The sequence below is a fragment of the Nicotiana sylvestris genome, chromosome 1 (assembly GCF_000393655.2).
Source record: "Nicotiana sylvestris chromosome 1, ASM39365v2, whole genome shotgun sequence".
Classification (NCBI taxonomy): domain Eukaryota; kingdom Viridiplantae; phylum Streptophyta; class Magnoliopsida; order Solanales; family Solanaceae; genus Nicotiana; species Nicotiana sylvestris.
The window spans coordinates 122,909,147-122,981,235 of NC_091057.1; the positions used below are offsets into that span (position 1 = coordinate 122,909,147).

At 38.0% G+C, this 72,089-nt stretch overlaps 3 protein-coding genes across 4 annotated transcripts; 2 read left to right on the top strand and 1 right to left on the bottom strand.

The window, feature by feature from the left end:
• Positions 1–1,104: 1,104 nt before the first annotated feature.
• LOC104225032 (regulator of nonsense transcripts UPF3-like) lies at positions 1,105–15,540 on the top strand. 2 transcript variants are annotated; one of them, XM_009776790.2, is made up of 13 exons: positions 1,105–1,494; positions 6,376–6,509; positions 6,763–6,858; positions 6,945–7,043; positions 7,186–7,265; positions 8,460–8,573; positions 8,961–9,105; positions 11,680–11,747; positions 12,643–13,084; positions 13,367–13,465; positions 13,598–13,695; positions 13,801–13,854; positions 14,891–15,540. In XM_009776790.2, the coding sequence occupies exons 1-12, from the start codon at positions 1,355–1,357 to the stop codon at positions 13,837–13,839; spliced, it is 1,554 nt and encodes a 517-aa protein (XP_009775092.1). In that variant the 5' UTR covers positions 1,105–1,354; the 3' UTR covers positions 13,840–13,854; positions 14,891–15,540. The 2 variants fall into 2 exon arrangements, with proteins under 2 accessions (XP_009775092.1, XP_009775100.1); XM_009776798.2 differs by having other exon boundaries at positions 6,403–6,509.
• A 5,879-nt stretch (positions 15,541–21,419) lies between these two features.
• LOC104225019 (shaggy-related protein kinase kappa) lies at positions 21,420–36,444 on the top strand. The gene is made up of 13 exons (XM_009776773.2): positions 21,420–21,723; positions 22,756–22,998; positions 23,869–23,961; positions 24,038–24,097; positions 24,186–24,458; positions 26,920–26,994; positions 27,803–27,859; positions 27,950–28,090; positions 28,181–28,231; positions 29,271–29,366; positions 34,443–34,526; positions 34,616–34,718; positions 36,005–36,444. Exons 2-13 carry the CDS (start codon positions 22,852–22,854, stop codon positions 36,091–36,093), a joined length of 1,269 nt encoding a protein of 422 aa, XP_009775075.1. The 5' UTR covers positions 21,420–21,723; positions 22,756–22,851; the 3' UTR covers positions 36,094–36,444.
• A 34,334-nt stretch (positions 36,445–70,778) lies between these two features.
• LOC138874188 (uncharacterized protein At4g02000-like) lies at positions 70,779–71,342 on the bottom strand. The gene has a single exon (XM_070152735.1). The coding sequence runs from the start codon at positions 71,340–71,342 to the stop codon at positions 70,779–70,781; it is 564 nt and encodes a 187-aa protein (XP_070008836.1).
• Positions 71,343–72,089: the final 747 nt, after the last annotated feature.

Consider the following 72,089-nt stretch of genomic DNA (forward strand, 5'->3'; position numbering starts at 1 on the left):
GGGTGTCCCAATTGTTGATGCCACAATGTGTCTAATTCTTTCCTTCATTTGCAGTTGTTAATGCTTCATGTAAGTTCCCTTCCAAAGTGTACAAATCGGCCTTTTATTTTCTTTTGCTAAAGTGATCCTCGTACTCAAGTTCTTAACAATAAAACCTTTGTCAGTAAATTTCAAAGAACATGGATTGTCTTCTACTAACTTGCTAACAGAAATGAGATTCTTCTTGAGATTAGGCACAACAAAGACTTCCTTTAGGTGTAGATTTTTACCAATATGCTTATCTCCTGCATGTGTGATGGGTAGTTTTTCTCCATTTTCTACCGTACAGAATCACATCCTTGAAAAATAGATAGATTTGTGAGAATACCTGTTATTTGTACCATATGATTAGTAGTGCCCGAGTCCATATAGAGATTATGATCAGTTTGATCATTGAATGACATAACAGCTAATGCTTTTAGTACTTCTTGTTCTGCCTGATAAGATTAGTCCCACTTGTATAAACAAGAAAGTGTTGTATGGTTATTTCTGCCACATATTTGACATAGATTTGATTTTGAATCCTTTTGTTGATTATTTTCATTGTAATTATTTCCACCAAAGTATCTCTAATTTGTCGGTCTATTTCCTCATCCTCTTTGTTTAGGTGGTTTGAGTAAGTTGTTATCATATTTGCCCAATACCATGATGCTCATGCTACTTTATTTATAGTTGCAATGCATCATAATTTCGTTGCTTTTCATAAATTTGTATGTTTCTCTAATACAAACTTAAATTGCACTTTGTAGTTTTGAGATATTTACTTTTATTATGGCACGTCCACACCTTGTATCATTCTCAATACTCTCTAGTGAATCTTTCTTCGTAATTAAAAACCTCTTTATACTCGATTCTCTATATCTTCAAACTTTTTTTTTTTTGTTTAAAACAGCAAACATATATAGTTTTAAAAAATGTAAAAGTTATTTCTATCTTTTAAAAAAAAATCTCTTAGAAGAGCCGAAAAAGAGTTTGAAGAAAAAAGGCCTTTTTGACATCGAGTATTCGTATCTCGGTAAAAGTATACTATATAAATACAGTGACTCCTTCCCGGAATCCTCTTTCGTCACTCTGTTAACATCATTCTCTCCTCTCGTTTCTTTTTTTTCTCTCTAAATTCCTCCAACATTAGACTTTCTCTTTCTAGTTTTCTCATGCATGGACATTCATCACGGAATTGGAAAACTAGGGCACGAAAATTTCGTCGATCGATGTTGTTGAAGCTGTAAGGGAAGATGTGATTTCTGATATATTTTTCCGGTAAATTTGGTGTAAAGTTTCTACGGAAAGATCAAAGGAAAAAAGTGTTATTCGCATGAAAGGACCGTTAGATCGAACAAAAGTAGTGCTGCGGCACTTGCCGCCTACAATTTCTCAGTCTATGCTTGTTGAGCAAGTTGTTTCCCGATTCACTGGTCGCTATAACTGGTTCTCTTTTCGTCCTGGCAAGTCCAGGTTAGGGTTTCGAGTTTTTGTAGTTAAAACATTAGATTTTAAGTATGTTTCCTGGCTTTAGTAGTTATACTCCATCCATTTACATATGCATAGTATTGTGATTGATTAGGATTGAGATTTTGAAGTAAGTATTGTTCACTTAGAATTTTGATAGTTCGATTGGGTTCTGTGTACTTATGATTGTTCATTAAGTTTTTTGGGATACATAAAATTGGATATTATTGACTAAAATACAGCATCAAGGAGGCGCCAATGTGCAAAAGTTTCTGTACACCAATAATTCATGTTATGTAAGCATATTTTAAGAAAAGATAAAGATAAGTTTTTATCCTTAAAATCATTTATAATTCCTCTCTGTCCTTAGTGTTCGTTTAGGATAGGGGATCAGCGGTGTCACTGATTGATTGGTTATTTGTTTTTTATTTTGGGTCGCTGTCCTGTGTGTATGTGTGAGACAGATGAGGTTTTGGCAGAAACTTTTTGGGGAATGGTCACACTAGTATGATATATTCTGTTAAAAGGTGGGCGTGTTTGGGAAGATGAATACCCCATAAAGATAAGAACAAAAGCATAACTAGCGCAGTAAATATCTTCTCCTTTACTTGCATGAAAAGAGCACGGTTGCAAATGAGATCGTTGTCGGTGTAGTTTGTCTGCTTCGTTCTTTCGTAGCTTGTTCTCTTTTGATAGGGACCAGGGGCTTCTAGCAGTTGATTTATCTGTACCTATAATTTTGTCCTTGCTCTCCCTTCTTTAATGTTCCTTTTTATTTGGTGATCTCTTTTGGTTGGTAGCATTTTTTTGCGAATTTAGTATGAGCGACTACAATAGTTTATCCGGATAAGGTGGTAGCCTTTATTGCCTTGACTTGTATATAATTTTTCGTTAAAAATAATGACGGTATGCTGCATTTTGAAGAAATTCGTGAACTAGATTGCTACCTCTATGAGAGGGATTTTCAGCATCAACGCTGAATCTGATTTAAAGCATTATCGTTTATCCAGTCTGTTCTTTCCTTATTTTGTTTTCTTAGGATACGTGGAGATCCAGGTTTTCTGGCAATTAATTCATCAGATCCTTATCAAGAAAACTAACTGAAATTTATGGTTTTGTCTTTGCTCTCTCATTTATTGTAGCCGTTGTTAGTTGGAATTTTTGTTGTTGTATAGTATATCTTTTTTTTGAATTTATAGGTAGTTAAATGGTTTTGCAGTATATGTCTTGCGGAATTTGGTGATCATCTTTACTGCCTTAACTTGTTAGACTTTAGTCAGAAATACTTTCTAGTGTGGTGCTGTTTCAAAGATAATGTGCATCTGTAAGAAGGAGTTTTAAATTTGTGATTTTGTCCTTACTCTCTCACTTTCTTCTGAATGGTATGCCTTTTTTCAAATTTGTCTGAAAGAGGGGGTTGAATGTTTTATCAGAAAAGGGTGATCACCTTTATTGCCTTGACTTACAAATAAAAACTGACGAGGTGCTGTTCGGAAGAGAATGCTGAACTTGATTATATAGCCACTTGTTTTTTGATAACCGATTAAATAGCTACTTGTGCTAAAGGGTCAACTGCCTTTGGTTAATATAAGTGGATGCGCAGATGTATATTCCATAGAGTCCTTAGTTGTGGATGGGGTGAGGATTGAGGGAGAGGAGGAGGTAAAAGAGGCGATAGTAGGGTTTTATGAGACTTATACAAAGAGGAAGTTAGTTGGAGGCCGACTTTGGGGAGAATAGAGTTCAACCACATAGGGGAGGGAGACAGTGAGTGGCTAGAAAGGGCTTTCGAGGAGGAGGAGGTGCACGAGGCTGTGTCGAGTTGTGCTGGTGATAAGGCCCCCGAGCCCGATAGTTTCTCCTTGGCCTTTTTCGAGCTCTGTTGGGACACCATCAAGGGGAGTTGATGGAAGCCATTGAATACTTCCATGTGAATGGTGTTTTTGAGAGAAGTATCAATGCTTCTTTTATTACTATTGTACCTAAGAAAGATGGTGCATCTTGTATCAGAGACTACAAGCCCATTAGTCTCGTGGGGGGCATTTAAATTATTTCTAAAGTGCTTTCCAACAGACTCAAGAAGGTTCTTGACGTGTCTGTTTCGTCCTCCCAGAATGCATTTGTGAAAGGTAGGCAAATCCTGGATACTGCTTTGGTGGCAAATGAACTTGTATACTCTAGAAGGAAAAATAGAGAACCCGGGTTACTATGCAAGTTGGACCTTGAGAAGGCTTTCGATCATGTCAATTGGGAGTTCCTGGATTTCATTATGATGCGGATGGGGTTTGGGGCAAGATGGAGGGGATGGATCAAGTTCTGCATTTCCTCAGGATAGAGAATATGGTAGCCCGTGTGGTTTCTTTGACAGCTCCAGGGGCCTCAGGCAAGGTGACCCCCTATTCCCCATGCTATTCATTCTAGTGATGGATGCTCTGAGTAAAATGATGGATTGTGCAGCGGGCGGTGGCTTCTTGAGAGGATTCTTAGCTCCGATCGGGGTGCTCAGTGCCCGAAGAATCTCTCATTTGCTCTTTGCGGATGACACCCTGGTTTTCTATGATGCCGATATGGATCAGTTGACCTACCTGAAGCAGGTCTTGCAGTGGTTTCAGATAGTATCAAGACTCAAAATCAACCTTGGCAAGTGTGAGATTTTTCCGGTGGGTGAGGTTGCTAACGTTGATGCTCTGTCTTATGTTCTCAGATGTAAGGTGGTCTCCCTCCCCACTACTTACCTGGGTCTCCCATTGGGTGCTTCGCATAAGGATACTACGGTTTGGAATCCAGTGATCGAAAGGGTTGAAAAAAGATTAGCAGGCTGGCTTAAATGGTACTTGTCAAAAGGTGGTACGGAAGTGCTTATTAAAAGTACTTTATCGAGTATGCCCACCTATTACTTGTCCTTGTTGCAAGCTCCCGTGAGCATCACAGAAAAACTGGAGCGGCTTCAAAGAAATTTTCTTTGGGATACGGCGGATGGGGCTAGATAGTTTCATCTGGTGAATTGGCACACAGTTACTTCCCCAAAGAAGTGGGGTGGACTTGGAGTAAAAGATCTTAGGGTACTCAACAGAGCTTTGTTGGGGAAGTGGCTGTGGAGATTCAGGGTAAAAGAGCATGCTCTTTGGAGGGAGGTCATAGTAGAAAAGTACGATTCCATGGGAGGGGGTTGGAGGACCAAGGCAATCACAACACCTTTCGGGTGTGGCATGTGGAGGAGCATCATGAAGAATTGGGAAGCCTTCGGTGACAACATCTCTTACAGGGTGGGAGATAGAAGGAGAATCAGCTTTTGAAATCATATGTGGTGTGGAGAGGATATTCTGAGGGTCTCCTTCCCCACGTCTTCAGAGTTTCAAACCAGAAGGAATTGATGGTCCAACAAATTTGTAAGGAACATGAACGGGGGGGGGGTAGTATGGGACCTCTCATTTAGAAGGAACATGCAAGATTGGGAGATTGCGGAGCTCCAAGATTTGTTGACACTGCTATATGGGCAAGACAGGCCCCAGCCATCTTGTGATTCTTAGAGATGGGGTTTGCGTGGCGGTGGTTTGTTTATCGTAAAGTCCTTTTACCAGAGTATGTTGGTGAGAGAGGAGGCCACATTTCCATACTCCTCGATCTGGATTCCTAAGGCGCCCACGAAGGTGTGCTTTTTTGCATAGCTAGCGGCGTGGGGAGTGATTTTGACTGCTGAAAATCTGCGAAAGAGAGGAATTACACTTGTTTGTTGGTGCTACATGTGTAAAAGCTCAGGGGAAGAAGTTGATCATCTTTTGTTGCATTGTCCTGTGTCCTCGGCTTTGTGGAGGGCAATCCTGAATCTTTTTGGTGCTTAATGGGTGATGCCAAGCACTGTAAAGGAAATGTTATATAGCTGAGCCGGTTTCCGTAGAAGAAGAAAGTAAAAGGCGTGGAAGTTCGCCCCGTTAGCTCTCATGTGGATAGTTTGGGGGAGAGAAATAGGAGAGCTTTTGAGGGGATTGGGTCTCCTTTTTCACATCTTAAGAATAGTCTTTTTATCTTTGATTGCTTTTTGGTGCACTCATATAGCCTCTACTTGTATAGAAGATTGAGCGTCCTTTGTAGAGAATCATGTAAATTCTCTACTCTTTGGTATACTTCCTGTATACGGGAGCTCTCTCCCTTTTGATTAATACAATTTACCTCATCAAAAAAAATATCCTCTGCTGTGGACTATTTAAGTTCTTAACATGGTAAAGTTTGTCCCAGAGGACATTTTATTTAGTCTATTACAAGGCTATTGACAACGGATTAATGAGTCTTGGATACCATCTCCCCCCCCCCAATAAGTAGTGAGTCTCGAAGATCACCCTGTATTGAGTGTTTAAACATGTTTTGGATGGGTAAATTCCTCATAGCTTCTCTATCATAAGCCATTATAGATGCACACAAGACATCTGAGAAGCACTTGTTACGAAAGAATTTATCATATTTACATCTAGTCAATGTGTGGATTATATACATTCCTGTAATTTTTCAAGATTATCCTTTTATAGATCAATAGTAATGGTTTGAATAAATTCTGTCATTTTCCTTTGACAGGTTAGCTAGTGTCGGACTTGTATTTCAGTGTATAACTTACGTACATAGTTACATATATTGTTATATGGATGCTTTTCGTGGTTTGTCTTTCAGTTGGATCAATGTTCTAGATGGATTTCGTTTTTTATATCTTTATGTCCATTTATTTATTTATTTACACTGTTGGAGTAGGATTATCAGCTCTGTCGCAATTAAGAGCAGATAATTGTGCCAGCATGTTATGTACACAATATTAACTTGGTATGCTTTAGATTGCGAAAGTGCACTCCTTTTTCCCTCAATGTCAGTGTCTCTTATAGTTCCCTTGAATCCCTTCAGGCCTTCACCTCAAATTTTCTCCTGCAGCCAGAAGCATCAAACTTATTCAAGAGCCTATGTTGACTTTAAGAGGCCAGAAGATGTTATCGAGTTTGCCGAGTTCTTTGATGGACACGTTTTTGTAAATGAGAAAGGTAAAGCTCAAGAACAGTTACAAGAGCTTAGTTGGGCTTAATTGGGTATTCCTCCTTCCAGATGATATTTAAAATTGTTTGAAATTCATTTCAACATTCGCGACAGATTAAAGTTTTTTGGTCCTGTTAACTGTAACTATGTAAAGAAAATGTTGATCCCTTGTGTTATCTAGTTCCTGATAGTTCTCTGTCTAGAATTATTTGGTCTTTTATTAGCCAATTTGTTTCTTGCTTTCATGTGTGTCTATTCTAGGCACTCAGTTCAAAACTATTGTTGAGTATGCTCCTTCACAGCGTGCTCCAAAACGCTGGTCCAAGAAGGATGGCCGCGAAGGAACCATCTTGAAAGGTACTAAATTAATGTGCAGATTACATCTGACCTAGCTATCTCCATCTAGTCTGCAGTCACAGTTAAGTTTATTGATGCACTTGTAGATCCTGAATATCTGGAGTTCCTTGAATTTATTGCAAAGCCTATTGAGAATCTTCCGAGTGCAGAAATACAATTGGAAAGAAAGGAAGCTGAACGAGCTGGTTAGTTAGACTATTTCCAGAATGTTGATGCTTTCCTCCCGCATCAAACTGATATTTAATCTATAAAATGAGAGATTGTGGAGAGCAAACTATGGTGGTGGAGTGCACTGAAATTAAGTTTCACTTTTGCGTTGGTTTTTAGGTTCTGCAAAGAATGCTCCTATAGTTACTCCTTTGATGGACTACATACGTCAGAAAAGAGCTGCCAAGAGTGGAGCTCGGGTAGGAGTTCTCCTGTTATTAAATTTTAACCTGTTAGATTTTCATTCTTCCAAATAGAGAAGTATTTCGCGGTCTCTTTCTCTCTCCCCCTCTCTTGGTACATTCACCTTCCCCTGAGCCTGCCTTGGGGAGTCTTCTGGCACTGTGGTTATTTGGTACACGAATGCTTTCCCCCCTTCCCTTAGAGAGAAAGAGGTTAGGGAAAATAAATGGGTCTTGTGTGGCATTAAAGTACTTCTGTTTTTCGTCTGAAGAGCAGAAAATACATTTCATCATTCTGCAATGAATTATTGTAATGTCAACCTTCTATTTCATTCGATATTTTGGCTTCAATCATGGTCAGTGCTCCAAGACAATCTAAGAAGCTTGCAATTTAATATCCTATGCTGTCGGAGGCTGATTACTTTCTTGGAGACACGCATGAATGTCACCCTTATATATGATCTCCTCTCAATTTCTTAGCTAGGATCAGTATATTCATGTAAATCGACGCTATGTTCGTGTCAGAAGCAATTTACCATCTGTTCACACCATCACAGTGGTTTTAATTCAGTCTAAAAACATATACTGCCTGTGAATCCATTTTTTAGCTCATTAATAAATTAAAAAAAGAAAAGAAAAGGGGTCACTAGCAGCATAAGTTTTGAGCATAAATAATGTGAAAGGATGGTAAAATGATGAGCAAATTACTGTAGTGGGGAAAATATCTTCTGGGACCCTTGATATGCATCAAATAGTTATTTGAAGGTTAGGTCCTTTTCTTCTGAAGTTGCTGGGTCAGTCTTCCATTTTGTACTTCATATAGACATTTATAGATCTAAGCAGATCAAAAGGCCAATATTGAAGAGTTTATTATATATGCTTCCTAGATATGCGTTAAAGTGTTATATGAGTGATTTAGGGACAAAAATATGACGCGTAACTGGACTAAATACAGAAAATTTGTGACCTAAGTGGCCTCGATTAATTTCTTTGGACCATTAATGGTAAACAGCTCCAGGATTTCTGCGAGCAGGCTGAATCTGTTGACAATGAGCTTTTCCATTAACCATTTATTACATTGTCTACACTTCTCACGGGTGTACACACTCAATTCCGTTTAATAAAAATGATGATGGTACCGCTCATGATTTGGTGCATCTTCCTCCCAAGTTTAAAGATCCGTACTAACTTTTAATCCTTGGTCTTTGACAGAAATCTCTATCTAATGGGAGACCGACCAGAAGAGTGGACGGCACATCCTCAGGAAGTCCTAGCTCAAGTGCATTTAAACAAGGCTCTGAAAAGAGAAGGGTTTCTACAACCATGGTAAGGGTGTCGTCTTCCAATCCAACTTCTTGGCAATTGGTACTCTTGGTATTAGATCTATCTATTTCATGCAAATAGCTCTGCATTTGATCTTCTCTCAGTTTGCAACATCTGTGATCTATGTGCTTGTGAAAATATTGATGTACCTGCTTTTACTTCTGCTTCAGTTTTTTGCTGTTGATTTCCTGTTCTCTAATAATTGATTGAGGATATTTTTCTTATCGAGCTCTTGTTCGCGGTAATAAAGTTTGTGCATGCATGTTTGTTTTTATATTTTCAAATATGATGTGGACAAGTAGCTTCTGCTTTGGAGGATATTTCTTTTGATGGATATGTGGTTTGTGATGCTTTATCTTCCATCACTTATGGAACTGTTTGATCATACAGTATGTTCTTCGAGATAGTTCTAAGGCTGGGAGTGGCAAAGACAAAAGACATGTTTTAGTTCCAAATCGTGATGGTCAGCAGCAGGCTGAGAAGTCTGGTACCTCTGCTCCTGGATCTGGGGCTGATGCAGTTGAAGAGGAAACTGGTATGCAGTATGCTTACACTTTAGTTGTTAGTTGTAATCACATGTTTGCCGTGCTTGCTTTCTCCATTACCACCACATGAAAGTGGCCCTTGGAGCAATGAGAGCACTCTGCATTTCTACAGGTGACCAGGCTTCGATTTTGGAGCCGGCCTCTCCAATGAGGCATTGGTATCTGCCCTTTTATACATGCTATTTTTAGAAGCAAGGAACTATCATAAGCACAAATTGACGTGGTTTTGGAATTTTCTGACAAATAAAGATATATTTTACGTACCACTGCAGCATGAGAGCGCTGGGTGTATACAATGGTACAGCAAAATCTTAGTCACCTTAAGCAGGAAACTAACAAAATCATCTTATCATCTGTATAATGGATAATAACATTACATCAAAAAAGACAAAAGCTCTAAACTTGTGGTCTCCTTTCACAAGATAACACCTGCATAATGTTATTTCACTATGGCGAAATACATAAATAGCCCCTTTAAGTTGTCCACAACGATCAGATAGACATTTTAACAACGCTAATGACCAGATAGACACCTTTACTTGGTTATAAGTGTATCTTTTGAACATCTCGTTGGCTAAGGGGATTGATCTGGAGTGAAATTGTAGGAGTAAGGGGATTGTGGGAAGGTCAATGGGTTTTGGGAGGTGATTTCAATGTTTGCAGATTTGAGAGTGGAAGGTTCAATGGCAACAGAAGATCAAAGGCAATGAAGACATTCTCAGACATCATCCAGGACCTAGATGTCATTGATCTTCCCCTCCAAGGGGTACAATACACTTGGTTGAGAGGTGAAAACAGCTTGCAGGCATCAAGGCTTGAAAGGTTCCTCATCTCACAAGAATGGAAGGAAACTTTCAGAGCTGTGACGCATATTTCAATGCCAAAGGTGATCTCCAATCATAGGCCAATCCTATTGGAATGTGGGGTTTGGGATGCAATTCCTTCCTACTTCAAGTTTGAGAGTATGTGGTTACAGTTGGATGGATTTCCTAGACAAACTAAAGACCTGGTGGCACAGTTCTGTGTTGTCAAAGGCGCGCTTAAAGCGCGCTTAAGCCCTGAAGCGAGGCTCAAAAGATGTTGAGCGCTTCGCCTCGCTTTATGGGCGCTTTAGTATCGCATCAAGGCTCTAAGGTATACTATTCCTTGTCGATGAGTGGAATTATGAAAAGACGACATTAAACAATTGATATTTCACTTTATCGTATTTTTTTTTTTAATTTCTTTGTCCATATATTTGTTATTCATGCTTATAATTATTAGTTTTGGACTACATATACATATTTTTACTTTTTCTCCAGTTGCGCCTTTTTTTATTAAAGCCCACACTTTATTTGCGCTTTGCACTTAAAGCTCAACGGACCTTAGAGCTTTTTGCGCTTTTCGCCTTTGATAACACTGGCACAGTTACACATTCACTGGTAGTTCAGATTTTATCCTTATGCAAAAGCTGAAAAGCCTTAAAAAGGATATCACCACTTGGAACAAGGAGGAGTTTGGAAGGGTGGAGACTAGAAAGTTCGGGGCTTTGGACGAGCTCATGATACTAGAACAAGCCACAGAAGGACGGCAACTGAGCTTACCGAGGCCAGTCAAATGGTGAACCTGAGAGCAGAGCTTCAACGCATAGCCAAAGCAGAGGAGATATCTAGATGCCTTTTGGCTTAGTAAGGGGGCATGGGTTCTTAATCTAGACCTTCAAGCTGCTTACTTTTATTTTTATTTTTTTATTTTTTAGCTTTTAAAATAAAAAAGGTAGGGGTAAGGTCTGCATACACACTACTCTCCCCAGACCCCACCTGGGTATATTGTTGTTGTAGCTTTTAAAAAAAAGCTGATTACTTTTTTTTTTTTTTTGATAAGGTAAATACTTCCATTAATATGGAGTAATCTCATGAATACAAGCAGTATACAAAAATGATTCCCTACAAACAATACCTGATCTTTTATACAAACTGGAACTTCATGGGTGCACCAAAAAGATACTAGGAATGAGAGACTATTCCCTTCAAGCTGTTTAGTTGTGTCAAACGGTAACTTGAAACATGAAACGTTCCTCCCTCATAAGGATTGGTTTTCTTGTTTATGATATATTCTTTAATCTTATTAAACTTATGAACGATAACGGTCTTTAACATTTTTAAAATTTATGATATTAATCATATCGTATAAAAAAAAATTATGATATTAATCAATCAGCATCTATGCTCTGAAAATTGTCTAAGGGATGACTAGCTTTTGGTTAAATTGAATTACCAAGTTATTACGCATGATTTTTCAATTCTGTGGGGGTCTGAGTGATATCTTGTCCTCGAATCCTCTCTATGCCTCTTATGCCATTTTTATCTATGATATTGCAATCAGTCTGTCTCTGAAGATTGTCTATCTAGCTGAGGACTTGTATCTTTTGATTGAACTGAATCATGGAGCATAAAACATGGTCTTTTTATGGTGCTCTGCTTAGTAAGGGTTAAAAAATTTGGATTGTTGATCTCCTTTCTCTTCCCATTCTTGACATTCATTACTTATTCATCAATGTTTAAGGTCTTCTGAATTTGTTCCAGGTGGAGCTGCTGATGCTGGGAAGAAGAAAATCCTGCTCTTGAAGGGAAAGGAAAAAGAAATTCCTAATGTAAGTTTTACTTTAGCTCTATTTTTTTTGGGAGGGGGGGGGGGGGTTTGGGTGTTTGCACACTGAAAATGAAATTAGCTCCCTTGTGCCTTAGGTTGGGGGAACTCCATTTCCTTTCATAAGCTCTGGAAGTGAGAGACGCCTAGTTGTTAGAGCATGCTTATTTTAAAAATAACTGTTGCTAATCTCTTTTAGTCAACTAGGCGATCATCCCTCATACTCTTTATCCCAAAACTTCCTGACCGATATGTTCACAGAATCGGTGGAAATGCTTCTGTGCATATGGATTGGTCCATCAAACCTTTCGAGGTGATCTAATCTGCAATGTTATTTACTTCTAAGCAAAGTAAGGCTTTCATTTGTAATTAAAAAACACTGATCTGTTCGACAAAATTGTAAGAACTTAATGCTGTAATGCACGTGGCAAAGCGATCTGGCTCACCTTGACAAAGAAAAGGTGGCCTTGAAGTAGTTTGACGTTCCAGATGTGAACGGAATCCCATGAAGATAGTTCCTTCCTCTTAATACATAGTCCCCCCCCCCCCCCCCAAAAAAAAAAAAAGTTTATGTCTTGAAACTTTGTGCTAATATTATTACTATTGAGTGGTTACCCAAACCCCACCATGCGGGATTACACTGGGTATGTTGTTGTACTATTGAGTGATCACTGCTAAAGGTCAAAAGTTCTGTTAATTTCATTTGTTTCTCTGATGAGGAGGAAATCCCTTGTTGTTTAGATAGTTGACTTGTTTTAATTGATATGTAATGTATAAAACCAACTTATGTATATCAATAAGAACGATTTGGTTCATCCCGAGAAATGTCTCCTGGGAAATTAATTTCAGTTTAGATTTTCTGCAACTTCGAACTTATTAGTCTTTTCTTTCCTTCATAGGTTTCTAGTGGTTCAGTGATTCAGGGCAATGCGGCACCTATTGTCAAGAATACAATAACATCATCTGCTCCGCAACAGAACCAGCGCCGTGAGGCAAGTGGAAAGATCATTAGAAGTATTCTTCTCGAGGATGCTCATCAAAATCAGGCTCTTTCTGCATCCCAACAAGAACAGCACAGCCAGGATAAGGACAAAAAGCCTCCTAGGCCACCAAGCGTGCAGTTGTTTCAGAAAGAAATTAACGGAGTTAATGAGGATAAGGTTGTTGGAACTGATTTGCGTGTTGTCCACACTGAAAAGCAGGAAAGACGCTCTAGGATTAGGGATAGGCCTGATCGTGGTGTTTGGACTCCTCTTCGTCGTTCTGATAGGTTGCATGCTAGTGATGAATCCATGTCTTCATCTACCTCTCAATCTTCTGAAGTGCTGGATTCTCTTGAAGGTTTGTTCACTAGTATCACTCATGTTTGGTGTTCTTGACCTTTTGCCAGATGCTAGATTTTCTAATTATTTTGGTTGACAGAAGACTATTCTGCCTTTTGTTTTTTTGTCTCTCATTTCTTTTAAAGAAAGAGAGTATATTCATCATTTTCTTACATCTCTTTATTTTAATTTACATGTTTTAATGTTTGTTAAGGATTAGGGTTTACTCGGTTTTCTTTTCCCTGAAATCTTCCCCTTTTTTGGGGGGGAAAATCCTTCTAATTTTTTTCTTCTTCTTTAGGAACTCAGGGTGAAACCAAAAATGATCTGCCAAATGTTCGTGGTGGGGAGTTCAGACCCATGGGAAGCGGGCGTAATTCTCATTCTTCTTTTGACAATGGTTAGTTTTGTTTATGGGTCATGAAACTTTTTGATACTTTGCTACACGTGAAGTATTGTGCTCAATATTTTCTTCCCTCTTTTCATCACGGGGACATGTTTGATTACGTTTAATATTTTATGATGTATCTAGGTACTTATAAACGTCGTGGTATGAGGGATGATGGCATTTCAGTAGGGGAAGGAAAACCCTTGAGAAGGGGAGGTCCTTCTAACTATGGTACCCATGAGGTGTGCTTTGTTTATTACAATGTTTCATATTTTAGTGTAGGCGGATGTGTTTTCACTGTGTGTTTTTACTGATTTGCTCACATGGACTATATGATGTTCATGCAGAAACAAGTGTGGGTCCAAAAGTCAAGTTCTGGTACTTAAGTTTTGTCATTAATGGTGAGCTTCAAAGTTGGCTGTTCATTTCTGTTGTCCAAGTTCTTTTCATTTTAGTGGTATTGGACAAAAGGCTTGATAGATGAAAATACCTATCCAAAAGAAATGCTTAATAGATGAATAAATGAACGGCATTGAAGCACTACAATTGCCACAGCACTCATTCATTTAAATGTAGGAGTGGCACGAGATATTCTTTATTGTCAACTTATAGCCTGTTTGGCCAAGCTTCTCAAGACAAAAAAGTGTTTTTTTCCCAAAAAGCACTTTTTTTCCTAATTTGAGGTGTTTGGCCAAGCTTATTTGGGAAAAAAGTGCCTTTGGGAAGAAGCAGAAGCAGTTTCAGAGAAGCAGAAAAAAGTAAAAAAAGTAGCTTCTTTCCAAAAGCAGAAGCAGAAGCAGTTTTGATTTTTCTTCTTACCTAAAATACCCTTAACAAAATATAGTATATACCAAAATAACCATTAAACCTAATACTTAGGATATTAATTTATAAATATTTCTTCTTATTTTTAGGAAACTTTCTAATATATAGTGTCTTTAGGGGTGAATGCTTTTATATTTGTTGAAGGAATTTTAATATATTTAACTTATATTAAAAGAATTAAGTACTTTTTAATTTTATTTTCATATTTTACTTAAATAAAATGAATTTTTTTAATTATTGCATGTAATAACAAAATTTTGATATTATTTATTTACTTATAATATTAATTATTAAGTAAATCTATTCATGTCCTTATTCGTAATTTGACACTTAAAAGCACTTTCTAAAAAGCTTGGCCAAACACAAATTATTTCTCAAAAGTGCTTTTCAGACTGATTAGCCAAACACAAACTGATTCTCTCCAAAAGTACTTTTTTCAAAAGCACTTCTCAAAATAAGCTGATTTCTCCCGCTTGGCCAAACATGCTATTAGTTTGGTTATGCCTAAAAGTGCTAAGGTGGTAAACACATGGTGTATTTCTTTTGGGTGAGTCCAATCTACCATTATTGATTCAAAGGTTGAGCCTTCAGTTTATCTGGTTTTTTCTGCAGCAAAAAGCCTGGTTTTGCCATATCAGGTATTCATGGCTAGTGGCTGGAGCTCTCTTTACTAGACACATCACGTCTGAGCAAGGTTCCTGGAGCAAAGATAAGGATTTGAAGGCCTTAATGAAATTGTTGACTCTCCAAGGTGGTTTAGAAACTGGTATATACTGCTAAACTAGTCTTTGATCTGACTGAATTGAAGATGACTGGAATATGGGCAAGGGGAAAGAAAGTCGTATCAGTGATATATACACCACAATTTTCAGCTGGTGCATATTTAGTCTCTTCATCGGTGATGTGGGTATCCTTGTTCCTGTGATTGATTCGGCTGATTATCAAATAATATAATTCTATAGATGGAAGGTTTCCTATGTTGAACTGTAAATACAAACATGGTGTTGTGTGGAAGTGCGCCCATAATCACATACATATGTTCATAGCCCCATATTAGTTCTAGGCTTGACTGATTGGAGATTGTCAAAGAAGCAGCTTGGGGTTGCTGCAATCGTCGTTGAAGCTTGTTAAAGTTGTCTAAGCATGGCCGTAATGGCAAAGGTTGAAGAGGTAGATTCGTAGTCACTTGTTTTTGTGTATGGAAGGGGTTGCTAGTCTAAGGGATGTTTTGCCGAAATGAAAAAAAGTGATGTTCCTATAAACTATAGTGCAATTTTTATATTTAGCAATTATATTGTACCAAGGGGAGCCTTGGCGTAACTGGTAAAGTTGTTGTCATGCGAATCTCTTGCAAAAATGCAGGATACGGCTGCGTACAATAGACCCTTGTGGTCCGGCTCTTCCCCGGATCCCGCATATAGCGAGATCTTAGTGCATTGGGCTGCTTTTTTTTATTGTACGGTTGCAGATGTAACTTTCTTTCCTGACAAGAGACACCCATAATCCTCTGCCGAGATTCAGGGAGAAAATGGATTCTTACGGCAACGTGAGTGGCTTTCTCGTGTTTGGATACATTAAATAAAATGTCAATGGTTGTCATAATATATCAACGGATGTATTTAAAAATAAAATAAATATGTAAGCTGCTAAAGACAGTGACGCAATTTTTTAGATGGAAGTGCGGAACAATACGTGAAGGTTCAAGTGTCCCTTGCTCCAATGATAAGTTGTTGAGTCGAAGCTTCAAGGTCTAGTCAGATTTTTCCTGATTCAATGATCCATTGTTAATTCACAGCAATGCGATGCAATAACCTTATTTTTAGCTATCTAAATTATTATCTTCATTTTTGTCGTTTCTAGTTAAACTCATTTTAAGAAAATATACGATTACCAATATTTTTTGTCGTTTTACTCAAGAACTATTATTGATAAAAGAATTATTATATGTATCAAGTTTTCTTTAGATACTGTATATTGGTATAGCAGTGGCAGTTGTATCAGTCATCGTTACACAATATAATAGGATGTGACTATGAAGATTATAACTGAAGCAAAGTCCCGCTATGTACAGTAACGTCTTAACGTGAGCAGAATATTTTAACTAGTCCAATTTGTCTCGCATCCCAGGATTTCAGATTTGTATCATTTGCATACAAATGAATATGAATGTGTTCTTCAGCATGTATCTTGTCTCAATTCTACGTGTAAAATAGTTGAAAACCTCTGATTGTGTCGCTAATCCACGTTGGAGCGTGTGTAACTCACATATTAGACCTGTAGGATGCGTGTGTTTACGAGCTCAACTCTATACAAGTTGAAGTCTATATGTATGTGCATTCCCAAAGTTAGAGTGTTTACTTGCTAGCTGAAGCCAAGTTTAAGTGCATGTTTATGTATTTGGTCAAGTTCAATCATTTCATACCATTGAGGCATTGACCATTAACAGATATACATGGCTTTTTACACATTCTAAATAATGAAGCTTGTTGCTGTGCGGTTTTGAATTTCATCATAGTTGGCGCAAAAGTAGTCTAACCATACTGAGTTCCGTGAACTAGATAGAAATAATTCATGTAGTCATACTTCAACTATTTGGGACCGAGAAAGTAGTTTATTTATTTATTGGTATGTTTTGTTGTGCGCACAGAATAGGAAGAAGAAAATTGATGGGGGATTCAATCTGATAATTGTGGATTCAGAAGTCACCCTCTAGGACCACAAGATTTGGTATGCTTTTAACATCACTTTTTTCTTTGCTTTTGATGATTGTTGAAAAGCTTGTTGCTTGGCCGCATGCCTAGGGCCATTACTTTTCTCTCACATAAATCATAATGCATATAATTTGGGATTCTTTCTTGTGATATGAAAACTTTCATACTATCACTAGATGCAATGGCATGATTGTTACGATCCACTTAGAGCTGGCAAAATGATTAAAAAGAAAACAGTTATCCACTCATATTAATAAAAATGGATTAGATAATAAACTATTTAAAAACGGGTTAAATATGAATACAAATTACATTATCCACTTACAAAATGGATAACCAACAGATAACTAATGGGTCCGTTTAACTTTTACATTTGTAAAGCCTCAAATTGGTGGCTCCTTAAGTTTGAGAGACAATAAATTTTCTCAAAAGTGATCATATTACCCGTCGGTTAACCCGTTTTTAATCCGTATTAAATATGGGTGGGTTCAGATAATTTATCCGTTTTTACATTACCCATTTTCGACCACTCATATCCGATATAACCCGCTCGTTTTCCACCCCTACACTCCACCTTTAACAAGAAGTTTCACGTTCAAGCCCTGAGAGTCAGAACCTTCTTATAAGGACCACTTTATTTCCTTAGTAGAACTCGAGCGTTCAAGTCGAAATCCTTATTATACGAGAGGGGTACTTTACCTTCTTAGTTGGTCTACCTAACGCAAATCTGAATTAGTCGGACTAATTAATGTTGTCTAAAGAAAGAAAGAAGAACTTCACTAGCATTATCTACCTAATTTTTACATCCTACAAATGAGAATAGGTGTAGGTCAAGTGACATGTTACCATCCCCTCATAGGACTTTCATTAGAGGGACCAGTCTAAGTTATAGTTGCTTATCATTTTAATTTCCTTTCCCTCTCATAAAGCATCCCATTACAACTTTGTTAAATAAAAGTTTCATAAAGGTTACCTACACCTTTTACATTACTAGTGTTATTACTTTATTTTATTTTTCTTTTTTGAGTAAAATGATGCACATAAAAGGAAACACACCAAGACAACCATACAAAGAGTTGTTATTTACTCATACAAGGAGAGAAATGAACTATTTTTGTGCCCTTTAAACAGTCAAAAGTATTACTCCAATTATATGATCTAAAGAGTAGAAAAGAAAGAAAAGTACTCCTTCCGGTCCAAAATAAGTAACTAATTTGTCTTGTTATTGGTTCAAAATAAATATCTATTTATATAATCAAGAAAAAATTCAAGTTATTTTTCCAAAATTACGCTTACGTACGTATCCCTAAAAAGTTACTCCTCACATTAAATCGTTGCTTCAGTATTTAATTAATGATAGTTTAGTCACACTAACTATTTTTGTCTAGAATTTAGTATTTGCTTAATGGGTGTGTTCAAGGCAAATTGATCACTTATTGTGGACAGGAAGAAATAACTTTTTTGAAAAACTAAAACACATCAATGAAGATATTACAAATCAAATGAGATGGTTTCAAATTTTAGACAACCATAAAAAGTAGTTATTTACTCACAAAAAGAGAGAAAGAAACTGTTTTACATGATCTTGAAAAGAAAGAAAATTGACTCGATTGGACTAACCACTCAACTATAAAATTGTCAAACTCGTGCCTTCTTTATATCATTTTTTCTCACTTTCTTTCTAATAAAATGTTCGGATAATAAGTGTTCGACAATTTAACCTCGAGAAGTAAACTTATTAGTGTGCTATTTATTATGTAGGTTGATTGGTGTAGGGGCAGCTTTAATTGGAAAATATAAAAGGATAAAGTTTGGACGGAGGACTTCGTCTCAAAAAGAAATTAAAAAGTGACATAAAAGTCAACAACGTGGGATGGTCCGGTCCATGTTTTCTTTTCCTCTCTAAATCATAGTCTGGAAAGACAAAAGTCGTCAATTTTTCTAATATGAATTGTTGATCATAAAAATATTTTTTATTTTGGTTGTTGTTACTTCATAACTGTCAAATTAGCTGTTATGTTTTTAACTTATAAATGGAACTTTTGTTCCTTTAATTTGTGAAAACACTGAAATATCCTCTTTTACTTTTTGCCTTATCGATTTCCATTATTTTCTATAATTAACTAAAAGAAATTGTTGAATCATAACGATACATTATTAATACATCACACTTTGGGCTACAGCTCCTAGTTCAACCCATTTTGCCTCAAACGAATTTTAGTCAGTTTGAATTCTGATTCGTCTATTACTATAATTCGTTATACCCGACCCGACCTGTCTATTTGACACCCTTGGGGTTGTTTGGTATGAGGTACAAGAAGATATAAGAATGATATAAAAATTTAATACCATCTTAATACTCTGTTTGGTTAGCAAACCAGGTATAAGTTATCCCGGTGTTACTTTTAACACCGGAATAACTTATACCTTATAAAATAGAAGGTGGGGTAATTAGCACCGATATAACTTATATTTTCTGCTTAGAAATTATGCAATTGTCATTCTTAATACAACATACCAAATAATGAATAAACAACAATTCCAGCATAACTTATTTCAGTATAACTTGTACTGGCATAACTCATACCGATATAAATCGTATTCGAACGAAACGATCCCTTAATCACTATTCTTTGAAAGACTGTTCTTAGCCAGGCTTAGCACTTAGCTTGTTGAAAATGTAAACCGTGGTCCCTCGAACCTTGGACCAAAATAATCAAATGATGACACGTGTACTTAGCACGTGAGATGTAATGTCCTAATCCAATTCTTAAAGGGTGGGGTCACGTGACGTGTCTTGGTTTAAATAATGAACAGCATTTGGTGACCCAGGAAGAATAAAAATGGCTACATCAGTATTATGGGCCAAGAATTCTAGCCCAGCGCTTCGACATGCAGTTCATAGGCTTATCTATTTGCTTCTTATTTACAGAGTTTGCACCCCACCAAATTGATGCTTTCAACTTTGCCGAATCGTATTGTATTCTATTATATTGTACTATATCGTTTGATATTTACAATATTTGGATACATTATATTGTTTGCCGTCGTTTATGATGTTATAGACCAACCATATAGAATGAACTTACAATATTATAATGGAAAAGTGAGGTAGAAAGTATAATTATTATATGAAAAGGTTTGATAAGGAATAAAATAGAATTATTTAATAATATAGAAAAGCAAGATGAGAGAAAAAAATAAGATAACGACGCGACCACACCAAATCGATTGTTACATAAAGTGACACTTTTCATCGTTACATAAGAATCATCCAGACAAGCTGTAAATTGGAAATACTATTTACCCATAAATTTTCATATTCAAAATGAAGTTAGAGATAAATTCAAGAATTTAAGTTAGTGATATCAGTGAATTCCAGTTTAGTATAAAGACTATGAATTAATGTTATGCTCAAAAAAAAAAATGTTCTTATGCTATATTGCATTTGATGAAAATTTCATTCATAAGTGCAATTTTATAATTTTTTTTATGTTAAGCATACAAATACTTTTACAGTTTAATCAATACAACGACTAGCTTGTTTATAAGTGAATAATAACAACAATAATCTTTTTACTTGAAAAAACATAAAATTGACTTCTAAAGGTTTATTTTCTCCCATAATTTTAAAAAAATTGATACTCGTTCTTTATATTTTATGTAGCTCCAAAAGAGGGCGAAATTTTGATAACATTAAATGGAAAAAAAGGAACTTGTTTTAACGACTGAAAATTATGTCGAGAATTTAACTATCATTGTATTTTTCCTTCAATGTGAATCAGATTTCATAACATAATAAAAAGGGTATATTGTACATATGGAATTTTTTTTTTCAAATTGTCAAAGCTCTTTTTTTAATTTTTTTTTATTATATATATTTTGAAAACTTGGATCTCGTCTTTGGAATTACGTCATTGTTTGGTGTTCCTTGGTTTGCTTCTATTAACATTTATTAATATCTATGTAGGATTTTTTTACTTATAGCCCGTGTCCGAAACTATTTAAATTCGGTAGTAAAAATAAAAATTATAAAATTTGTATAAGTTAGAGAAAATTAAGAAAAGGATTAAGAACAATAATTGTAGTTTTGACACATATTAACTCCAATGTAATGTAATTATTAAAAGAAAAGTTAATATATTGATATATGAGTTTTTCACATAATATGTGTGATTTGATTCACATTGTCCTTTTTCCTTCCTCCTAAAAAAATCATAAATAAATAGTATAACATTAATTAAACAACAACAACAACAACAACAATACATCCAATATTATCCCACCCCTTAAGCATAATGTGTACCCAAAGTAGGATTTAACATTAATTAAACAGGTTGAAAAAGAGAAATAATATGATTGGATGATTGCAACACCCATTTATGGGAGTGGAAGCAGCATAATAAATTTCCTACCAGAGATATGGTTTTGAAGAAAAGAGTCATTCACTTTGTCAGAGAAGACTGTCACTCTCTAACAGTATTGAAAGGCTCATCTTTCTCTCTCTCTCTATACCAGAGCACGCTTCTCGCATTTGAGAAAGAAACCAGAACAAAATACTCCCTTTTTTAGAAATATATAAAAATATAATTCGGCTGCGTCTGATCTGTGTCTTCAATTGGCCTTTTCCTTTCAATTTCTACAATTATAATATGCATTTTGTGGTGGTATATTGATTGAAAAGGTGGAAACGTTGTAGAAGAAATGCTTGAATACTGCTTCGGATTCATCGAGGTCAGTCCCTAGTTTTGCAATTTACATTATGAGCTTGTTTCGTTTTAGACGATCGTGTGGTAACTGCTCGGACGATGATTTGTGGTTCAAATGCATTATTTTTAATTTTTCTTTGTTTGTAGTATGCGTAGTAATTCTTGTGTAATTTCACCTTTTATCATCCTGTGCGTGTATGAAGGAGTAGATTTAGTTTTAGGACTGTAATACTACCAATCTGTGGGAGAGCTCTATTTTTGCTAACATATTTGGGCAATTGGGCTGACTTCTGCTAATACTGTCTTTATTGTCATTTCATCTAGTAAAAGGACTATTTTCATAGTATGATGTGAGGTAGATGAAGCTAAAGCTATGAGTTTTTATTTCTGTTGTGTTGGATATGGATCTGTTTATTTTACTTTTGACAAAGTATATCTGTTGATTTTATGAGTTCTATGAATACTTGAATAAAGCGGAACAAATAATAAGAGGATTCATATATCCAACACCAGTTAGTATGGAATTGAGGCGTGGTGATTGATGGATATATGGTTCCACAGAAAATAGAAATTTGTCATTTATCAGGACTATGTGTACTGTGTTTTTCCCTTCTCGTAGGTATTAAGCTCTTGAATGTTGAATCTTTGCTTAACTATCATGTTTCTTAACGTTGGAACTCATAAAACCTGGCATACAGCCATTGGAACCATAAGCACTCTATATTTCTAACATAATGTGGGTAATTTCCTTGACTCTTTCATTAAGCACCACTGCACCATGACCGATGATTCCTTCCGGAAACCCCTGCCCCTCCCTTAACCGGAATAAATGCGAAGAATACGTGTGCTACTTATTGGCATGGTTTGGATGTTATCCTTTTACCTAGTCTCCTCAACTTGGTAAATGCCAATGAATCGGTATTTTTATGCCTTGCTGTGATTCACTTCCTATTTGTCGCGCTTTTGTTTAGCTCATACCGACTAGCTTCATTTTGCTTACTTTTAGTTAAAGTTTCTCTTCAACAATATTGAGTTAACGACCTTGTCGTCGAACTAGGTAGACAGGAACACATATGGGATGGAGGGCTGCACCAGAAAGAGTTATGCAGAGAGAAGCAGAGATTAGTGTCAGTGATTCCCACAAGGTTCATTTATGGCATCCACTGGCCTTGGCCATGGAGGAGCAGGCAGTTCTAGAAGTGCTAATGGATTCAAGAGTTCATCTAGTTCAGTTGACTGGCTGGGAAGAGAGATGCTTGAGATGAGGTTGAGAGACAGGGTGGACCATGATGATGACAGGGTGAGCTTCTAAATTTGACTGCACCAATTAGTTAATGTTCCATAGTTGATTCTACCACTAGTGGTCTTAGTCAGAGCGCTAACTAGGTTCTCTGTTAAGTTGAATAGACCATGCTTTTACTGGAGTTTTCTGGTTTTTGTTTTTCTCAGGAATAGTCAGCCTGACATTACTACTGCTTTAGTATTCATGTTAGGGCCTTAAGATGGAGGCATTTGGTCCTATGGACTTCAAATTCATAGGCTTAAATATTTTGTGTACCACTTTGGATAGTCAGGATATGAAATGCCTAGTTAAATCAGTTCATATTAGCCTCTATATTGTATATATTCATATGAACTTGATGACAAAGTCATTTTAAAGTTTAAAATTTGATTTTAATGTTGAAATATCCTTGTAATTCAGTTGTCTCCCACCGGATGGAGTATGGACCTATCAAAAATACATATTACAGGTTTTTTTTTGGTTAAATGCCCCAAGAAACATGCTTAGATTTTAATTTTTCCATGATAATTATAAAATAAAAAATGTAATTATAATATTAAGGGCTGAAGTCAATATTCCTACGGTACCGTCATCACTGTATGAATTACTCTATAACTTAATCTTCTCTAACAATCCTGGGTTCCTCTACCGTCTCTCTCCTGTTCCCCCAAGCTGCACTTTCTCTCTTTTCTGCTGCCTGTCTGAGACTTCCTTCCTTTTCATTGTTTGATTAACAAGGAAGTGTGCTTATAATGGCCTACTATAGATATAAATTGATTTTGTGTCTCTCAAGGATACTACTTACACTCAGCTTTAGAGCATTACAACTTCAGTGATCATTTATCTGGCGGACATCATTCTTCCTATCATTTTGTAATAATCATGCAGGACAGCGAACCAGATATAATTGATGGTGTGGGTGCAGAAACAGGGCATGTTATTAGAACCAGTATTGGTGGTCGAAATGGTCAACCCAAGCAGGTTCTAATTAGTTATGTGAAGTATTACTTATCATGTGGTTGGGATGAAAAATGACTGTTTTTATTGGGGTTCACAGAATGTCAGTTACATAGCAGAACACGTGGTTGGAACAGGTTCTTTTGGTGTGGTTTTTCAAGTAAGCAGTGCTATAATTTCTGGGTTATCTACTTCTGTTTTTTCTTTATGTTCTATGCTATTCTGATATAAGTTTGCTATTATCATAGGCAAAATGCAGAGAGACTGGAGAGATTGTGGCAATTAAGAAGGTTCTTCAAGATAAGCGATACAAGAACAGAGAATTGCAGATTATGCAAATGTTGGATCATCCTAATATTGTTGCTCTGAAACACTCTTTCTTCTCAACAACAGACAAGGAAGAAGTGTACCTCAACCTTGTCCTTGAATTTGTTCCAGAATCTGTCAATCGTATTGCAAGACAATACAACAGAATGAATCAGAAGATGCCATTGATATACGTCAAACTCTATACCTATCAGGCATGTCGTACTTGTCGCTGGATGTAAACTCATAGTTAGACATTTACTTGATTATGTAACCTTTGTGTGTGTGAACGATAGTTGGTGCTCTCATTATGGTTATTGGCTGGTGCTACTTGCCTATATTACTTTGGCTAGTTTTGAGTTTAATTGCCTTTCTTTACTATCTAGCACCTGCTGACTGCTCAGTCTTCTTTGGTTATTGTATTTCTCATGGTGTTTATTGACCTGGAGAAAGCATATGACAAGGTTCCTAGAGAAGTTCTCTGGAGATGCTTGGAGGCAAAAGGTGTGTCGGTACCGTACATTATGGCGATCAAGGACATGTATGATGGGGCTAAGACTCGGGTTAGGACAGTAGGAGGAGATTCTGAACATTTTCCGATTGTAATGGGGTTACACCAAGGTTCTGCACTCAGTCCGTTCTTATTCGCCTTGGTGATGGACACATTAACGCACCATATTCAAGGGGAGGTGTCATGATGCATGCTATTCGCCGATGACATAGTTCTGATTGATGAGTCGCGAGTCGGTCTTAATGAGAGGCTAGAGGTTTGGAGACAAGCTCTTGAGTCTAAGGGTTTCAAGCTGAGCAGGACAAAGACGGAATACTTGAAGTGTAAGTTCAGCGCTGAGCCGGGGGAAGTGGGCATGGATGTGAGGGTTGAATCACAGATCATCCCAAATAGAGGAAGCTTCAAGTACCTTGGGTCGATTATCTAGGGGGAGGGGAGATAGACGAGGATGTCACACATCATATTGGGGTAGGATGGATGAAGTGGAGGTTAGCATCTGGAGTCTTGTGTGACAAGATAGTGTCACCGATTCTCAAAGGTAAGTTCTATAAAGCGGTGGTTAGACCGGCAATGATGCATGGGGCTGAGTGTTGGCCTGTTAACAACTCACATACCCAGAAAATGAGATTAGCAGAAATGAGGATGCTGAGGTGGATGTGCGGGCACACTAGGATGGATAAGATTAGGAATGATGATATTCGGGAGAAGGTGCAAGTGATTCCCATTGAGGACAAGATGCGGGAAGCGAGACTCAGATGGTTCGGGCATGTTCAGAGGAAAAGTCCAGATGCTCCGGTAAGGAGGTGCGAGCGGCTAGAAGTGGAGGGGACGAGAAGAGGTAGAGGGCGGCCTAAGAAGTATTGTGGAGAGGTGATCAGACATGATATGACAAGGCTTCAAATTTCCGAGGACATGACACTTGATAGGAAGTTGTGGAGGTCGAGTATTAAGGTTGTAGGCTAGGAGGTAGTTGAGTCTTGCCTTACTTATACCTTTGCGAGACTAGTCTGGTAGGGTTTTTACCTAAGATAGCTAGTGACATTGTTGTGTCTTACTATTTCAGTGCATGACGTATTTAATAGCTATCGCTTTTTTTTTTGCAGCTTTCTTCTGAATTTCATGTTCATTTTTTTTCTTTTCGTATTATTTCTGTGGCGATACTAATATTCTCTGCTTTTGTCCTTCCGTACTATTGAGCCGAGGGTCTTTCGGAAACAGCCTCTCTACCCCTTCGGGGTAGGGGTAAGGTCTGCGTATACACTACCCTCCCCAGACCCCATTAGTGGGATTTCACTGTGTTGTTGTTGTTGTTGTATATTTTGGGTGGGTGGGTGGGTGGAGATACATGGTGGGGGATCCGCCATTGAAATGTCACATGGTGCAAAATACTTAAGTTGTGTGCTAGTTTATACATTTGGTGTGAATCATGAATGCGTGATTTATCTCTTTGGATTTTTAGACCTTTCCTCTCCCTCTTGTGACGGTTTATCAAGTTACTCTAAGTGTTCTGCATGATGTGCGACACATTTTTTTCACCAGTCAATTGGTTATAAGCAACATTTGAAGATGTACATCTGTTTGGAAAAGAGGAAATTATTCTGCTTTTATCTTAGTTGAACCCCCACCCCCCCACCCCCCACCCCCAAAAAAAAGTAAAGAAAGAAAGTAAAACAAACAAAAAACAGTAAAAACAAAGATGGTTAAGATCTTGACAGAAATTAGAGAACCTGTTATAGATAGAGTAGAGAACTTGTAGTGTTTTTGCCTGCTTGTTGTTTTATAGCCATCTTGACTCATATGAGTATGAGTTATTATTTGTGCCTATGGTTACCTGTAACGTGGACCAAAAGGCCATTAGATTCATAGGTATACTGGACTTTTTGAAAATAAGGCAACATTTCAAGCTCCATGGCCCACTGGTTGACATTAGACTATTGCTTTCCTTCTGTCCTTTTGATTGTCTACCTTGCTTTGCTAGTTTTCATAGATGAAGCATATGCATTCTTGAAACCAAGAGAAGGGCCTTAAAATATTTTGCATTTTTTATTTGAAAATTTACCATCTAACTACTTGCAGAAAATTTAAGCATTTAATGCTGGACTAGTTATTGATTTCATTCCATTTAATGTCTCACTTTATATACCTTTTTCCTTTGTTTGATTCAGATATGCAGGGCGCTGGCTTATATTCATAACTGTATTGGCATCTGTCACCGTGATATCAAGCCTCAAAATTTACTGGTGAGATGTTTCTTTATGATAGTGGATTTCTGCGTTTCTAAGTACATCTGTTACTTTTTATTTTTTCTTGTTCTGGGCCTCATTCTGGATCAAAGGCCCCCATAATCTTGACTGGATAATAGGTGTTTATTTGTTTTCTTGAATGAGTATGATTAGCTGCAATGTGTTATGTGCACGATTGATTTTGTAAGTTAATAATCTAGTTGGATCACTGTACTTTTTTGTTTACAGAATAGAATTTGATATGATTCTGTATTGTATATTTGAATATCATTTGGTTAAACTGAGCGAACAAAATTCCATACTTTAACTCATAGAAAGCCTTACTAAAATTAAAACTGTATTGCAACAAGGAAGAGGAAAAGGATTGAATAGAGGAACGCCCTAGCATTTCGCATAAATGATTGCGATTGTATATTTTCAGTCTTATGATGTGTGTAGATGCCTGGTAAAATACTCCAGTTTTGGGAAAATTCTAAGACCATTATGAGTGAAGTGGTAAAGGGCATTGAAGAGGTTTATTAACTTAAATTTGTTTTATTAGACAAGCCAGTGATCACCCTATAGAGTAACCAAGTAACTTAGTATCCAGCAGATCAAGAATGCAAATCCTTTTAAGTTGATCTCTCTAAGAGGATATACATTTGTACCTGTTAGACAGAGATGCAATAGCTTAATCTTATGGTAAAATACTAGATGATTTCAAGCTTAATATTGGATAGTATTATGTTACTGCCATTGCTGGTGTCTTCTGATTATCTTCATGATATTTTTATCTTACTAAGCTGAAATACTGTTTAATACTTAGGTAAATCCACACACGCATCAGCTGAAGCTTTGTGATTTTGGAAGTGCAAAAGTTTTGGTAATTTCTCTCCGCAAAGACCACTTTGAATTTAAGGGTCATGTTGCACTTGCTCCAGTTTTCTGACTTAATTCTTGGACCACTTGTTAGGTGAAAGGTGAACCCAATGTGTCATATATCTGTTCGAGATATTATCGTGCCCCTGAACTCATATTTGGTGCCACCGAATACACAACAGCTATTGATATTTGGTCTACAGGTTGTGTAATGGCTGAGTTACTTCTTGGACAGGTATATCCCTGTCTTAATTTTTTGTGCTATTCTTGGTCAAATGTTGTATTATTTGTTCTAATACTTCTAACAAATCCTTTTGGTGGACAGCCATTGTTTCCCGGAGAGAGTGGGGTTGACCAATTAGTAGAGATTATAAAGGTGGATTTTAGACTTTTTTATTCTTGATACTATCTTCTCCAAAGATACTGGCTGTTTTCTTTTCCATTACAATTAAGTATCTTCTCCAAAGATACTGGCTGTTTTCTTTTCCATTACAATTAAGTTGGACCTTTTTTCCCTCTGTTAATAAGAGAGCATGTTAATACGTTATCGCTTAAGAGTTCGACAATTTCTGTACAGTATGATCATAGATTTATAATGCATATGTGATATTGGTACCTAACGTGTATACGGAAAATATCCCAGTTTTCTTAGTTCAACGGGCAATAGATAAGAAGAAGCAAAGATCTCGTACTCTGCATGTGTTGAAGTTTGTGCAACTTGCACTCATTTGCTTTTGTTCTATATTAGATACTCCCTCCCATCCGCAATGAGTGACCATTTTACCTTTGGCACACCCATTAAGGAAATACGAACTCGTAGAGAAAAAAAGATGTATTCACTAAATTAACCTTAATTAATTGTTACATTGACACATTGGAATATGTAAATAAGGCCAAATTTTTGAAAAATAAAATTAATTCTTTCTTGATTATGTAAATGGATTTATTTTGGACCAAAATAAAAAAGTTCAAATGGTCACTTATTGTGGACCGGAGGGAATATCTTTTATTCTATTTTGTTCTATACTGATATCTTTCCTTGAGTCTATGAAGTGTCACTCATCCATTTTTTAACTTTTGAAATGCCTAGCTAGTTTTAGGGTTTTTGTTGATGAACACATTAATTCATGTCTGTGGTGCTGTCATGCATGTTAAAGTGCTGCTTTCTGTTTCCCCTGGAAGAGAGTGGACGGAGGGGGGTTGATTCCTCTTTGTATATAACCCTAAGAGACTACTTTTGTGAGTGCTTTTGTTTATAATGTAGCTGCACATGTTGATGGGAAAAGATGGATTGTTATTTGCGGCCTACTTATGCAGGCAGGGTTTAATCATATATTAAGTGCTGTAGAAGTGTTTGTGTTTGCTGTGGACCATGCCTTCATAATTATTTTTTTTCTACTTCGAATTCTATGCAGGTTTTGGGGACACCTACTAGAGAGGAGATAAAATGCATGAATCCTAACTACACCGAGTTTAAATTTCCACAAATAAAGCCACACCCATGGCACAAGGTATGCTGCATAAACCTTAAAGTAAAGCTGAAATTCAAACTCTAAACACTTGAATATTGGTGCTCACTGGTGCACACTTATGTGCTCATGGTCATTTCATCACTTTTACTTTTTGATGGGAAAATGAGCAGTGATTATTGCTTTTATCTTTTTCCTTCCTTCTACTGAAAGTCAGATATACGTAACCAGTACCATGGGCTGCTTGATTTAATTCATTTTTTTCTGATATCAGTAATGATGGATGGCATTAAAAATACTTTTGTTAATCAAGTAAAGTTGGTCAAGGAGAGTTTTGGAAGTTGCTTATTTCTGCTTAACAAGATTAAAGTCCAAAGGTGGATAATATACTTAAGCCAAGAAGAAGGGCCAGTTATGGATAAAAAAAAGTATCGGTGAAAGCCATGCCTAAATCTGATAACTTGATCTTCCTTTTGGTTGTATTTGCCTCATTTTATTGCTGGATATAGGCTTATAATCTCTAAGGAAAAGTCAGCGGTACAAAATTTCTCGAAGAGAACCCTCCCCCCCCCCCCCCGGTCACGACCCAAAATCCCTCCGAAGGAGTCGTGATGGCACCTAATCTCTAAACTAGGTAGGCCTAGCTTTAACAGAAATAACATTGATAGTTACTAACTTCAAATTAGATAATCTCTAAACAATTATAATTCTCAAAACTGGTGGTACAAGTCATAAGCCTTTCTAAGAGTAGTTATACAAAATAATTACGTCACTGTTCCACAAACAAAGGATCAAATGGGAGTAAGTGAAGGTGACTCTGAAGTCTGCAAACGCAGCAACAAGTTTGCCTTAAGTCTCCACCGCGACGATCCACACAGCTACTATCGATTAAATACCTGGATCTGTACAAAAAAATATACAGAAGTATAGTATGAGCACACCATGGCGGTGCCCAGTAAGTATCAAGACTAACCTCGGTGGGGTAGTGGCGAAGAACAGTCAAGACACCTACTGGTCAAATGAATTGAACAGGATATGACAATAAAATACCAAGATAAAGATAACAAAGTAATATCAACAGCAGGGAGAAATCAAACTACAAACAGTAGAGACAATAAAGGGAAACACGGATGAAAACGAAAGATAACCAAGTAGATTAACACCAACATAGCTGGGACACAGACAAGTAAAAATGTACTCAAATAAGGAAGGCGATGTTAACTCAATCAATCATATCATTTCTGATGCACAATTCCAACTATCTCAAAACTCAATGTCTCGTATCGTAACCTCAATTTCCAAAACCTTCAGCACACACGGCACCTTGTGCCCACACATTTCTAGCTCACTTTGCACAGCGTCATCCTCATGCTACTTAGTACGTCAGGTCCATAACCAATGCAATTAAGATGTTCAAGGAGTCTCATTTATATAATATAAAGTAGAGTACAACTTCTAGACCAATTAGGAAATTAGCAAGAAAGGATGAAGTTATTTTTAGAAATTATTTGAATAAAGAAAATACCCCTTTTCAAATAAAATACAACATCGAATGAATTGTTACCTTTAATATAGGATTTGATAAATTAAAACTTAGTAGAAATTCCTTTTTAAGTAACATTCAATATCATCGGGTTAAGAAAATTTAATTGAGAAACTAATTGAAATAGAACATAACATTTATAGGAATTTGAATTATTGAAAGGTGTATATATACACGGCGAGTTCAAATTTAAAAGTCATATATAGCAGCGTAATACTAGTTCCTTTATTTTAAAATTACGATATTACTAATAACTTAACAGATAGGAGGAAATGATTCAACGTAGTAAATTTACTTTGAAAAATTAATTTACCAGAGTAATAGTTTCTGGTAATGAATTCAAGGAACAATGGCAAGTCAACAACTCAATGCCAATAATCCGATCCTCGCAACTCAGTGAAACCCGAAATACAAATTGTCAAGTCTTAAATAAATGAACTAGGGTCCTCTCAGTATTCAACTATAACCAAATCCTAAATGAAATGTAAAACCACCGGATAACTCGTATAGTCAAAGAGGAATACATAAGCATATATATATTGATGCAGCGTGCATCCCGATCCCACCAATCCTCCCTTATTCCTCCGTAACAATTACAATAAAAGTAAATAGTATATATATTTGTTACGGTGTGCAACCCGATCCCACCAATCCTCCCTTATTCCTCCTTTACAATTACAATAAGAGTAAATAGCATATATATCACCATATCAGTAACAAAATGATCATTCTCCCTTATTACTCCTTGTTGTGGCGTGCAACCCGATCCCACCAGTCCACCCTTATTACTCCTCAATATATATATCACCCTTATTCCTCCTGTTGCGGCGTGCAACCCGATCCCATCTGTCCACCCTTATTACTCCTTGTTACGACGTGCAACCCGATCCCACCAGACAACATCAATTCTCCCTTATTCCTCCTCATCATATCAACAACCCAACATAGTTTAAAATCAACAACAACAACAATTTAACAACCTAATCACAGGGATTTCTACCACCAAGAGTATGAGTACACGACAACGAGAGAATTATGGAAAAACCAAGAAGCACAATAACCTTAACAAAACAACAAGACATAATAAGCACGTGATAACTACACCGACAACCACAACAATTTGGACACATAACATATATGCACGGGGTCATAAAGGAATTCACAATTAAGAGATAACAAAACAATAGAGAGAACAATCACTTCAATTAAGGCAAATAAGGGCCAAGTAACAAGTAAGAGTTAGAGGAAAGCTAATAACATCGTATGGAGCATATAGAGGTAAAACAATCAATTAGGAAACCCAATCATATCGGAAAACTTCTTACTGAACATAAGGACCTAAGAACCCTAAAGGCAAATTTCCCACAAATAAGTTCGAGCACACACTCGTCACCTCGCGTGCACGGACTACAAGTAGCATAGAAAACTCAAATCCTAAGGGGAAGTCCCCCCCACAAGGTTAGGCAAGATACTTACCTCAATCCGGCCAATTCAATACTCAATTTAGCTTTTCCTTTACAACTCATCAACGCTCAGCTCAATCTAGCCAAAAAACGACTTGAATACATCAAACAATGCAAGAGAAAACAATTTCAATTAACAAAACTATGATTCTTACACAATTTGCAAAAAGTCAACAAAAGTCAACTCTCCGAACCCGCACCTCGGAACCCGACAAAATTTACAAAAACTGAATACCCATTCCGATACGAGTTCACCCATATGAAAATTATCTAATTCCGACACCATTTGGTCCCTCAAATCATCATTTTACATTTTTGAAAGATTTCACAATTTTTCCCAAATTTTCCTTTAGATTCTCATGAATTTGATGTTAAATCTAAGATATAATCACAAAATATAATTGGAAATTGATTAGAGACACTTATCCAATGATTTGGTATGAAAATCTTCTCTCAAAATCGCCCACTCTCGGAGTTAGGGTTCAAAGAATATGAAAAATGAGCAAAAACTTGGAATACCCAGTTTTTAGCAGGCTGCAGATGTCGCATTTGCGACACTGGGTTCGCAAATGCGAACTCGCAAAAGCGAATAAATCTTCGCAAATGCGAAGCCTGAATTTACCCTGTCACCATCGCAATTGCGATGAAAATCTTCGCAAATGCGAAGGGCCTTCGCAAAAGCGGCCCAGAACTTCGCAATTGCGAACCTTCCCTGCCCAGTTCATTTCTCGCATTTGCGAGACTGGCTTCGCAAATGCGAAGTATGCCTGTCCCAGCCATTTCGCAAATGCGAGATCAGACAGCAGCAACTCAAAAATTTCTACCAAACACTCCGAAACGCTTTTGAAACTCAGCTGAGCCCTCGGGGCTCTAAACCAAACACCCACACAAGTCTGAATACATAACAAAAACTCGCTTGCACGATCGGAACACCAAAATAACCTCTAGAACCACGAATCGGATGCCAAAACGCATGAAAATCACTATGAACTTCAAGAACTTCTAGAATTGCAACCAAGCGAATCATGTCAAATCTACTCCAAACGACACCAAATTTTGCAGGCAAGTCCCAAATGACATAACAAAGTTGTTCCAGCTTTTGGAATCGCATTCCGTCCCCGATAACATAAAAGTCAACTATGGGTCAAACCTGTCCATTTTCCAAACTTTAACTTTTCCAACTTTTGCCGAAATGCGTCAAATTACCCTACGGGCCTCCAAATCCAAATCCGAACACACGCCTAAGTCCAAAATCACCATACGAAGCTACTGACATCATCCAAAACTCATTCCGGAGCCGTTTACTCAAAAGTCAAATTCCGGTCAAACTCTCATCGCTTAAGCTTCCAAAATTAGATTCCTTCTTCCAATTCGACTCCGATTCATCCGGAAACAGAATCTAACCATGCACGCAAGTCGATGCACATAATATGAAGCTGCTCGTGACCTCAAACTGCCGAACCGGACACAATTGCTCAAAACAACCAGTCGGTCGTTACAACCCCCCCCCCCCCCCAAAAAAAAAAAACTCCCAAGCCCCAAACCTTCTTCCTGGTTACGATAGTAAAAGGCATTAAAGAATTTCTGAAAGCAAGTGGCGAATTGCTGCTTTGGAGAAACATATAGGAACGGTGGGAAACTATTTTACTGGCACCCTTCTATGGTGTGGAAAGATGGGACACTGGTAAACAGGAACTAAGAATAAGAGCAGTCTGTGTTAAAAAGTAGAACCTGTTGGCAAAAGATAGGAAACATGTGGCGCTTGGATCCAGAATATCTTAGATGATGGTGGTACTTGGGTTCTCCTCCCAAATATGATACTTGAAAATCATAGTCTGTCAAATACCATGAAGGGCATGAACATTCTTCCCATGTGTCAAAACTTATGCTATCAGTTAGTCCAGTGAGATCTGGACTATATTATCTTTCCATTTAACCCATGGAAACATCCTTATATATTGTCTTTTATTCCATATATTTGGATGAATTGTGCTACTTTTTCCTGATTGTTTTCCATCATATACAGGGAGTTCATATTCTCAGTCGCCACTTTCTCTCTGATAAAATATTTCCTCTATGCAAGTCTAACTTACCTCACAATGCATCTTGCAGGTTTTTCAGAAGCGATTGCCTCCAGAAGCAGTTGACCTGTTGTGTCGGTTTTTCCAGTATTCACCCTATTTGAGATGCACTGCTGTAAGTCTACTTTCTGTCTGAATTTATTCAATCTTATTATGTTGAGGTTTGGATGTAGTAGCCTATTGATTTGTGCTTTGGTCATGCAGTTGGAGGCTTGTATTCATCCATTCTTTGATGAGTTGAGGGATCCTAATACCCGTCTTCCTAATGGTCGCCCTCTTCCACCACTTCTCAATTTCAAGCCGCAAGGTAATGTACAGTTGTACACCCAAAAAACAGCTATTTTGCCACATTGTAAGTGTATTATGTGACCAATTTATTAGAATAGATGCACCTGATTTTAAGAATTAGGCTCTGGGACTAAATAATCCTGATTCCAACTGCAACTACATGTGGGAAAGAAAAAGATGAGAGAAAGGGGCTACCTTTAGTGACTAGTTCATTTAGGACTTTAGTGACCGAAGCTTTTGCTTGTCTTGACCTGAATAGAGCGGAATTGTTAGAGTGTGTTCATATAACTGACTTTAACTAATTTTTATTGCGGTGTAGTTGATTGATCATGAATTCATGATAATGTTCTCTAATTTATGGAGGTGTTAACCACAACTTTTTTTGAGGAGGTTTTTTTTTCCTTTTCTTTGAGAAGTCTACCCACAACTTCAATACGACATGGGCAGATTTATTCTGGTTGGCTTAGCTCTTTCTGCTCCAGCATGGATCCGACTGTTTTTGCTCTAATTAGTCACCATGTAGGTTGATCCTGGGTCCCGGAAACAGCCTCTCTACCCTCTCCGGGGTAGGGGTAAGGTCTCGTACACTCTACCCTCCCCCGACCCCACTGGTGGGATTCTACTGGGTCGTTGTTGTAGGTTGATCCTGTGATCACTTTGCCTAGTTATGTTGCACCTACACTTTAAGGAATGTGGTTAACATTGCTAAGAAACTAGTACCACACATGTCCAATTGTCCTACCCAAAAAAAAAAAAAATAGCTAACTTCTATCACTGGTAGCTAGTCCTAACTGTTGTATTTTAATTTTTTGCCGGATCATGTAATAAGTCAGTGTCTATGCAACATAGCTTCGAGCATGTTTTCTGTTCATTGATGTAATACTCCAATAATACATTATTTGTAGGCACATCCGTCTGATGTTTGTTTACACCTGATCACTGAAGGTGTCATATCTTAGTAATCTGATCAGGGAGATATTGCTAATTACCAGCTACTACTTCATGAAGTTTTTCTCAAAGCGCCGATTCCATGAACTTGTTTATGAAAATTGATTGTGCAATTAGAGTTTTATTGAAAAAGTGTGAAGAAACGGGTGAAAATGGGAGTCTGGCTGGTTTTTTTCAACTCAGCAAGTGTACATGGTTATATTTCTTTATTTTCTACTAGTGATTAAGCGATATAGCATTCAGCATTCTCCACTTTTCTCAGTATCTTTTGGCAACATTTTGCTCGTGTATAAATATTCAATTTCTCAACCCTGAATTTTTCTCAATCTCTTTTGCTGTTGACATGCTCTTTTGCAGAGCTCACTGGAATTCCTCCTGAAACTCTCCAGCGTCTCATTCCAGAACATGCTCGAAGACAGAATTTATTCATGGCTTTACGATCCTAGTGATTCTTGTTTTGCCACTGTCCCCATTTAGTTGGCATCTGTAAAATGTGGTAAAAGTAGTGGTTGCACAACATCCATTACTGCCTGCTAAATGTTGTTTCAGATCAAGTTCACATAGCTATTAGCTTGCAATTATACGTTTGTGAGAGAGCATTTTGTATCCGTTCCCAATAACTGTTACAGGTAGTGTGCATATATGTCAAATCAGATTTTGTATATGTAAGGAAACACTTTGAGGTTTAGGTTTGGATGTCGAAAAGCTGAGGATTTTTATATAACTATAGAGTCTTTTGTTTTAGCGCCATTTTGCTTGATGGGTAATAATACTAGTTAAGACGAAATACTTGTTTAGCCCGATGTTTACACCAAGCCAATGAGTGTGTGCCATTTGTTTTCTGTACGCTTTTGTTACCTAACCATGGCCAATTATACATGCTCCTATCTCAATTTATCACTTAGCCATGGTATACCAATGCGTTTTGGTGCAAGCACAGGATGTTGGTAAGCTTTCTCTGTAAGTATGTTTTTCCAGCGTTTCCTTGCCGGAGTTATTAAATGAAAGGTGTAGCATGACACATATTCACTTGTCATTTATCTGGGTTCTAGAAGAGCTGTTTTCAGAAAATTGGATTAGTGTTTCTTGGATAATCGTATCTAGAATAGACTGCTGCTGATATTGCAAAAGTTGTTCTCATATGGCCAAAGAGCAATGTGTTTCAAAGATCTTATACTATTTGCAATGTATGTACACTGTTGCTCTGAGTTGAAAAGTAGTACTCTTGGCATTGTCAATTTCTTATGTACGTTGTGGTTTCTTCTCACCCCTTGCTACACTCATATGGCCTGGATAGGATATGGTAGTTGTAGAAACTAAATTTTTGGCAGTCCCGAGGTGTGAACTAGCGAGTTGCCCCATAACTTCATTTTGCCTGGACGGGTTTCTCTAGAAGCAAGCAAGAAGACGTTCAACATGCAATGGACATATTGAATTGAGCAACCTCGTGATTCTGGCCATGATCAAAGTTACAGATAAATATATGGCTAAGAACAGACGTTCCCTGGATGCCAAAGTTGGTGTTTAGACAAGGGTTTATAAAATATCACATTTTATTGACTTGCAAATCACATTCATATGATGAGAGAATATGTTAAAAATTAGTTTGTGATCTAAGAAGTCATGACTTCATGTGAGTTATACCTTACCGCTAAGTTATTTACTAAACACTGCCAGTCTTTCATTTGAAAGAGTTTATGTAGTTGTCCTGCTGAAGTCCAAAACTTTTGTTGACCAATCTCTGTAGACATGAATCATATATATATATACACATACTATATTATAAGTGTGACGACTTATAGGTTAAGTTATTTTACTAAAATATCCTTCAAAAGATGAATGACTGAATTACCCTCTACTTAATGATTTATTTATTAATTTAATTTATTATTATATATGCAATATTATGAAGAACTCAATAGTCATTTTTTTTCTTCTTTCCGTTGTCTAATATATCAATAGTTACTTCTTTAAAACTACCTCTTAATTAGCCTCCAACTCTTCTTCCTCTTTAATTTTCTTTATTAGTTTCCATAACCCATCAAATTCCCACGTGAAGTTATTATCCACAGTACTTCAAAATTTGCAAGTAGGAACCAATTTGTATGTAAGAGCAAGGAACAAAGATCAAATAACAAAAGCGGAAAATTGGACGATCGATAACATTCTATATGAGATACATTGTGTTTTTAATGTATCTGAAACCCAAAACATGAAATGGAGTCTTCAATCGTCTGTATTATTTATGGGTTTGTTGTACTTCTTTTGCTCTATTTTTAGTATTTCAAATTTTCTCTGAATGTTTAATTAGGTGAAATATTGAGATGCTTGCAATTATAGTTATATCATGAATATCCACTCTTTCCGATGATGATCTTGGACTAGACGCAATATTTGGTCTTGGTATGTTTATCATAGCTAACATTTACAAACAACTAGCCTTTATAGTTATTGTAAAATATTGATTGTTAAGACTGAATTGCTCACAAACTACAGGTATGTTCATGTCATCATTGCTTGTGTGGAAAATAATTATATGAAATTCCAAAATATAAATATCATGGGATGGGAAAACATTTATTCAGTAGCTAGCATTTTTGTTTGTTAATTGCATTTTAGGTTGACGCTGACGCATATTTCTTTTTCTTATCCGATGTTCAAGTTGTTATTTTCCCAAGCACTATGTTTATTTCTATCATTTTTCTCTATTGACTTTTATTTGAGATCAATCGTTTTATTTTTAAACTAAGACAAATCGCTATAACCCATTTCCAATAGAGTATAGAATTATATGAAATTTGAATTTATCCCTCTAAGTTACCTAGCAAGAGTTGTAAATAGTTTGTGTTGTTTTTGTCCTTAATATATGTGGATATCACATTTTGATGTTTAATATTCTTTTATGAAGATTTGATTTCCTTTGTTTTTTGGTACTAATCTTCTAATTTATATTGTTTGTATTTACTAATGTGGGATACACGTACAATATACGTATACAAAAACTAGTTGTCTTATAAATTCGAAGGATTTTCATTTTTCATGCAATTAATGAGAGGAAGCAAGGTTATGCTGGAAAGCAAGATTTTTTGGGGGAAAAGAAGAATTTGGAGCATGATCTCTGCGGATTCCATTACGTGAGATTATATAGGATATGATCTTATTGTTGTTATAAGAACTAGTTTTAGGTGTATAATACGTCAATCAACAAAACAAATATGTTGTTGGTTGTACATACATTGAATACACAACTATAAAAATTACATAAATATTACTCCATTAAAAAATATTAGAGTTATTTAATAATTATAATATTTTTTTTTTTGAAAATGATGAATATTGATCCGATTAAGTTAGCTTAATGAAGAAATAGATCTTTTCCTACATAATGCGTTAGTGGGACCTCAGTCTTTGCCTTCAATTACTGAAGTTATTTGTTTGTCTTCTTTTTTCAAAGATTAATTAGTAAGATATACTTGACATACAAAATTAATGATAATATTATAATACAATCTATTCAGATTTTCTAAAATTATATTTATTGAACTTGACATGCAATTGTAAAATGTCCTTTCATTAGTGCTTCGATAATTTGATGTTATAGATGAATAAAACTTAAATTGCTAGGAGAATCTTCAAGTTCATTAAATATTTTACAATCAATTACTATTTTCTTATCAATTTAGTTTGAGATAGCAAATTTAGGAATGAAAGTTTTTAATTGAGCTTGTCTTATGACAAGACCTTTCCTCTGTTACGTGGTCAAAATAAACATGACACGTAAAATTAGAAAAATTCTAGTCAAGACAAAAATAAAAAGGAAAACCCCACAAGATTATTCATTGGTTTGCTGGAAAAAAAATCATTGGTTGGAGAGGACCAACTTTAACTTATGTTTAAACTACATACTAGTATTAATATCCGCGCGAACAAATCATTTCAAATTGCGATGTAAGTTGTTTGAATCATGTACAAATAACCTTAAAAATATAAACCTCTCAGATAATCATTATATAACATGAGAATTTAATTATGAGGCAGGATATAAAATTATTGTTCAAATCTCTTAGTAGACAATCAATCTTTTTAATATATATTTATAGCAACCTAATCCCTTGATTTTAGTACTTGCATTTCGTTCCACTGTCGATATTAAAGAATACTAAACATGTCATATTGTGATCTGTCTTGTTCATTAGATCATATTATTTTAACAAAATTTTTACTATCTCTTTATTTTTATCTGAAGTCAAATATGTTTTATTCATCACACTATTTTTACGTAAATTCTTTTTTTTGGGGTTCTTTTCTTATAGTTATTGTATTATTCAATATTTAATATTATTATATTATCATATAATTTTGTATTAGCTTATAATTAAATTAGTGTCTTGCTATTATCCTTTTAATAGTATTTAATAAAAATAAATATTTTATTCTTGAAAGTTGGTATATTTTTATGCTTTTATCCTCTTATTCATAATATTTTAATCATTTAAATTTATTAGTAATATTTTTAAATATAATTTAATTATTTTATTTTATCTATTTTTAAATTAATTTAAAGTATAAGTATCCTCACACTACCGCTATTTTTTCTTATATACATTCTCTGCCCTGCTATAAATGTTAATTAGTTTTATATTAATGTTTTAGCTAGAACCAAAATAATGTCATATTTTGTTTTAAATTGTAACGTTTAATTAGTCTAAAATATTAATACATAAGTTATTTGATTATCATGTTCCAAATGTATTGAGTTCTCTTATAATTAATTTTGTATTAGATGCAGTTAAATTTTCTTTCTTTTTTAGCTATAAGATACAATTTAATTTTTAATTTTCATTAGTAAGATTACCAATATTAGAAATTTATTTTGTATTTTTAAAATTTTATTTAATCATAGAAAAAAAATTCTTAATTTCCTGAACACATTATTTCTAAACATTGTAATAATTTACTGTCATTTTAGTTCTTTACGTAATATTTTCAAAAAAACAAAAAAATCTCATCTCAAATTTATATAATTCGTATCATTTTATTTTCTAAATTGGGCCACATTTTCAAAAAATTATGCTATGCATTCAAACTCAAACTAACTGCACTCGATTCAGATATTAATCATAGAAAAATATTTTCTTAATTGTTTGAACATATTATACCTAAATGTTGTAGTAATATTTTCATTGTCATTTTATTTCTTTACATAAATTTTCTTTCTTTTTTAGTGTTAAGATATATTAGAAATTACCTAATTGTAAAATTCCCTATATTAGAAATTTATTTTGTAATGTAAATTTTTTATTTATTATTATTATTATTATTATTTTATTTTTCATAAATAAGACTTTAATTTCGTGGTATTATCCATAATTTGAGCATTCACATTATAGTTTTAAGAATTTTCGAATCGCAAATTCAAATAGTCTTTTCTTTTCATTTCTAATAGTAAATTTATAATAATTTAACATATTTTTGCTATTTTTTAATCTAATATATAGTCTCATTACGTTTTATGTGGCTTTTTGTCACGACCCGGATTTTTCCACCCTCGGGAGTCGTGATGGCGCCTACTAATGAGAGCTAGGCAAGCCAACCCTTAACTACCTTTTTCATTAACAAATTACTTCTTTTAATAATTATCAGTGATAGCATGAAAACAACGGAATTAAATAAATAAGCGGAAGACCTAAATTAAATAAGCTAAACAATAATGCGAAAGTCAACATATGCCTCTACCCAAGAAATGGTGTCACATCACTCACGAACTACTAAGAGTACTAAATACAACCGCTTGAAAGAAATATAACATTGTTTGTCTCGAATACATGAGATAACAAAATGAAATATAAGATAGAGGAGACGCTGGGCCTGCGGACTCCTGCAAGGCTACCTCGGTGTCTCGGTGTACTGAAGGCTGGCTCCCGCGCTACTGTTGTTGTCCAATACCTGGATCTGTGCAAAAGAGCACAGAGTGTAGTATCAGCACAACCGACCCCATGTGCTGGTAAGTGTCTAGCCTACCTCAGCGAAGTAATGACGAGGCTAGGACCAGACTCCCAAATAAACCTATGCAATTTATTTATATACAGTGGAAAGGAAAAATACAGAAAGAACCAGTAAATGTGGGAAGGGGAAACATACTGTGGGGTCCGAATAGAAAGCATCAAGTAAGGAAAGTAACAACATAACTAGAATATCATCAAGAATCGGAAATCAATAATTTGCACGGCATCACTCTTCGTACTTTTACTCTCGTCCTCACCAAATCAATCATATAATAACAATGTGCACGACATCACCCTTCGTGCTTTACACTCTTTCCTCACAATAGCAAACAATGTGCGGCATCACCCTTCGTGCTTTTACTCTCTTTCTTCACCATATAGTCAATGATAATTGGTACGGAATGGTACATCGTACAGCACGACATCACCCTTCGTGCTTTACACTCTTTCCTCACAACAGCAAACAATGCACGACATTACCCTTCGTGCTTTAACGCTCTTCCTCACCCAAACAACAATCATAAACAAAGGGGCAAGGGAGTAGACAAATAATGATAGAAATTCCGGCAAGGGAATACAATTAAACAGATAAATTCCAGCAAGAGAGATAATCAACAAAGCGACAAACATCCCGACAAAGGAACAATTCAATAACTTTTTCTCTTTCTTTCTCTTCTTAATTTATAACTCACTTTACCACTTGAGTCAATGCTTTAAAGGGTTCAATTATCTCATATACTTTCACAATTCGTATTATAACTCGAGCCAATGCTCCTCGAAGTTCAAAGATCACAATTTCTTTCACATGCTTTTTACAACATATAGAAATCATCATTAAGGCATGAAAGATACAACAAAAATCAGAATATCCGCAATATAAAGACTCACAGTCATGCTAGACACCAACGTATAGATACTCGTCACCATGCCTATACGTCGTACTCGACAATTAGCACGTAGCAAATAAGACTCAACTCCTAATCCCTCAAGCTAAGGTTAGACCAAACACTTACCTCAAACTTCCACGGCCAAATCAATCCTCAATTACCGCTTTTCCTCTCGAATTTAGCTCCAAATCGATTGTATCTATACAATAATGACTTCAATACATCAATAAATGCTAAACAATGCGAACTCAATGCCTAATTATAGCTTTCCAAGCATTCTTCCCAAAATCCCAAAAATGGACCCCGGGCCCGCTTAGTCAAAACACGAGGTTCGGACCAAAATCAAATCACTCATTCACCCACGAGCCCGAATATATAATTTGTTTTCAAATTCGACCCCAAAACGAGGTCTAAATCAAGAAAAATCAAAAAGCCCTAACTCTACCCAATTCCCTAATTTCTACCCTTAGTTACATGTTTTAGGCCTAGAAATTCAATAGATGTTGATGAAAAATGGAAGGAAATAAGTTAAAGATTACTAACTCAAGAGTTTATGGTGAAAAGATGCTTCAAAAGTCGCCCTAGAACTTTGGAGAAGAAGGAGTTTGTGAAGTTTTGTGAAAATCCCGTAATGGTTATGTTTTGGGGTTTTAAAATAACTGGGAAAAATTGCCCTTCGCATTCGCATGCCATGAGCTTCGCGTTTATCATTCTATTTTCTTAATTGGACCATATTTTTAAAAAATTATGGTATGCTTTCAAACTCAAACTAACTAAACTCAATTCAAATATTAATCATAGAAAAATATTTTCTTAATTGTTTGAACACATTATATCTAAATGTTGTAGTAATATTTACGTATAAAATATTCTTTTTTTGATAAACAACTTTTCTATTTCATTCCATCAAAAGAATATACATTACATTCAGTAGATGCTGACCATCTACTCATCCTTTGTTATAAACTCTAGTCTGAGGTTCCTTCTTAAGCTAGGACTATACATGACAATCCAGTACTCTAATGCTATTACACAAGAAACCAGTAAAAGCCTCTAGCATACTAAGGGTAACAGTTTATCTTCTGCAGAGCTTCTTTCCAGTTTTGTATTGAGACCCCCTTCAGGTGTATGTGGATAGCTATTTCTTTGCAGATGTTGTTGATTATCAGTTTACCTCTTTGGAATCTCAGCTTATTTCTTTCTCTCCATATAGCATTCACCAGCATGCCAAATACACAGGTAACTATTGCACATTGTCCATTTCTCCTTTTAGCATTCTTGCTTACCCATTCGACTTCACTCTACCAGTCACAAATAGGTCTATCATATCCCAACCATCTTAGCAGCCTCAACCATAGTTCCTTTGTCAACGAGTATTCAAAGAAAAAATGGTCAAAAGTCTCAACAACTTGCTCGCAAAAAATACACTGCTGTGTAGTTTGTATACCAAACTTCAGTAGCCTCTCCACTGTTGCCAATCTATTATGTAATGCAAGCCACAGTATAAATTTGAATCTTGGATGCCTGTGTGGCTGCAAGATAATGCTCTTCTACTGGACCTTTTGATGTTAAGGGAATTGAAGCATGTACAATTTTTTAATGTTGAACAATTCAGCCCTCTGTAGCTGGTGCAATATGCTTTCCAAATCCCCTTGAATTCCTTGAAGCTCATTTATCATCCTTCTTGCCTCAAAAATTTTCCTAACTACCCAGGCTACATTCCTAGGTATAGGCATATCTTCAATCGTATAGTTCTTTATGTAGTAAATATGCATCCATTTTATCCATAAACTATCCTTCTTCTTTGCCACTGCCCATAGATGCTTTGCAATAGCAGCTTTATTCCAGTATAGCATGTTCATTACATTAATCCCACCTGCACTCTGTGGAAAACATATTGTTTCCCAAGAAATCAAAGCTCTCCTTGACACAGTAGCTGAACCAGTCCACAAAATTGATCTGCAGATTGCCTCAATCATCTTCATCACTTTCTTTGGAAATAAAAATATTTGTGTCCAATACGATTGCACACCAAATAAAACTGATCTTATCAATTGAAGTCGCCCTGCATATGATAATAATCTCGATGTCCAACAATTTATCTTCTGAGTTACCTTCTCTACTAGTGGCCAGCACAGAGCAATGGATAACTTTTTGGAATCCAATGGTACCCCAAGGTACTTGAAAGGTAGGCTGCCTTCAGGGAACCCCAACTCTTGTAAAATTTCCTCTTTTTCCAATTTGAAACTCCAGCTATATAGACAAAACTCTTGTTAGCATTTGCTTGAAGACCTGATACCATAGAGAATTTATGAAAAGCCTGTTTTAATAGCCTGACAGATTGTATATCAGCCTTGCAAAACATTAGCAAGTCATCCGCAAAACAGACATGTACCATTCCCAATTTCTTGCACCTAGGATGGAATTTGAAGTCTTTCATCTTTGTCAATTGCATGAACTCCCTTTGCAAATACTCCATGGCTAGGACAAAGAGATAGGGAGACATTGGGTCTCCTTGCCTTATGCCCCTTGCCTTTGAAAGGTGTTGTGAGTCCACCATTTATGTTTAGAGAATATGTAACTGATGAAATGCATTCAATTACCCATCTTGTGAATTTGTAAGGAAACCCCATGTCAGTAAGCAATCTTTCTAAAAAATACCATTCAATTGTGTCGTAAGCTTTCCTCAAATCCACTTTAAGAACACATCTTGGGGAGATACCCTTTCTATTATATCCTTTGAACAATTCATGTGTGAACAAAATATTGTCTGTAATACTTCTACCTTCTATAAATGCTGACTGTGATCTCCCAATTAGACCTCCAATGACTGGTTTTAGTCTTGTTGTGAGGACCTTTGTGATGATCTTATACAGTGTTGTACAACATGCTATGTGTGAGTACGTGATTTTTGCTTCACGGAAACTACTCCAAAAGAAATCGAAAAAATAAAACAAGTTACCTTCGGGTACAATTTTGAGAATTTACGTGATATTTTGATAATTGTTCTATCCGTAAATGCTCACCTTGCTATAGTTAAAAATACAAAAAATACATGTTGCATGCATTTAGGAATTAATGGTACGTTTAGGAATTAATTAACCATAATTTGGTTAAAAGAAAATCAAAAAACAAAATATGCATGTGTGTTTCTTATCATTGTGTGATTTTATTTAATGTTTAATTTGTGTGTTAATTATTATAGGTGTTAAATAATACGTGTGTAATTTTATTTTTGATTTTACAATTTATTTAGGATTTTTGTTTAATTTTGGTAATTAAAGAAAGAAGGAAAATGGGTGAAGTATCAAGGAAACTCGGATTGGGCCAGGTGAAACCAAAAATTCAGGCCCAAACCAGTTACATTGACCCAGTCCAAACCAGGTCTTTCAGAGATGGCCCCCAAACGACACCGCATAGGGCATTTGATCTGAGTCGTCCATCCAATCTAATCTAACGATCCCATGGACTTTCCCAAATCCGACCCATTACCCGGTTCGAACCGACCCCCTAATTAAACCAGACGACGCTGTATTGGTTAACTCCCTTAATCCTGTCCATTGATCTTGATTGATCTAACGGTCGGGATTCAATGCCCTTCGTGGTATATATTCCCAAATCTCTACCCAGCCCCCCCCCCGAACCAAACCCCCCCTTTCATCATCGTCTCTCTCAAAGACGAGCCTAACCAGCAAACCCTAGCCGCTGCCATTGAACCCCTGAGCTCGAACCCCGGTGGCAACGATGCCGGTGACTGCCAAATTAACACCCTAGGACCATCTAGCCACCCTGAATCCAAATCCACAAACCGTGTGGCTCGAATCAACCCCTAGATTCTCGAATCTTCATTTGAAGATTCGATCCAAGACTCAACCCACGCCAAACCATCCCAAATTGATACCTAACACTCCTCTGACCCCCTTAGGCCTAAACCAACGAAGGTTGGGTTCGAATCTAACCGGAAACCCTCGAATCCCAAAAACACCCGTGTGAACCCTAGAAATCCAAAAGTTGGGGGTCTGTCCAAATCAACAAAGGATTGGGGTCTAATAGACCTTAATAGAGGTGTTCTCAGTTGAGAACACTTCGATTAAAGTCCGTTCGACCTCAAATGATCGAGTCTGGTTCAAGCCGGGGTCGTTTTGTTTTTGAGCTTCCAAGATAAGTTTCTCTTTCCCTTCTGTTCTTGTTTGAATTCTATTTGTGTTTGTTAGCATGTCTAGTTAATTTGTTGATTTTTCTGTTATTTTTCTTTCAATTCTCTTCGTCTTCATAAGACCTTTTATTTGGTTGACTCTTCTTCTGACCATTATTAAATACGTGTGGTAAGATACGTATTCGATTTGATTAATATCGTCGAGTGGTTAATTCATGTAGGTTCCCTATTTTGTGCAAAGCCGCTGAAATTATTTGGTGGCATGTTTAGTCTTATTTGTTTATCGATTAATTGTTATATGTTATAGCTAGTATAGTTGATTGCGTAAGTGTCGTCGATTGATTTTTCATGCTTGGATGCTAGAAAGCATGTTCCATTTTTCAGTAGGGTTCCTACCATGTTTCTCTGTTCTAGTGTTGTGATTAAGAACCAGCCTGCTAATTGTTTGAACATGTGATTGATCCTCATTTCTGCTTGCGTTATCAACTCAGTCCCTCTGATTGATGCCCCTCTTGTTGATTTGGTCTAGTTTCCTGCATTGAATCCGTGTGAGTTGGTATTAGGATGTTGGTTTATAGCCGTAAATGAGCAATTAGGAGATAGTTAGAAATCAGTTTTGGTCAGTTGTTGAGTTTGAACTTTTATAGGTTTAAACTTCAAACTTCTAAAACTTAGGGTAATACAGTAATAATCAGTGGATTCAGGGTTAATTTGGGGTGTCAAAGTCTGACAAATGTATAGTATTAGTGGGCTGTCAATAGGGTATTAAAATACCTTTAAACTGATACATTGTTTAAGAATAGTGGGGAACAAGATTTAATGGCATGGGGAGTTTGATTAAGATAAGTTAAAATACCCATAACTTTGATTAAAAAAGGAGAAAATCATGCGGTATGGGAGCTGTCAGGAATATCATGGGCATTTTCTGATTAGTTTTAGCATGTTTAAGGGGTATGGGCAGAGTTAAGGTATCAAGGTAGCCTGGTGCTTGCCTATTTTTGTCTATAAAGAGGCTCATTTAGAAAAGGGTGGGGGGGTACTGAGATTTTCAGAGGGAAAAGCAAAAAACTAGGCTGATTTTTCTGATCCTGAAAGAGAAAAAAAAAACAAGAGTGTTAAGGCTGGTTGATCCTCATATAGGCTAAGTTTTACATCAAAGAACTTCAGCTTGTCTTTGCCTTTGAGTGTTTAACAAAAAAATCAGAAATTATTGTTTCTTGCACCTGTCTGTGTTCTGTTGGTACTGTTGGATTTCAACTTGTTAGTCCCTAGTTTTCTATTGGTTAAGCATTGTTCCATTGGGTTACTCATGGGTTTCTGTTTGGTTTTAAGAATCTGTCACTGGGTCCTTCTTGCTGTCTCCTACTGGTTATTATTATTGGTTTCCTTGGGTGTTGTTGTGTTGTTGAATTTGCTGCTGTGCTACTACTACTACTGCTGACTCCTCTTCTACTATATTTTTGTTCTTCTACCAGGTACACGACTTTATCATGGCTGTTGTAGGCTGAAATGTGAAGCATGAGTTCATGTGAAAAGTTGAAGTTGAAATGAAAACCAGAAAAGCAATCTGTTTGTTTGAAGCTTGTTGTTACTGTTTTATTTAGTTCTTTAAAGCATTACTGAATCTGTAATCTATAAAAAATATAGTTTCATCATTCTAGTTGTTTGTAATGGGTTGCAGAAAACTGCTATGCGTTAAATTGAGTTGTTCGAATAACGTAGTTTAGCTCTAATTCAATCATAACTTGACCACGTAATGGATATTGGATATAGCTTCCGATAATTTGTAAAGCAGCACTTGTGGTTGGATCCCTGAAATAGCTAGTAGATTGTTAACTAATCTTAGATTATAGCATGATTGTGTGAGTTCTTGGTCAACTAGATCTTAGCATTAATTTTGCCATCAATTGTTACTTAAAAAAGGTACTGCAACATGTTAAGGAAAAAGAAGCATGATTGTAAGTCTAAGGTTGTTAGTTAAAGTAACGAGTAAGGATAGGCAGTCGTGAGTTGGTGGGTTAACAATTTCTTGTGGCTTGAAACATGCCAGGATTCCTGTACGTTTTACTCTGTAACGACATTTCAGAACTAATCAAATATGCAAAAATTATTAAAAGGCCCGGACTTTTCAAGCATGTAAACTAATTAGGACTTTGTCTTCTTTCATGTTTAGAGACAAATTTAATAGAAAACCTTAGTCACTTTTAGGATTACCCTTTTAATAATAAGAATAAGATGAGCCTCGCCGAATAAAAATACAAAATTGCGGGGCCCTCAATAAATATTTTTTTTAAAATTACTTAGACTTCAGGATGAACCGTTTAGCAAAATTTCACGGCCCTACCCAAAATAAATGATACGCTAGTCTTTAGGCGCGTATTCAATAATGTTATTTTCCTACACTCGGGTGCACATTTATGTGACCTAAATCCAAATCTCAACGAAGTTGGAATGTAGCAAAAATTGTGGGTACATTTATGTGGCGCAATTCGAGATGCATTCTCACGACGTTGCAATTCTTTGAATAAATCATAACAAAAGCAGTAAACAGCTAAAATTTACACATAGGTTCATAATTGTACAAAATCACATAATCAAGCCGAATATGATAGTTGAGCGACCGTGCTAGAACCACGGAACTCGGGAATGCCTAACACCTTCTCCCGGGTTAATAGAATTCCTTATCCGGATTTCTGGTGCGCAGATTGTTGAACAGAGTCATTCTTTTCCTCAATTCGGGATTCAACCGGTGACTTGGGACACCATAAATCTCCCAAGTGGCGACTCTGAAATAAATAAATAAATAAATCCCGTTTCGATTGTCCATTAATTGGAAAAACTCCCTTCCGCGCCCCTTTGCGGGTGGCACGGGCGAAAAGAGGAGGTGTGACTGCTCTGGCGACTCTGCTGGGGAAGTAATTGAACCCAGAACGTTTTGTTCAGGGTTTAGAATTCGAGCTTGGAATAATTGTTGTATTTGGCTTTGTTTGATTTTGTTACATGATATGTGCCTAATGTGCTAATTGATTGTCTTTTACCGCTTTGATATTATGTGAACTGTATATAAACTGTGCTGAAACCCATCTCCTCTCTGAGTCTTCAGAATCATGAAGAAGGGTGTACTTTGTACGACTTCTTTTCTGTATAGTGTCATTTAGAACGAGGTTTGGATAAGTTGCAAAGCCGGCGAAGCTTCTGTATTCCCGGATTACTGCCTCCCCTCGGCTCGAGCTGTCCGCTCGGGTAAGCCAGGTCTAGAACAAACACCCAGGTTTTGAACCTAGAATAACTCAACTTCATGTCAGATCCCTAGTAGGAATGCTTATCTGCATCATGTGCATGTTGACTTAAGGGACTCAACACAGGGGTTGGGTCCGTCTAAGGCTAGCAACCTGAAATGAAAAGATCATCCTCATGCTTCCTATTTGTTTTCTGTGCATTTATTTGCTCGGGCTTGCATGTTGACCGGCTTCTGAATCTCGGGAATGTTAGAAATTTAAACAAAAAAAAAAGAGAAAAAGAGAAAAATAGCAGTTGAAGAGTTAATTGATTGTTTTGGAAAAAACCAATACCCAAATACTGTCGAAACTCTGCCGAAATTTTGAGAAAAATATTTTATTTTTAAAATAGTTGTTTTATTCAAAAAAAAAAAGTCTATCATTTTTAGTTTGTCTGGTCTGCAAAAATGGAAAATAAAAAAATAGTTTGTTCTGTTATGGGAAAAGAAAAGGAGTCTTGATTTTTGTTTCAAAATAGTTTATTTGCCAACGGAAGCGAAAGTATGTTGTTTTTAAAAGTAGTTTTTTTTTAATTTTATTTTATTCATTTATTTTGCTTGAAATGCTTAAAATTAAATAAAAAAAGAGTCGTGTTTTAAAATATTTTGTTTAATTTGCCGAACTACACTGGTTTGATTCTCACCGGATGTGAGATACGCAGGCAGCCCTAATCGGGTCCAACTTCCTCTTTTGAAAAATAGCCAAAAATGGCAAAATTTTAAAATTTTTATCATAATTAAGTCTGGTGATGCCGTTTGTGCAAAGATAGCCGAATGTCCCCAAACAGGACGCCGGAAGGCTGACCTTGCGTAAATAGCCACCTTTGGTCTCATTTCGAGTTTCGACCCTCACAGCCTTAAGTTTTCGTCCTAGAGGCATTAAAAGGTCGTGTTTGCAATACCGTGTTTTTTATGCTGAAAAGGGCAAGAAAAATAAGTCGAGTAAGGCTGTTTTGCCATAAATAGCCGAATATTCCCGAAAGGGACGCCGGAAGGCTGAATTTGCACAAACGGCCATTTTTGTGATTTTTTGACCGGTAGACCTACACAGCCTTAAAATCTTCGTCCCCGAAGTGCTGAAAGGCCGTATTTGAAAACCGAGTCCTTCATCTTCAAAATTGAAAAATGGAATATAGATAGTTTTATTTTGAGTCAAATAAAAGTTTTTCTTTCTTTAATCACCTTAATAAATGTGCAGAATGAGCACAAATCAAAATGAACCATTCTCAGTCTTTAGCGAGGTCCCTCTACAACTCCACATGTGGTGGAATGATCTGAAAGACGATAGTAAAGAGGTAGTGGGAAGAGTTTTGGGAGGTTTTGTCAATCTGTTGAATATCAAGCCGAGGACAGATATCATCGAGGCTCTAATACCATTCTGGGACCCAACCCGCAATGTATTCCGTTTTTTTGACTTTGAACTCTCACCTACACTAGAGGAAGTCGCAGGATATGCGGCGTTGAATGGAAAATTAAGGGGACAATATTTGCTTTCACCAAGACCGGTATCTCCGCACGGGTTTTTGGATTTTCTAAACATTAGTCGGAAGGTGCAAAATGATGATTTTTCGAGAGGATGCTGCGCTCTCCAATTCTTATATCAACGGTATGGTGCTCCTCAGGGTTTTGAAGAGCCGAACCTCGGACTAACTCATGCTGGGAACAAGTGGGAGGCGAGACGTACTTTGGCATTCATAACAGCATTCATGGGGATCGTGGTTTGTCCATGCAAAGATAAGAAAATAGAGATAGGCCTTGTAGGGATGGTTGATGTTGCAATCAAAAAAACTAACAGTACTGTGGTCCCTTTGGTTTTGTCCGAAATCTACCGAGCCTTAACTATATACCGAGAAAGAGGTGATTTCTTCCAGGGATGCAATCTATTACTCCAGCTGTGGATGCAAGAACACCTCTATCACCGAGTAGGATACATGAATCACGGGTTGACCGAAAAAAACTGTATCAGTGGTTTTGAGAAACGGATGAAAGGCGTTGTATTCCCCGAAGGTGTCGAAGCATGGCTTGCACGATTAAGGTCAATGACGGCCGACCAAATTGAATGGGCATTTGGGTGGTTGCCTGATACTGAGGTAATATACATGGAGGCCGAGGAATGTCATATTCTTTTGATGGGAGTTCGCAGTATCCAACCATATGCTCCTCATCGGGTATTACGCTAGCTAGGAAGATTTCAGGTAATTCCCACTGATGAGGATCTAAGCAAGCACGCCATTGAGTTGAGCCCAGGAGTCGTATTCCCCGAAGGAAAAATTAGAAAGCTGTGGCACGAATGTAGATTCCTTGAGCCCAAGACTATGGTTCGAGAACTGGCTAAGGGTGAGGTAGACCCAAAATACAATGCTTGGTTCGGAAAAAGGTTCCAGATTCGTCAGAGACCTGCTAAAAGAGCTCATGTCCAACAATTTACGGATGGTTCACAAGAACAGTGGGGTTGGTTGGCGAGAGAAGAAGGTTACCGGGCTAAAATCGGGAAGCTGAAGCGACAAGTTGAAAGGCTTAAATTTGAGAACAACGTGCAAGTTACCTTGGAGCAGGGTGAAAAGAATAAATTGACCAAAGAAAACCAGGCACTGAGAGCCCGAATTCGCCAAGTCAGTAAGAGTAACAACGACCGACAGAAACGTCGCTCCGATGAAAGGTTGATAGCAGAGTTGAGAAATCAAGTCAGCGAAAGCCGAGAAGGTTTGGAAAGATCCAAGGCTTGCCTAGCAAGGATGCGGGTCAGATGGGCAAAAGGTACAATGGCACGGAGAAAGCATCTACAACAAGTCATAAGAGATTATGAAATAAGCATTGGGCTATTAAGGTAAACCAATTCCACTCTCCAGGAGCGGGTCTTTAAACAAGCCCGAAATTCCAGGACAGACAGAAGACGTTGTTATGATCTAATGGCCAGAATGGAAGAACAAATGGAAAGGTTCCAGGATCAACTCGTCGACAACGCTCAAGTACTTGGACTAAAAAATCATTGAATAGAGCAGTTGTTCAGAGAAAGGGATGACATCCGGGGTAGGATTGATGAGATTGGGCATTACTTCTACATGAGGTGCCTAACATGTGAGCAAATGCCCCGGGATACCCTCTTCTCCTCCGTCATGGGTTACGTCCACCATATCATGGGTGAATTGAAGAGCTTACGAAGGGGTCTTGCACCAAAGCCTGCGGAAAGGCCGAACGATGCCTCGCGAGCACCTAAACTGAAAGCTTTAATGTATCCCTAGTTCGAACCTGTTGTTTGCTGTCTTTATGAGTTTGTTATCTTCCCATGTGTTTTGTTTATCGAGTCATGTTAAGCACTTTGGAGTTTGTATTTTCTGTACTTTGGAGTTTGTTTGTCCGCTGTAATCTATATTTGGTTAAAGGCTATGGTGTGTTTCAAATTTTCTCTTCAAAAATGTTGTTGCTTTGTTTTGATAATAAAAAAATTAATAAAAATTTGAAATAATGTCTTTATTTTTCACATTTGTGACAGAACTACGCCCGGTCTGATTCATGCGGGGACATGATACGTAGGCAATCCACATAAGATTCGACCACCACTAAAAAGAAAGAAAAAAAAGGGGCAAAGTGAATAAAGAAAGGACATAAGCCGGAATTACGCACACAGTCAGAGCAAAAACATGTTAGAAATGGTGAAACTGCCTAGGAGCATTGCATTCCCCAATGTGAAATTACACTATAGGTTAAACTCTAACGCTAACAAGTTTGTTGTTAATACCAGAGAAAGAAGTTTCGAAACAGTTAGCTCGTTAGAACGTTCTGGCCGAGTACCACTACCACACAAGATCTAAAGGGCCCATTCTGAAAAGTATGTCTGGTTCGGACAAAAGTGTTGAGGAGGAAAAAACAGAGATGCAAGTAATGAAAGAAGAGGTAGACAGGTTGAGACAGGAGATAGCGGGGATGCACCTAGCCTGGGCTAGGGGACAAACATCACCAACCCTTCCCCTACTCCTACCCTCTTGCCGGCTCAGACTCCGGAACACCCTCCCACTGGTCCATCAACGAACTTCCCCATTGTCCAATACTATCAAGGGGAAACTTCCTATAATCCCCAAGCTCCACCACCCAAACAAAACCCTCCTCCGCCAACTGTCCCTGTCTTCGGGGCACCTCCACTAGCCACACTGCAAAGATCCTCCAGCGAGTCGTTGTTTCAGGCTCACGGTCACCAGTATTATCCCCCTGAACCAACCTTTAAATCACCCGAGCCATACACTTATACCCCTCACCTTCAACTCCCGGCAAAAACTGAGAGGCCGGCTAAGAATCCGGAGCAGGATGAAGTGCTTCGTAAAATGAAAAACCTGGAGCAATCCTTCAGGAATATGCATGGATTGGGCAGCCAAGTTAGTGTGGCCTACAAAGATCTGTGTCCTTTCCCCGATGTTCAATTGCCGTCCAGTTTTAAGATGCCCAAATTTGATCTATACGAGGGACATGGTGATCCCATGGCACATCTGCGAGGTTTCTGTAGTAAGATTAGAGGAGCAGGTGGAAAGGATGAGCTCCTGATAGCTTATTTTGGTCAAAGTTTAAGCGGGTCCGTACTCGAATGGTACACGAGGCAGGATCCTAGCAGGTGGTATACCTCGGACGATCTAGCACAAGCATTTGCAGGTCACTTCCAGTATAACCTTGAGATCGTCTCGGGCCGTCTCACACTGTTAAAACTTGAGAAAAATCCTGGAGAGAGCTTCAGGGAATTTGGATTCCGTTGGAGGGAACAAGCAGCGAGAGTCGATTCGCCAATGAGGGAAGGTGAAATGGTGGACTACTTCTTACAAACTTTGGAGCCAACTTACTTTGGTCACCTGGTGACATCAGTTGGTAAATCTTTTAATGAAGTAGTAAAAATGGGCGGTATGGTTGAAGAGAGACTCAGGTCCAACAAGATAATGAGTTATTCGACAATCAAGGCCACAACTCAGGCTATCCAGAGCGGCACGGGGGGTGCACTCGGGAAAAAAAGAGAGAGGAGGTCGCCACAGTCGAAGCAGGCACTTGGTCCAGATCAAGAGGTCCTTCCCATCGATACCAACCCGGACCCCACTACCCAAATTATCCACACACTCCATACAACCCTCCATAACCCTATCATCCACCACAAGAGCCACATTTCTCCGTCCATCACGCCCAAACTTACAACCAGCCTCTGGCTTGCCCGCAATGGCGTGCGCCAGCTCCCCAACATACATATCCACCTCCCCAAAACACATATCCACCACCAAGGGCATACAAGAATCCTTCAGGGCCAAGCTTCCGCGGAAATCAGGCTTTCAGGAACGAAAGGATGTAGAGGCCGAGAACATTCACTCCGTTGGGAGAAACCTATACTACTCTGTTCCACAAGTTGAGGCAGATAGGCTTGTTAAGTCCTGTCGAACCCAAATTGCCAAACCCCCTTCCCAGAAATCTGGACCACTCAGTGAGATGCGAATATTGTTCGGGGGCTCCCGAGCATGATACCGAGAAGTGTTGGAAGTTGAAGACTGTCATACAAGATCTTATTGACACAAATAGGATCGAGGTTCAGGCACCAGAGGCACCTAACATCAATGAAAACCCATTACCGGTGCACCATGAGGCCCACATGATCAAACTAGTGCACAAAGGAGGGAAACCCAAAAAGCCCTCACAAACGGTAATGATGATTCGGGCCAGCCCAAACGAAAAGTCGACCAGTGAAAGGGCAGTAGTACAGTTGGGGAAGTTAGATGACAAGACATTTGTGGTAGTAGGGAAAGGTTCGTCTGTTGCTGCGAAGAAGCCAGAGTCAGTCGGGGTAGTACTGCCAGGAGTATCAAGCACCCCAGTATTGGTAGTAAAGGGGGCCCACGTAGAACCAGTCGTTATCAGGCCATTAATGCAGTTGCCAATAACAAGTGAGAAAGCAGTGCCATGGAGCTACAGCCAAATGATAGTGATGCACAAGGGGAAGGAAGTTGTGGAAGAAATATGCGAGGCCCGGGGCTTAACCCGTTCAGGAAGGATTTTTTCTCCCGCAGAACTGAGAAGGATCAATCCTGTAATGATAAAAAAGACAGTAACGGAGGAAGAAGCAGAAGAGTTTTTGAAGAAGATGAAGGCCCAGGACTACTCAATTATAGAGCAGTTGAGAAAAACCCCAGCCCAGATTTCATTGCTATCCTTGTTGATCCACTCAACCGATCATTGTCAGGCCTTAATGAAGATTCTGAACGAGGCCCATGTCCCGGACAAGCTCTTAGTGAACCATTTGGAGAAAATAGTGCACAAGATCTTCGAAGTAAACTGAGTAACATTCTCTGACAATGAGTTACCGGTAGAGGGTACAGAACACATCAGGGCACTCTACTTGACGGTAAAATACGAAGACTCGGTGGTCACTCGAGTACTAATTGATAATGGATCAAGTGCAAATATATGTCCTTTGGCCACTCTGAACAAACTAAAGGTTGCTGATGATAGGATCCACAAGAACAACGTCTGCGTCCGGGGTTTTGATGGAAGCGGTACTGACACAGTAGGTGATATTGTACTGGAATTAACCATTGGTTCAGTCGAGTTCACCATGGAATTTCAAGTGATAGATGTGGCGGTATCGTACAATCTTTTGTTGGGACGACCCTGGATCCACACAGCTAAAGCAGTACCTTCTACGCTGCATCAAATGGTCAAATTTGAATGGGATAGACAAGAAATTATGGTACACGGGGATGACGGTACACATGCCGTCAGTGATGCTATTGTGCCCTTCATAGAAACTAATGGTGACAAGGGCCCATGGGTTTATCAGGTTTCTGACGCAGTCCCAGTGGACAAAATTCCTGAGGGTGGGGGCCTTTCACTTCCCAGAATCACAGCTGCGACCTTCATGATAGCCTCAGAGATGTTGAACAACGGGTTTGTACCAGGAAAAGGTTTGGGGATTGATTTGCAGGGAATGGTCGAGCCCGTCTCTTTGCCCAAGAACCTGGATACTTTTGGGTTGGGATTCAAGCCTACCGCAGCGGACGTAAAATGGGCCCGCAAGATGATGAAAAGAGTCTGGGTCCTTCCTAAGCCAGTCCCACGACTGTCCAAATCATTTGTCAAAACAGGGTGCAGAAAGTTACCAGTCCCGGAAATTCTTGGACCTTTGATCGGGTCGGATGGAGATTTGAATGAGGGCCTTGAGAGAGCGTTCGCAGATGTCAACATGACAGAGGCTGGAAAGGGTTCCAGTAAGGTAGAAATACAGTTTGTTGGGCCTAGGGCCAATGTCAACAATTGGACGGCTACTCCTCTTCCTACCCGGGGGAGTCCTGGTAGTAGGCTTTGATTTTTCTTTCTTGTTTTCTGGATTATTCCAGGGTGTAATCCAAATCTCATTTTATTTTGTAAAGTATGAACCCTGTTATCCCGCATTTTTAATAAAATGAAAATATTCTCTTCTTATCTTGTTTTAATTTTGTTTTATTCTTTTCTCTTTCTGAACAGTTCTCTTTTTACTGGTTCTAATGATATGGCATGCACAACGGATCTTCGACCTAGTCTAAAAAATCAATCTGACTCCGACTTAATTGTACAAGAGATCGATTATGATGATGAGTCTGAATACGATGAGGATGAAGCCTTCGAAGAAATAAACAGAGAATTATGCCAGTTCGAAGAGAACCCCAAGCCTAATCTGAATGACACCGAAGCTGTCAATTTAGGGGATGCAGACGATGTCAGGGAAACCAAAATCAGCATCCATATTGAGTCAAACATTAGGGAGGAATTAATCAAAGCCCTCATTGAGTTCAAAGATGTTTTTGTATGGTCATATGATGACATGCCGGGATTAAGCACCGATCTAGTGGTTCACAAATTGCCCACTGACCTGGCATACCCTCCTGTCAAGCAGAAATTGAGGAAGTTTAAGACGGATATGAGTGTGAAAATCAAAGAAGAAGTAACCAAGCAGCTGCAAGCAAAGGTTATTCGTGTCACTCGATATCCTGATTGGTTGGTTAATGTGGTGCCGGTGCCGAAGAAAGATGGAAAAATCAGGGTGTGTGTCAATTATCGCAATCTGAACAGGGCAAGCCCAAAGGAAAACTTTCCTTTACCCAACATCCATATCTTGATCGACAATTGTGCCGGGCGTGAGATTGGATCTTTTGTAGATTGCTATGCTGGGTATCATCAGATTCTGATGGATGAAGAAGATGCGGAAAAGACGGCCTTCATTATGCCGTGGGGAACTTATTGCTACCGGGTGATGCCATTTGGTTTGAAAAATGCTGGGGCAACGTACATGAGAGCAATGACTACTGTGTTTCATGACATGATCCACAAAGAAATTGAGGTGTACATGGACGATGTCATCATAAAGTCTAAGCATCAGAAAGACCATGTAGCAGACCTAAGGAAGTTTTTCCAAAGACATCGAAGGTATGATATTAAGCTCAACCCGGCTAAATGTGCCTTTGGTGTTCCATCTGGAAAACTGTTGGGATTCATCGTCAGTCGGCGGGGTATTGAACTGGACCCGTAAAAGATCAAATCTATACAAAATTTTAAGCTCAACCCGGCTAAATGTGCCTTTGGTGTTCCATCTGGAAAACTGTTGGGATTCATCGTCAGTCGGCGGGGTATTGAACTGGACCCGTAAAAGATCAAATCTATACAAAATTTGCCATCGCCGAAGAACAAGACATAAGTAATGAGTCTGTTGGGAGGGTTGAACTACATCAACAGATTTATCGCTCAACTCACAGCAACTTGTGAACCCATCTTTCGACTATTGAAGAAAGATGTTAAGATAGAATTGGCGGCGGAATGTCAGGAGGAATTTAACCAGATCAAAGGATATTTATCAAACCCACCGGTGTTGGTTCCACCTGGGCCGGGGAGACTATTAATTCTTTATCTAACGGTCATGGAGAATTCGTTTGGCTACGTGTTGGGGCAACACGACATTACTGGAAGGAAGGAGCAAGCCATCTATTATCTTAGCAAGAACTTTACAGTATATGAGGTCAAGTACACTCAACTCGAGAAGACATGTTGCACCCTAACTTGGGTGGCTCAGAAATTGAAGCACTATTTGTCCTCATATACTACTTATCTCATTTCCCGCTTGGATCCACTAAAGTATATTTTCCAGAAGCCTATGCCTATAGGGAGGTTAGCAAAATGGCAAATTTTACTCACGGAGTTTGATATCGTCTATGTGACGAGGACGGCCATGAAAGCCCAAGCGTTGGCCGATCACTTGGCTTAGAATCCTGTTGATGAAGAATACGAGCCATTGAGGACGTATTTTCCTGACGAGGAAGTAATGCATATAGATGAGTTGGAATTACCTGAGGAACCAGGTTGGAAGCTTTTCTTTGATGGAGCCGCAAATGCGAAGGGAGTTAGAATAGGAGCGGTACTTATTTCTGAGACAGGACGTCATTATCCTGTTACAGCTCAGCTGCGATTCTATTGTACCAACAACATGGCTGAGTATGAGGCATGCATTTTGGGTCTGCGACTAACTGCAGACATGGATGTCCAGGACGTTTTGGTCTTGGGAGACTCGGACCTCCTGGTGCATCAGATTCAGGGTGAGTGGGAAACACGGGATTTGAAACTCATACCATATCGACAATGTTTGCATGATCTGAGCAAGCGATTCCGATCAGTGGAGTTCAGACACATCCCGAGAATCCACAATGAGGTTGCTGATGCATTAGCCACTTTAACATCGATGTTGCACTACCCAGACAAAATTCATGTTGACCCATTATACATCCAGGTGCGCGATCAACATGCTTATTGCAACATGGTATAAGAAGAAGTGGATGGCGAGCCATAGTTTTATGACGTAAAGGAGTACCTCAGGATGGGGATATACCCGGAGCAGGCCACCGGAGATCAAAAGAGAGCCATTCGGTGATTGTCAAGTGGATTGTTCCTCAGTGGAGAGTGTTGTACAAAAGAACCCCAGATTTGGGATTGCTGAGATGTATAGATGCCAGTCAAGCCGCGACAGTTATGACAGAGGTACATGCCGGAGTTTGTGGGCCACATATGAGCGGATATGTATTGGCGAAGAAGATTCTTCGAGCAGGGTATTATTGGTTCACTATGGAGTGTGATTGTATCAGTTTCGTGTGGAAATGCCATCAATGTCAGATACACGAAGATTTGATTCATTCTCCGCCGACAGAATTGCATACAATGTCAGCGCCATGGCCATTTGTTGCATGGGGCATTGATGTCATTGGACCTATTGAGCCGGCAGCTACCAACGGTCATAGGTTCATTCTGGTGACCATCGACTATTTTACTAAGTGGGTTGAAGCTAAAACTTTCAAGTCAGTAATCAAGAAGGCATTAGTGGATTTTGTTCACTCCCATATCATCTGTCGATTTGGGGTCCCAAAAGTGATCATCACACATAACGGTGCTAATCTCAACAGCAATTTGATGAAGGAAGTATGTCAATAGTTTAAGATTGCACACCGTAAGTCCACACCATATCGTCCCAAGGCGAATGGAGCTATTGAAGCAGCCAACAAGAACATCAAGAAGATATTGAGGAAGATGGTAGAAGGGTCCAGACAATGGCATGAAAAATTACCAATTGCATTGTTGGGTTATTGCACTACTGTTCGGACTTCAGTAGGGGCCACTCCCTATTTGTTGGTATATGGAACTGAAGCAGTAATACCGGCGGAAGTTGAAATTCCATCCCTTCGGATTGTTGCTGAAGCTGAGATTGATGATGACGAGTGGGTCAAAACCCGTTTGGAGCAGTTGAGCTTGATTGATGAAAAGAGACTGGCAGCTGTGTGTCATGACCAGTTATATCAAAAGAGAATGACAAGAGCATACAACAAAAAGGTACGTCCCCAGAAGTTTGAAGTGGGCCAGCAAGTGTTGAAATGCATCCTCCCACATTAGGCTGAGGCAAAGGGCAAGTTCGCCCCGAATTGGCAAGGGCCATTTATTGTAACCAGAGTATTGTCCAATGGCGCTTTATATTTAACAGATATCGGTGGGAAATGCGTCGACATGACTATCAATTCTGATGCAGTTAAGAGATATTATGAATGATTTCTTTTGATTGTAATTGTTGTTTGTTTGTGGTTGACATTTATCGAAGAATGAAATGACGGAGGCAATTCTTTCTTATATCCAAACACTTTATCCTTTGCTTCCCCTTTTGAGCCTTTTTTTTCATATCCCTCTTTTGGAATCAGTAATTAAAATGAAAAAAGAAGAAGAAGAAGAAGAAGAAGAAAAATAATGATAATAAAGACAAAGGAAAAGTCACAAGAAAAACAAAGGAATTGGGAACTACGTTTGACCTGATTCCTCAAAGAAGGATACGTAGGCGCCTCACGGCTCGGTCATAGTGTAACAAAAAATAAAAATCCCCCAAGCAAGAAAAACTCGGGCAGAAGTTTGTGTGTATAATTTTGGGAAAGAAAGTTGATTCCAAGAGTTGTAATATTTTACCCATCAAAATTATTTTGAACCTCTTGTTACCCCTTTTATTTTAACCATACACAAAAACCCATATTGATATCCAAAAAAGACCTCCCGATCAGTATCCGAGAAGTGCTAAACCAATTGCAAATGGAAGTCGGGAATAACACTTTGATCCCCAAGCTGGAAATGAATTGATAGCCGAAAGAATCCCCCAACAAAGAGAGTCATATCGGTAGCACTCCGATCCCCAGCTGAAAAATAAAATAAAATGAGAGAGTCTTATCGGTGAAAACCTTCACAAGCACCGTAAGGCGAAGGGAGTTGAGAGAAATGAGAGAGTCTTATCAGTGAAAATCTTCACAGGCACCGTAAGGCGACGGGAGTTGAGAGAAATGAGAGAGTCTTATTAGTGAAAACCCCTCGAAGGGCACTATGAGGCGACAAGACAAGATTGGCAGAAAGGATCCGCATTTGGCAAAGAGTTGAGTACCTGTTTATCCCGAGCAACATGAGGTCATCCGAAAGGTTGATTGATACAAATAGATTGGGTTGATTAATCCGGAATACGCGACATGATCGTTGGGATCGGTTATATCATTCAGATAAGTTCTTTTCTTTCCTGTTCCCTAGCATTTGTTCAGAAAGACTTCTTCTTTTTCTATTTTTGAGATCATCACTTTTTCATTTCTTTGTTTAAAGACTTTACTTCCCCGGCACTTGTTTTTGAAAAAGATTTTCAGAGCTTACTACCAGTCGCCAAAATAATGCAAAACAAAATGCAAATAGGACAGGCCCAAAAGATAAGGCGACAAAGCGAAAAGAGGTTGGTCTCAAGAACAAATGATGAATGGGTATAGACCCCAAGAGGACCAAATTTCCAAGGGAAGTGGGAGAAAATGGAAAAGCAACAGTTAAAAGGTTCTGAGGATCCCCAGCAGACTTGCAAGACACAGGGACAACTCCGACAGATTCTCGACCAAGCTCCACAATGGTCGAACAACACAGAGCGGGGAAGGAAGAGAAGAGAAGAACCATCCCCAGCAGGAATATCAGCCCCAACAAGTTTTATAGCAAAGCAAGGAAGAGAAAAGAAGAACCATCCCCAACAGAAAGGGCACGACAACTCGCCCCGTTTTGAACTAACAAATTTTTCTTTGATTTGAAGCTAGGAAAGGGAATATTACTGACAGCAGAAAGACAGGGTCACAAAGAAGATTATCAAACTGGGGCAGAAACTTTTCGTTCATTTCGAAATTTTTCGAGAAGTCTAACACAGGTTTGAGAAAAGTGATATCCCCAGCAGTTTTTCAGGAGAAGACAAAACAAGCTTTAAAGAAAGCAATGTCAGGAGGAAGGTAACACGAGTTTTAAGGGAGATAGTCTTCGAAGGAAGAATATAAACAGAGAAATGGTTTGCAGAGGAATGAAACATCAGTCTTAAGGGAAGTAGTCTTTGGAGGAGTAAGATAACACATTTTTGAGAAAATGTTATCCCCAGCAGTTTGCATAAAAGACAGTACAAGTTTTGAGGGAAGTAGTTTTGAAGAAAGATAATTCAGGACGGAAGGAAAAGGGTTTATAGCATCCCCAGCAGGAGTAGCGCAACGAACCACTATGTTTAAACTCACAAGTTTCCTTTGTTTGAAACAGGGATGGAAGCTAGGTTCATATCAAAGCTAGGAAGGGTGAATTTTTCAGGTGTAGTGCCCCAATTCTTCTTACGCAAAAGGCTATTTGAGACGATCACACGTCACCACTAGGAAAAGCATTTCCTAGGCTAGGTCTTTCAAGTTTATTTTTACCCATAGGAGAGGCATTTCCTCCTAAGTTTGTCTTACCCCTAGGGGAGGCATTTCCTCCTAAGTTTTGTTTTACCCATATGAGACGCATTTCCTCCTAAGTTTATTCTTACCCCTAGGAGAGGCATTTCCTCCTAAGTTTGTTTTACCCATAAGAGAGGCATTTCCTCCTAAGTTTATTCTTACCCCTAGGAGAGGCATTTCCTCCTAAGTTTTGTTTTACCCATAGGAGAGGCATTTCCTCCTAAGTTTATTCTTACCCCTAGGAGAGGCATTTCCTCCTAAGTTTTGTTTTACCCATAGGAGACGCATTTCCTCCTAAGTTTATTCTTACCCCTAGGAGAGAAATTTCCTCCTAAGTTTGTTTTACCCATAGGAGATGCATTTCCTCCTAAGTGTATTCTTACCCCTAGGAGAGGCATTTCCTCCTAAGTTTTGTTTTACCCATAGGAGATGCATTTCCTCCTAAGTTTATTCTTACCCCTAGGAGAGGCATTTCCTCCTAAGTTTGTTTTACCCATAGGAGAGGCATTTCCTCCTAAGTTTATTCTTACCCCTAGGAGAGACATTTCCTCCTAAGTTTGTTCTACCCATAGGAGAGGCATTTCCTCCTAAGTTTATTCTTACCCTTAGGAGAGGCATTTCCTCCTAAGTTTATTTTTACCCATAGGAGAGGCATTTCCTCCTAAGTTTGTCTTACCCCTAGGAGAGGCATTTCCTCCTAAGTTTGTTTTACCCCTATGAGAGACATTTCCTCCTAAGTTTATTCTTACCCCTAGGAGAGGCATTTCCTCCTAAGTTTGTACTACCCATAGGAGAGGCATTTCCTCCTAAGTTTATTCTTACTCCTAGGAGAGACATTTCCTCCTAAGTTTATTTTTACCCATAGGAGAGGTATTTCTGCGTAAGTTTATTTTACCCGTAGGAGACGCACTTCCTCCCAAGTTTGGTTTTACTCGTAGGAGACGCACATCCTAGTCTAGTCTTTAGTTTACTCTCATCATTGCAGTAGAAGTGGTTTACAATTTAGCTAACAACTCACGAATATTCCTAGTGCAAACTGGGCAAAAATTTCGTTTGTTTTTGTTTACTTTGGTTGCAGGAGCCCGCCTGGAAGAATAGAGGAATACATTTCAGTCTTTATATTTTAAGGGTTGAAGTTGGGAGTCCGCCCATATAATAGAGGAGTACATTTAAGTTGGAAGTCAGGAGCCCGCCTGTATAACAGAGGAATGCATTTCAAAGGTCAAGTCAGAAGCCAGTAATGCGGAGGGTTACAACAAAATGCCCCCAACATGAATCCCATCTCAAAAACCATAAAGAAGACTGCAAGTCAAGTCAAAGAAAGAAGCAACGGGGAAAACACGAGCCAGCAAGAAATCAAGGCGACAAGAGCGAGTGTGAAAGATAGATATGATTTTGTAATCCCCAGTTTAGTCTAGCTTCTTGTTCTTCTTTGAGCACGGTGCAATAAGGAGGTCAGTAAGCGGTAGCAGTAGCAGCAATAGCAGTAACAACAAAACAACAGCTTCATGGTAGTCCCAGCTACCGAAACTTTCCGAACTACATTGACCTGATTCCCTTTTAGCCAGGGATATGTAGGAAACCTTTGAAGCAAAGGTTCGGTTAAATCTTTTTTCAAAAAATGCTTCACACAGAGTACTCCAACAGGGCAAAAATCGCTCGTATCCGCTCACTTTATCTTTGTACGAAAGCTCTTTGTGCTTTCGGACAAAGAGGGGCAGTTGTGAGCACGTGATTTTTGCTTCACGGAAACTACTCCAAAAGAAATCAAAAAAATAAAACAAGTTACCTTCGGGTACAATTTTGAGAATTTGCGTGACATTTTGATAATTGTTCTGTCCGTAAATGCTCACCTTGCTATAGTTAAAAATACAAAAAATTCATGTTGCATGCATTTAGGAATTAATGGTACATTTAGGAATTAATTAACCATAATTTGGTTTAAAAAATCAAAAAAAAATATGCATGTGTGTTTCTTGTCATTGTGTGATTTTATTTAATGTTTAATTTGTGTGTTAACCATTATAGGTGTTAAATAATACGTGTGTAATTTTATTTTTGATTTTACAATTTATTTAGGATTTTTGTTTAATTTTGGTAATTAAAGAAAGAAGGAAAATGGGTGAAGTATCAAGGAAACTCGGATTGGGCCAGGTGAAACCAAAAATTCAGGCCCAAACCAGTGACATTGACCCAGTCCAAACCAGGTCTTTCAGAGACGCCCCCCAAACGACGCCGCATAGGGCATTTGATCTGAGTCGTCCATCCAATCTAATCTAATGATCCCATGGCCTTTCCCAAACCTGACCCATTACCCGGTTCGAACCGACCCCTACTTAAACCAAACAACGATGTATTGGTTAACTCCCTTAATCCTGGCCATTGATCTTGATTGATCTAACGGCTGGGATTAAATCCCCTTCGTGGTATATATTCCCAAACCTCTACCCACCCCTCCACCCCCCGAACCAACCCCTCCCTTCATCATCGTCTCTCTTAGAGGCGAGCCTAACCAGCAAACCGTAGCCGCCGCCATTGAAGCCCTGAGCTGGAAACCCGGTGGCAATGATGCCGGTGACCGCCAAATTAACACCCTAGGACCATCTAGCCACCCTGAATCCAAATCCATAAACCGTGTGGCTCGAATCAGCCCCTAGCTTCTCGAATCTTCATTTGAAGATTCGAGCCAAGACTCAACCCACGCCAAACCATCCCAAATTAATACCTAACACTCCTCTGACCCCCTTAGGCCTAAACCAACGAAGGTTGGGTTCGAATCTAACCAGAAACCCTCGAATCCCAAAAACACCCGTGTGAACCCTAGAAATCCAAAAGTTGGGGGTCTGTCCAAATAAACAAAGGATTGGGGTCTAATAGACCTTAATCGAGGTGTTCTCAGTTGAGAACACTTCGATTAAAGTCCGTTCGACCTCAAATGATCGAGTCTGGTTCAAGCCTGGGTCGTTTTGTTTTTGAGCTTCCAAGATAAGTTTCTCTTTCCCTTCTGTTCTTGTTTGAATTCTATTTGTGTTTGTTAGCATGTCTAGTTAATTTGTTAATTTTTCTGTTATTTTTCTTTCAATTCTCTTCGTCTTCATAAGACCTTTTAGTTGGTCAACTATTCTTCTGACCATTGTTAAATACGTGTGGTAAGATACGTATTCGATTTGATTAATATCGTCGAGTGGTTAATTCATGTAGGTTCCCTGTTTTGTGCAAAGCCGCTGAAATCATTTGGTGTCTTGTTTAGTCTTATTTGTTTATCGATTAATTGTTATATGTTATTGCTAGTATAGTTGATTTCGTAAGTGTCGTCGATTGATTTTTCATGCTTGGATGCTAGAAAGCCTGTTCCATTTTTTAGTAGGGTTCCTACCCTGTTTCTCTGTTCTAGTGTTGTGATTAAGAACCAGCCTGCTAATTGTTTGAACATGTGATTGATCCTCATTTCTGCTTGCGTTATCAACTCAGTCCCTCTGATTGATGCCCCTCTTGTTGATTTGGTCTAGTTTCCTGCATTGAATCTGTGTGAGTTGGTATTAGGATGTTGGTTTATAGCCATAAATGAGCAATTAGGAGATAGTTAGAAATCAGTTCTGCTCAGTTGTTAAGTTTGAACTTTTATAGGTTTAAACTTCAGATTTCTAAAACTTAGGGTAATACAATAATAATCAGTGGATTCAGGGTTAATTTGGGGTGTCAAAGTCTGACAAATGTTTAGTATTAGTGGGTTGTCAATAGGGTATTAAAATACCATTAAACTGATACATTGTTTAAGAATAGTGGGGAACAAGATTTAGTGGCATGGGGAGTTTGATTAAGATAAGTTAAAATACCCATGACTTTGATTAAAAAAAGGAGAAAAGCATGCGTTATGGGGGCTGTCAGGAATATCATGGGCATTTTCTGATTAGTTTTAGCATGTTTAAGGGGTATGGGCAGAGTTAAGGTATCAAGGCAGTCTGGTGCTTGCCTATTTTTGCCTATAAAGAGGCTCATTTAGAAAAGGGTGGGGGACTGAGATTTTCAGAGGGAAAAGCAAAAAACTAGGCTGGTTTTTCTGATCCTGAAAGAGAAAAGAAAAACAAGAGTGTTGAGGCTGGTTGATCCTCATATATGATAAGTTTTACATCAAAGAACTTCAGCTTGTCTTTGCCTTTGAGTGTTTAACAAAAAAATCAGAAATTACTGTTTCTTGCACCTGTCTGTGTTCTGTTGGTACTGCTGGATTTCAGCTTGTTAGTCCCTAGTTTTCTATTGGTTAAGCATTGTTCCATTTGGTTACTCCTGGGTTTCTGTTTGGTTTTAAGAATCTGTCGTTGGGTCCTTATTGTTGTCTCCTACTGGTTATTATTATTGGTTTCCTTGGGTGCTGCTGTGTTGTTGAATTTGCTGTTGTGCTACTACTACTACTACTACTACTACTACTACTACTGACTCCTCTTCTACTATATTTCTGTTCTTCTACCAGGTACACGACTTTATCATGGCTGTTGTAGGCTGAAATGTGAAGCATGAGTTCATGTGAAAAGTTGAAGTTGAAATGAAAACCAGAAAAGCAATCTGTTTGTTTGAAGCTTTTTGTTACTATTTTATTTAATTCTTTAAAACATTACTGAATCTCTAATCTGTAAAAAATATAGTTTCATCATTCTAGTTATTTGTAATGGGCTGCAGAAAACTGCAATGCGTTAAATCGTGTTGTTGGAATAACGTAGTTTAGCTCGTATTCAATCATAACTTGGCCACGTAATGGATATTGGATATAGCTTCCGATAATTTGTAAAGCAGCACTTGTGGTTGGATCCCTGAAATAGCTAGTAGATTGTTAACTAATCTTAGATTATAGCATGATTGTGTGAGTTCTTGGTCAACTAGATCTTAGCATTAATTTTGCCATCAATTGTTACTTAAAAAAGGTACTGCAACATGTTAAGGAAAAAGAAGCATGATTGTAAGTCTAAGGTTGTTAGTTAAAGTAATGAGTAAGGATAGGCAGTCGTGAGTTGGTGAGTTAACAATTTCTTGTGGCTCGAAACATGCCAGGATTCCTGTACGTTTTACGCTGTAACGACATTTCAGAACTAATCAAATATGCAAAAATTATTAAAAGGCCCGGACTTTTCAAGCATGTAAACTAATTAGGACTTTGTCTTCTTTCATGTTTAGAGACAAATTTAATAGAAAACCTTAGTCACTTTTAGGATTGCCCTTTTAATAATAAGAATGAGATGAGCCTCGCCGAATAAAAATACAAAATTACGGGGTCCTCAATAAATATTTGTTTTAAAATTACTTAGACTTCGGGATGGACCGTTTAGAAAAATTTCACGGCCTTACCTAAAATAAATGATACGCTAGTCTTTAGGCGCGTATTCAATAATGTTATTTTCCTACACTCGGGTGCACATTTATGTGACCCAAATCCAAATCTCAACGAAGTTGGAATGTTGCAAAAATTGCGGGTACATTTATGTGGCGCAATTCGAGATGCATTCTCACGACGTTGCAATTCTTTGAATAAATCATAACAAAAGCAGTAAACAGTTAAAATTTACACATAGGTTCATAATTGTACAAAATCAGATAATCAAGCCGAATATGACAGTTGAGCGACCGTGTTAGAACCACGGAACTCGGGAATGCCTAACACCTTCTCCCGGGTTAACAAAATTCCTTATCCGGATTTTTGGTGCGCAGACTGTTGAACAGAGTCATTCTTTTCCTCGATTCGGGATTCAACCGGTGACTTGGGACACCATAAATCTCTCAAGTGGTGACTCTAAAATAAATAAATAAATCTTGTTTCGATTGTCCCTTAATTGGAAAAACTCCCTTCCGCGCCCCTTTGCGGCGGCACGGGCGAAAAGAGGGGGTGTGACACTATGGGCCTATAGTCTTTAACTTGACTAGGATTTTGCACTTTAGGAATTAGTGTTACATCAGTACTGCTCACTCCTTTATGTAGCCTCCCAGTCACAAAAAAATCCTTCACAACCTCATATATGTCATCACCTACTACTTGCCAATGTCTTGTGAAAAATTCAATTGGAAACCCATCCACTCCTAGTGCCTTATCATGTGGCATATCTTTTATTGTCTGAAGTATTTCATCTCTTGTAACTACTTTGATTAGGTCCTTCTTCTTCTGCATATTAAGACAAGGTCCTTGACGTATGACCTCAGAGTTTGGACATTCACATGTAGTGTTATTCTCTCCCAGTAGCTTCCTGAAGAACTTGACAAACTCTTCCTCCACCAGTATAGGATCAGATACATTGTCTCCCAAGTCAGTGTAGATAGAGTTTATAGTATTTGTGTTTGTCCTCAGCTTCAACTATGCATGGAAATACTTAGAATTTGAGTCTCCGCAAGCTATCCAATGTGCTCTAGATTTCTAATGTAGAATCTGTTCCTCTATGCTGCTCCATTTCTCTACTTCCATCAAAGTCATTTTTTCTTGATCAATCGACTTTTGATCCATATGTTTGTGCTTTAGTTCACTCTGAATGGCTTCAAGTTTCTGCTTGGACTTATGAGCTGAAGCCTATAGGAAGCTGTATAAGTGTTCAATTCCTTCAGTTCAGTTTTCAAATCTTTAAGCTTATTCCATACCCTGTGCATGTTGCCTCCATTTACCTCTTGATTCCATACATTTTCCACTATGCCTGCAAAGTCAGCATGATCCATCACAGAGCTATACAATTTAAAAGGTTTAGGATGCAGGTTCCTTTTTTGATCCACAACCTTGCATTGTAGTAGAATAGGGGAGTGGTCTGACACCTCAAGATTTAGAAAATCTGCTTCAATATGACTGTACTTCTGCATCCACTCAACATTTCCCAGTTCCCAATCAATTCTACTGTATATCCTCTTTTCCAGTTGTTGTTTGTTGCACCAAGTATAGAACCATCCCAAACTCTTCAATTGTGTGAGTTGCAGGGTAATAATTGCATCCTGAAACCCCTTAAACTCACTTTGTGTAACTGGAGCCCCTATCCTATCATCAGTGTGGAGGACATTAGTGAAGTCTCCACTAAGTAGCCAACTCTCCTTAATAGTTGCTCCTAAATTCACAAGTTTATCCCATAACTGCTGCCTTTTGTTTACTTCATTACTTTCATACACCACAGTTATCAAAGTCTTGAAAGTGGAACTTCTTTCCTGGACTTCACAATGTATAGAATGTTCATCAAGCAACAGTATCTGCACCTCAACATTTTGTTTCCACAATAGCCAAATCCTTCCATTTGGATGTTCCTTGTAGTTACAGCAAATCTCCATCACTGCATACTTTATTCATTATCCTGTTAGCCTTCATTTCCTTTACTCTTGTTTCTAAACAGCCTATAAACTCAACCTTATATTTCCTTAGAAAGATTTTTAACTCTTTCTGCTTATGCGCCTTGTTCAGACTCCTTATATTCCAGGTGCATAGGATCATTTTTGGGTGGAGCTGGATGGGCCAGCGTCCCCTGGATCATCTTCTATCTGCAGCAATGAGAACCTGTTTGTGTACTGCATCATAACTACTGTACTTTGTTGTACACTTTCCCCTTCATTTTTTCATTATCAGTAAGCTTATCATCTCCTTTGTCATTTGTTTGTTGCATGTCCCCTTCATTTCTAGTATGTTGAATCACATCATCCTCCCTCTTATCTTTTGGCATCCATTTCAAGGTCTCTCTGTGTTGTTGCTTCTTTTTCTCAATATCCCTTTGTTGGACTTTTACTTCTACTGCCTTTTCCTGCACTTCCTTGAGCCAACATTCGTTTGAATTATGCCTAAATCTAATGCAGTCACAACAATACTTTGGCTTCCATTCATATTCAATTTGCTGAATTATTACTCCCCACTTAGTTTGCATTTCAAAACTATCTGGTAGTGGTTGGGATATGTCAGTTTCCACCAAAACTCTTGCATAGGACACCTTTTCCATTTCAGCAGTGATCTTATCAGTGTACAAAGGCTTCCCAACAACACTAGCTAGTTTACTGAGTGCTTCTGTAGACCAAAAACCCAGTGGTAGACCTGGAAATGTGATCCACAAGGGAATCATACTCACACTTTCTGGATCAAATTTGAAATTCATTCTCCATTGTTGCAGCACAAAAGGCTTGTTGTGATATGTATAAGGTCCTGCTTGGAGTACTAGGTCCCTATCTTCAGTATTTTCAAATCTGAAAATATAGTATCAATCCTCATGATATAGAATTTGAGGCTTCTCAACAAAATTCCATACATTGTGACATAGTTGTCCATTGCTTTCTCATAAGGGTTGTCACCTAGCACAACCCAATCGAAGTTGTGCTCTAGTAGGTCTCTTGTTCCTTCGTATCCTCATCTTCAATTTGCACGACAAAAGTACCATCCCTCATAGCAGGCGGTACATAGCATAATGTTTTCCCCCTTTGAGAGCTTCGATTCTTCTGCATGGCTTCCTTTTTCCTCTCAACTTCCACTGGACATGTCATATCTTGTCGGATCTGCCCTGAGTTTACCTGTGCTGAAAATTGCAATCGCCGATGGACTTGCGCAGCTTCCGTGGTTTCCTTCAGCAGAGTTTGCGCTTCATTTTCTTCAATTTCTTCCTTAATTGGCTGAAATTTTTGTGGCAAAAAACTATCAAAAGTTATTGGAAGTAATCTCTGTTGAATACATGTGTCCAGCGTCACTATCGTTCTGTCAATTTCCCCATCCTTTGCTGGTTTATGAATAACTGTAGGTATACTACCCATTCATGTTAACCAGCGACTAGGTTGATTGTGAGCAGGTGTTTCCTCCTTCCCTTCATATTCCTTAGCTTTCGATGGCGATGGAAGCTTCTTCCTATGTCTAG

Excerpts from the sequence above, each read along its gene's own strand:
- LOC138874188 (XM_070152735.1), bottom strand. The coding sequence starts at position 71,342 with ATGAATTTCAAATTTGATCCAGAAAGTGTGAGTATGATTCCCTTGTGG.
- LOC104225019 (XM_009776773.2), top strand. The coding sequence starts at position 22,852 with ATGGCATCCACTGGCCTTGGCCATGGAGGAGCAGGCAGTTCTAGAAGT. Across the intron at positions 22,999-23,868 it reads TGGACCATGATGATGACAGG|GACAGCGAACCAGATATAAT; the intron begins GTGAGCTTCTAA and ends ATAATCATGCAG. Across the intron at positions 26,995-27,802 it reads TCAAGCCTCAAAATTTACTG|GTAAATCCACACACGCATCA; the intron begins GTGAGATGTTTC and ends TTTAATACTTAG.
- LOC104225032 (XM_009776790.2), top strand. The coding sequence starts at position 1,355 with ATGAAAGGACCGTTAGATCGAACAAAAGTAGTGCTGCGGCACTTGCCG. Across the intron at positions 7,044-7,185 it reads AAAGGAAGCTGAACGAGCTG|GTTCTGCAAAGAATGCTCCT; the intron begins GTTAGTTAGACT and ends GTTGGTTTTTAG. Across the intron at positions 7,266-8,459 it reads CTGCCAAGAGTGGAGCTCGG|AAATCTCTATCTAATGGGAG; the intron begins GTAGGAGTTCTC and ends GGTCTTTGACAG.